Here is a 72,089-nt window from a genome sequence, read left to right as displayed (position 1 = left end):
ACGACAGCAGGTTCCCTCCCGTAAATCCAGTCCTATGACAGACGATGCTGTTGCCAGCTGGCATGGTTTTATTATGACTTTGTTATTAATCATGATTTGCCAGTTTTCTCTTGCTCAGCCTGACTGCCATTTCTCATTATCACCAGTGGAGATGCCAGTGCCTCTAGTGGGGTGAAGGGACTACCATTTTCAGAACCTCCTTGCTACAGTCAATGCCATCTCTTAGGGTTTCCAGGGAGAGCGAAACCTGCCCAGTCTACAGCTCTGTGGGTGAGGGGAGGTGATCAGCATCTCTGTGAGGAGTAGCAAAGACTCCTTGACAGACCTGAGTCATGGCAGGGCAATGAGGGAAATGGACTTAAGGGCTGCAAGACATTGCAGGGGAATGTGTTACCTGGAGGAGGAAAGTAAGGGGGCACAGGTAGCTTGGAGGAGGAGAAGACTGGGCTGGGACTGAAGGGGGAAGCTGGAAGGTGCACAGGGTAGATTCCTTATTTTCTCAGCAGTGTCACAGTTCTTCATGTCTTACCTTCAAAGGAGATGGTGACTGCAAGAGGAGACAGTAATACAGCCAAGAAGCCTGCCCAAACCTCGACCCAGCAGGAGCAAGCTGGGTGGTTGGGAACCTTCAAGTGTCGGTTCCTTAGAGCAAAGGGCCAGCAGGCTGAGCATAGTCTGCTTTAATGTCAGCTTGTTCCAGATACTAAGGTAGTACTTGTACTGCTTCTGCTGGTGCAGAGCCTGAGAAAGGTGGTCTCAGACCTGAGTCTTTGCCGGGGTCCTACTCTATATACGCTGGCATTTACATAATGTCTTCATGACAACATAATTTGGAGAAATGATGGCGGGCAACCATCACTTCCAAATCTTTTTTTTAACAGATTGGTAGTCAAGCATGTCAAAATCCATCAGCAAATAACCTTTCTGAGTGTACTGGAAAATTATCTATTCTCCAACTTCTCACTGTTTTGCTCCTTGTGAGTTTATTCCTACAGAAAGTGGGTATGAAGTGCTGCCAGCACATAATGGTGGTACTACATAGACAGGAGTTCACAGGAGTAAGTGACCACACAATCCTGAGGGTAGAAAAGAAGAGGGTGTCTCAGAGGCAACCATGTGCGAGGAGAAGTGGAATGAGTGCTGGAGTAGGCAATGCTTTCCCTCCTCCCTGCCCTGCCCAGGGGAAGCACTGACACTGCTCAAAATTTGCACTTTCTGGGTCCTGTGGATGGTTTTTTTCAAGACGCCTACCATTGCCTTAACTGTGAATTCAGTGGGAGTTAAGCCAAATTTTAGAGCATTTCGGAAAATCCTTTTCAAAATATGTAGTCTGCCATTCACAGGGATGTTGTCTGGACACCTTCCAGAGCAGCTCCCAGGCCTAGCAGGACCATCAGTGAGTGCTTGTGAGAGTGACAGACTCCACCCGTGGGATGCAAATGGAAGCAAGGGTGGGATGAGCGTGGGCACCTGGGTGCCGACCCGTTACAGGGAGAGCTACGGACATGCGTGTTGGAGGCAATTCCACCCCCCGCTCACAACTTTCCCCTGGAACAAAATCTATTATAAACTTGGTGGCTCTAGAAAATCCATTTGTTGCTGGCCTGGAGCTTGTCCAATCAAGAAACCCTCGTTTGCAATCTTAGTAAGCAGCATGAAATGTTCGCTTCAATTTTGCTCATAAGCTATTTTTGATTAACTGCAGACATTTGTGCTGACTTTTCAGCGGCAGCCTCTTCACATACTTAGCCATATTTGCATGTAGCAAAGGGTATTTGGGCACGAACAACGATATTTCCTTATTACTTTGCAGTATCTCGGATTTTCTCTCATCCGAGCATAGAAGCAAATCCAGTATTAGTGGTTTAAGGATTAATTGTCTATCAGGGAGTTGAAGCAAACAGTTTATGGAAATCGGGCTCTCATTATCTTTGGAGAAATGACTGTGAACAACCAGTACGTCCCAAGGAATGGGGGTTGGGTTTTAACCGATTGATAATCAAACATGGCAAAATCCATCAGCAAATAGCCTGACTTAGTGTACTGGAAAATTAACTAATAGCTGGAGATATGCTCCTCTCGGAAATTATTCTTTCTGTGATTTGACAGCCCTAGTAAGCCAATTGCTGTGAGTTTAATTTTATATTTAGCTTTCTGTGAGGATGTGTTTTAATGGTTGCTTTGGCTTGCTGTCCTCTAATGAGGATTTTAATTTTTGATTTTTTTTTTTTCTTCAAAAAAGAAGGGGCTTTGCAAACTAGATTGATTTCATAGTAGGGAAAGATGGTGTTTCCGCACCAGGAGGTCCTTGTGCCCTGCCGGGCGGTGGTGATGGGGAGCTGCCATGTGCTGCAAGCAGGTATGGCCCGCAGTGGGTTCTGTGGGAAAGTGTGCCCTTGCAGCCTGGTGGCATCGGTGAAGGTGACTCCAAGGAGATGCTGCTGCTATGGGAGCCCTTGTGGGCCCAGCTGTGGATGTGGATGGGGGAAGAGGAGGGGCTAGAGAGGTGTGAGCATGGTTAGCATGTCCCTTGGACACTGTCCTGCCCAAATCCTTACTCTGTTTTGGATGACCGGTGTGGCTTCCTGACTCAGGAACCGATTAATGGTGGTGTCCATCCAGGAATGGATGGAGGCAACCCTCCTGCCCTTGTGCCCTGACCAGCCACCTCCTCAAGCGGCCAGCGACGTCTTCCTCGCATAAGTGGGCTCCTTTCTGAGCTGGGAGTGCATGTTCATGTAGGCGTGTGATTAGTGTTGTTGGGTCTGCTTGTAGGGAAGGCGCCAGGCTCAGCCCACTGCTCCACAACACCCGCCTACGCTGGGGGAGCCGCTCCGCTTTGGAGACCTGGGATAAAACCCCTGCAACTCCCTCCACCTTCAGCTCTGCTGAAACCATCACTAAAGTTATTGCTTCTTGTTTTCTCCGTGGTTTATTTTTTTTATTTCTTTTAATTCTGGCTTTTCCAGAAGTCTCTGCCTTTGGCACGCAGGCCAGCATGCTTTGTTTCGCTCTGCAGCAGGCGGCTGCCGAGGCAGGGAGGTTTCCCAAGGCTCAACCAGGGTGAAGGCACCTGTTATAAAGCCACCGACGTGTTCCCCAGAGCTCGCTGAATGTGAAGCGGTTTCAAAACATAAACTTCTCTCCTAGACAGAGCTGCCATGGGTCTGCGCGTAGAGCATGCTCCTGGGGGGCCAGCCTGGCAGGTTGATCCGGGTGGGATGTGAGTTTTCCTGGAACATGGCAGGGGGGGACATCCACCAGCTTGGAGGTCTTGATGGGTACATGCAGAAACAGCTCAAATAACTTCCATTTCAGAAGTTTTTAGGCTGTGTTATTTTTCATCTTAAAGTGCTTTTTCCTTGGGTATCTGCAGTGTCTGACACTGTGTATGGAAGGGGTGCGTCTGTGCTGGCTAATCTGGCTTTCCGCATGCTAAATTCCATACAAAATTCCATTTCAAAATGCCTAAATGAAAATAATGACTAAATTGTGGACAACCCAATAAGCAAGAAATTTCAGTAATAATTTTCTGATACATGAGGTAAGAATCTGAACAAATGCATGCTAAATTAAAGAATATTTCTTGAGGGTAGAAGAGAGGTACCAAGTTTACCATAAGGATTATATTTAGTTGCAAATCCACATCCCCCCATGATTACAAGTCAAGGCAAAGATACACTTTTTATTTGCAAAGAAAAAGAAAAAAGCACTAATGTAAAGCAATGTCTCTAATGGAGTTGCTTTAGAAGGAAAGCTATATTTGTGTAAAATCTCCTCCGACCCTTCAGCGATGAGATGGCTTGTGCACTGGATTGTGAATCTTTCAAAACAAACAGTGGTCGCCTATGAAAACAACCCCCTGCAAACAAGAAATGGAGTCCAACTATATGTAATAAAGACAGAAGCGGAAAGCTCTGCAACCTGCTGAGATAAATGTTTTCAAGCCTGGGAAATTCATAGGGCTGGAAATACCATGAAGCCTAAGCAAGCCGATTGAGACAGTTCCTAAATGAAGATTATTTTTTTTTAAGGCACAGTGGCCATATTGCCAGCCTTTCTTCTGTTTTCCAGATTCCAACGTCTGAGGTATATCCCTGATAATTACTATGGGGAAAGCCATTGTGATAATGGTGCCTTTGTATTCTCTTAAAAAAAAAAAAAAAGCCAAGAAAAAGCCTTTGAAGTGGTGATTGAATTTTCTTTTTTTTTTTTTCTATAAAATTCTTCGATGATTGCCTCAAGTAGGTAGGGGGGTAGGTGAGAGCAAATCTCAAATAATGGGTCTAGAAAAATAATAGCATTAGCAACTTGCTTCCAGTGATTCCTAATAGCAATATCCAGCCTTATCTGCTTTCAAATGGTACTCTACTGGCTTGCTATTTTTTAAAAAGAAAAAAAAGGTGTGGAGGGGACAAAAGCTGCTAACCTTTCTTTCCCTCTTAGAGTCTAATGCTCTTATACAGTGATTTGTGTGCAATTTTCCCCCTTTCTTCTGGTGTTTGGGGTTTTTTCCCCCTTTAAGCTTTGTATCTAATCCCATACCCTGTCAGTAAATACACTAAGAAGCAGAATCTGGCTACAGATTTTTTTAGTTTTGCCTGACTTTGCCTTGTCCTTCCCTCTCTGGTGCTGCGGGGACGGGGACGGGGAAGAAAGAGAAGTGGGGGTGTGGAAAGAGGGATCTCTGACATTGCTGCTGTCACCCTAACTTCTCCCAGAGCTTGTGTGGGGCCAGAGAGGCACCTTGCCTCCTTTGTGCCTCGGTCAGTATTTTAGAGGGGGAAGCGTCCCTCCCTCCAAGGTGTTTCAACCCCAGGTGCTGTGATGCCGCTAGAACAAGGGTTTCTGTTCCTCTGTTTCATCCTGGCTCTCTCTTAAAATTTCTTTGCTTAGAGGAAATGAACTTGGTAAGCGAAATGGCTTTATAAATAATCTGAAGATAGTTAATCATCAAAAAATCATGTAAGAGAATGGTTAAGATGGACAATGGTAGCTTTGTAGCTTGAGCTTTGCTAAGGAAGTCTTTAGAGATGAAAGGCTGAAGTTTTGTGTCTTGTCCATACTGAGCAGCTAAGATTTAATAGACTGAAGCAAAATGCTATGTTTTAGCACTCACAGTGGGGAGTGAAGTAACAGAGAAATATTCCATAAATCAAGAAGAGCACCAGCAAGGGCTTAGTTAGTTGTTTGTAGTGCAACAATTCCATCTTGACATGCTCTGTGCAAGTCATAGATGTTAGGTTTAGTCTCAGTATGGTAATTCAAACTTCCCAGGATTGGAAACTGCTATAGGTGCTATAGGTGCTCGAACATGATGAGAAGATGTGAAAGGATTACCTGAGAATTTCTGCCTTTATTTTTAAGTAGCAATCGTCATATAATGATACATAAAATAATTTGGTGGAAGGACTTAGTTATGTTGCTATCCGTATTGGGCATAGGGTCCACTCTCAGGTGCTTGGGCTTAGCCCTGGAGCTGTGCATAGACAGGTCTTTGTGAGAGCACACTGACCAAAGTTGTAGCTGTCTGGTGTACTCCAAGTGAATTCACCCTGGCCTGTGGCACTGCTTGCATGGTGTGAGGAATGGGACAGCCCAGAGCTTCAGCCAAGTGTCTCATCACAAGTATATTACATGGCTGTTCTGTACTGGCTGGTTGTGCGTAGATACCAACTTTGTAAAAGCTGTAAAGTTCTGCTACCTGTCCCAAGATTTTGCTAACTATCAATTTGTACTTCAGGTCAGTAACAGTTGGTTTGCCTAGATTTGGCCTTTTTTAGACTTATCTTCTTCAGATTGCTGGAAAATGCTCTGCAACTTTTCTTCCCTAGATCTGAAGGAGAGAGAAGATTCAGCTGGAAGAGGTTCGCACCTCATTACCCAGGAAGGACAGAGGCACTTGTGATTTAATGCAGTTATCGCCTTATTTAAAGACTCCTAAAAGTACTTACTGCCTTGAGGTGGACCCTGCTTTCAGTAGTTCTTTCCTGTAGCCAACTATTTAGTTAAAAAAGAATTTAACCATGTTAGCCAGGTGTCGCCAAAGCACAATGTTGGGTTTTTTTCTGGTGCGGTTCACACCCTGCAGGAATATTTCCACTGCATTAAATACATGGGATGTCTGACTGTGCTTCCTTACCTCTCTGCCATGAAGTCAAAATCACATCAGCATTGATATCCCTTTCTTCTGCACAACTGTAATCAATTAAAATGGGCAAAGTCATAGAATCATAGAATGTTTCAGTTGGAAGTGTCCTTAAGGATCATCTCATTTCGCACCCCCTGCCATGGACAGGGACACCTCCCACTAGAGCAGGTTGCTCAAACCCCCATCCAGCCTGGCCTTAAACACTTCCAGGGATGGGGCATCCACAACTTCTCTGGGCAACCTGTTCCAGTGTCTCACCACCCTCAGAGTGAAAAATTTCTTCCTAATATCTAATCTAAGTCTCCCCTCTTACAGTTTGAAGCCATTACCCCTTGTCCTATGACTATATGCCCTTGTAAAAAGTCTTTCTCCAGCATTTTTGTAGGCTCCCTTCAGATACTTGAAGGCCTTTATAAGGTCTCCCCGGAGCCTTCTCTTCTCCAACATCTTATGATGAAACAGTCTTTTTGAGAAGGAAACATACATTAAGGTTACTTCCTTTACCCCAGACATGACCGTGCACAGAGAAGAGGGCAGTGCCCGACACTTCATAGACCTCACCGGTGGCCTTGCTTATTGCTACTCATTTCTTTCTGGCAGGTGCTTGGATTGCAGTATTGCCCTGTAGAATAAAAACCCCACAAGAGATAAATCAACACAGGATTAATGTTTCACAACAGGAAAGTGCCAGAGTCTCTCTGCAAAGGGAAGAAGTAGATATACAAACTGCAACCGCAACAGAAGCAGCTTAGCACACATTGATCTAGCAGTCCTCCTCCCATCTCCCTTCTGTGTTCTTCAGGCTGGCCAAAGTCTAAAACATCTGCCTGCATCTCATAGAATGTAGTGGTGCAGCGAGCTTCAGAGGGTGGCTGGCCACAAGGCGACTTATCACTGGAATTTGTATAGCCGTGCTTGTTTACACCTCAAAGGAAAAGCCAATATATCTGGAACTGGCCGTACACATGTATCTTTCTAATGGAGAACATCTTGTAATTATGCTGCAAAATTGTTTCTGAATCAGAAAAATGAGTACTCTGCCAGAGGTCGGGGGCACAGGCGGATGTGGTAAAGCAAAAGGATCCTGTCATGCAAATACTTTAGAAAAGCAGGAAGCCTGAACCCAAAGTACACCTTTTATGGTCAATAATGGGTAGTAAGGAATATTTCAATTTTATAGCAGGGGTGTGGAAAGGAAAGATAGTCTCGTATTTATGGGTGGATATTAAATGGTTTACTTGGCTTCTTTTTAGGCCGTAACTTGCTTCTTTTGCCCTCCCGTTGCAAATTGCTGTCTAGATCAGTTGATGCTAGAGCTATAAAACCCAAAAGATCGAAGCCATAAGCTGGTTTAATTGAGCGTAGCAAACTAAACTGCTGTATCACAAATAAATAAACTAGCTATAAATCATTAAAAAAGAAAAAAAAAACCTGTTTTCACATAGTTTACAGAAATGTGGCTGTTCTTAATGAAAATCTTCCGAAGGAAAACTTACTTTGAAATCCTGTGTTTACCTATTAGAAGGAAATTAATGTAAAATCAGGCAAAATAGCTTTATTTTTACCTTTGCTCACGTGTCTTCTTCCTCCTGCTCCTCCACTTTCTTTCCCTGGAGACAAATGAAAACCGCTTCTCTTACTGCTTGTTCCCTTCCTGACCCAGGTGTTCAATAAAGGGAACTGGAGTTTTTTGTTTGCAATACCCTCTACTCCATGAAAGGAGGTCTAGAGAAAATGAGATATTTCTTTTTAAGGTGGTCTTCAACTCTTGGTCAAAATTTTTTCTAAAGGGGATTTTTTTTTGGAAAATAAAGATTTGTGGGGCAATTCCAGTAGAAAAAGGGCAATGTGGAGGGGGAATTTGATTCCTCAGCATCTCTGAAGGGACTGGGCAGCTGGCAAGTATCGAGGGGGAGCACAAACATCAGTGACAGCTGATGATGCCTGAGGAAAGGGCTGGGAAGCTGCTGCTCCTGGAACAAATGATGCAGACAGCTAGTAAACACATAGTTGTTCTTTGCTGATGAAGCAAAAAAAAAGAGGGAAAGAGGGCGATAGTTCTGAGGAGACAAGAACAAGGGTCTTGTCTAGATGCGTGTATCTGAACTGAGTGGTCCAGGACAGTAGAGTGTGGCTTTGCAGAATGAGACTTCAAAGCAGGGAAAGGAGGCAGAGGCTTAGGTGCGTGCGATTCTTCTTGTTTCTACTAGACTTTCAGGCTTTTGCAGCTTGGCAATATAAAAAGCTAGGACTCCAGAAGAGAATGGTATTAAGAGAAGGACTGGCAGGAATAACATGGTGCAGTTATGACTGTTCTTCATGAAAAAAACCCCAGAAGCTTCTGGTGAGAAACAGCTGTGTGGTGGAGACACTGACTCCTGGCAGGCCCCGGGGTAACACAGGGAGAGCAGAAGAGCCAGGTAGTACATGAAGTCCTGATTTTCCCTCGTGTGTGTCCACAGTCCCCAGAGTGACTGTTTGGTGTTGAAGCTTGGGCAGTGCTGGCACAATTGTCCTGAACCTCCCCAGAAGCTTGGAAGGTGAACTGCTTTCTAGATGGATTAATGCTCCTGAAAGACTATAATTTGGACAAGGGACTATAGCTAGTGCCTGTTAGTGTTCCTCTTTAGTTTCTTCTTCTTATATAGGACTGAGGCATAAGAGTTCATTGCACCATGCAGCAAACTAGGGCCACCTCAGCTGCACCAGTGTCCCTCTCTGTGACCACAGATAAGCCAACTACTGATATACCTGTGTAGCGTGGAGTGGGAACAAGTGGGCAGAAACATGGGAGACGACCTTCTGCTACCTGGTGAGTGGTGCATGGGCGGCCTAAGGTCTCCTGGGCTGGAAAGCAAATGACTATATGCTGCAAACTGTCGTTTTTACTCACAGCTTGCTAAAGCCATACTTTAGTGGCTTTTCTGAGTGAATGTGGTTTTTATCAACAAGTGAATCATCAGAACGGTCTGTAACGTGCCCTGGGAAAGATGGTGCTTCCACAGCTGCTGGAGCATCCCCACCAGAGCGAGGGTGGTCAGCGAGGACAGCCTGCCCAGGCAAGTCACAACAAAGTGGTGGGCCATGGTTTGTCTGTGGGGCAGAGGGACAGCTGATGCTGAGGACCGGCCACATCAAATGAACATGATGATAATGAAGTGCAAGGGAAGTGCAAGTCTGGTGGCTCTGTTTGTTTGTGTTAGCCTTTCTTCTCTTTGCTTTGCTTACCTTAATAAAGAGCAACAGAAAAGGCAATTTTGCTCTTCATACCTATTTCAGAGTCATGTTCAGAGTCATTTTCCCTCTTGACAGAGGAAAAATCCCAGAGAATGAGTTACCTCCAGCAAGGGATTGCAGAAACTCTTCTTTTGGCACATTTTACTGCCAGAAGACTGCTGGGAACTCAAAGAGCTTCCCCCACCAGTCCAAATCCTCCATGTGGAATGAGAGCTACGTCTGTTAACTACTCAGCAATGCTCTCCTTTTTCTAGGGCCTGTGGCAGCTCTGGAGAGTTGGTTCCTCCTGGCATAGTATGAGGCCAGTTTTTCCTGCGAATCCCTGCCATGCTGTGACAGTCACTGAGCCACACATCACTGCTCCCCTTGGCTTTTCTGAGACTTTGCTGCCTCATTACCATATTCATTTTCCTGTTCTATTACAACTGTGTTCATTTGCTCCCATTTATAGTCCTTGTTTTCAGTATTCAAATGGCAAGGATGGAGGACACCCTGGAGTGGCTAACCACTGCCAAGTTCCCTATAATCATTTATATTTTTTTAGTAATTCCCAAACACAAGCACTTTATATAACAAATACCATTTTTCTGAGGCCCCAAAAGTGATTCAGAAATGCCAGTTAATTGATCTGCACAGTTTCTTCATAAGATAGGTCATGAATATTATGTCCATGTTATTAATTAGCAGCCTGTAATACTGACAGAGTATTATTTTACCTACTTCTTCCTTTACTTTTTATTCAATTTACACTGATTTTGTACCCTACCCAACTTTTTTTAAGTAGAGACACTTAGAACATCTGCCTTCTACTCGTTGAGTTTATTCCAGGGCTTTTCACCTCTGAATGTGGCCTGCTTAGAGGACTTCATCATAGATTAAATTTATACACACCCCAATATGTACATATATGTATACACATATATGCATATATATATATATAATACCCTACCATGACAGAATTGTTCCCTGACAGAGTCTTTTGAGCTGCTCTGTGCTCATGTTTGAAGCAAGGGGGAACAGCCATTCCATGGGGAAAATTGCACCATTGTTCTGGTTTTAATTTGACATTTTATCAAAATTTTCTTTTCTTTGGTTTCATTCCACTTCCTGTATATTCCTCTTTGTAGTTCTCCACTGTTTATCTGTAGTGTTACTTTACATGCTTTTTAGCTTTTCTTGGGCCAATTTAGCTACTGAATTTTTCTTAAGAAACCAGCCCCATCAGAACTTTACCTTGCTATTGCCCCTTTCTCCAAAACTTTGTTGCTGTGATATCATTGATACTTCACAGGAGCCTTCGTGCTTTAAGTGAGACATCTAAGAGGTGAGGAGATACAATATATGTATTCTCAGAATACTGAAGTATAATCGGAAATATGAAATTACATCACGGGACAAGACTTGCTCTGAACACCTGGTAGAACTGTCATCTGTGGCATGTCACAATACAGATCCAAGGGAGCTGCACACACCATGTTGAATATTCATGTGTTGCACCCAGTGGTACCCATGAGAGGGGTTTGAGTTGTATAATGGAAGACAAACAGAGCCCTGTGGTACGCAAGCTGGTTGGGTGGGTTGAATTTGCACATGGACGTGATGCTAAAGACTTTGCATAGTGGGAAAGAAATTCGAATGCTGCATATAATACTGTCACCTGCCAACTGATGGAGAAGAACCCATAAATGAAAGAGAAATGACTGATAGTGTTAAAAAGAAAGGAAAATAAAAGGTTGCAGGGGGATGTTTTTCTTTTAATGAAATTCTGTGATTGACTTTAATTATGAAATTACAGCTAATTTAGCTGGAAATGGGATTTTGAAGTGGATTGCTACAAGACACCTTGAGGCCTTACAGTGGCTTAATCCTTTACTGATTTCTATTCTGTTTTCTTTGTTAGTGCAACAGAAGAATAAACCTGTTTTATAGAGACAAATCACCCTGGCAGTGAGGCTGAAATGTGCCTGGAATCGCAATCACTTATTAGAGCTGAGCTAATCATGGTACTTCATCTAATTTCTCATGCAAATAGATATTTTCTCCAATATCTGTTTAAAACAGACTTCTACTCTTATTGACTACAGCGTTAGCAGAGGCAAAACTAAAAAGCATCCAAACATAATCAACACCAATTTATGTGAGGATTCTACCTGTCTGGTCCTGTTTTCTCCGGTGCTCAGCTTCTATAGTGAGAAAGATATAGTGAAAGGCTTTTCTCAAAGCTGATTTGCTCTCAAGGGCTTAGGGACTGAGTTCTGTCCAGTTCCTTTGCTAATTTGAAGTAAACTAGTGGAACCCCCTTCAGGTACTTCAGTTTACTTGTTTTGTAAAACAGATTAACTGATAGACCTTCAGGACGGTATTAGCAGTTTGAGTTGCTACTTCTGACTTTTTTTTTTAAACATGTTTCAGGAAGCATCAGAAACTATTTACATTCAACTCACTTTTTTAAATTTTCTTATAACTTGGTTAAGAGTGGAAGGTATTGCTGCTACTGAACAAATGATAATTACTTACTATCACTTCAGTACTATCAATAACGCTCACTCTCCATCTCCAAAAGGACTCCCTTTTGAGTATATTTAAGCAGGAACATGTGCTGAAGCATAACTTTGCATGCCTCAAACACTTCACTCCCATGCTATGGGAACCCTTCCAACTCGTTGGCGTATTCTCAGTTGTAATCCAGGGAAATCACTTCAACAGCAAAAGGCATATTTCCACGATGATGTCTCATGTCTTAATGAGGACAATCCTTTGGAGTGCATTCTGAATATGTTGTATTATGGAATTGAGTATTTATAAACGTGCCACAGAAATAATATCTTGGTTTAGCGCTCTGTTCTGACTCAGTTTTGTGTAGAAATGGCTTGGAAGGAGGAATGAAATTTTTGAATGCTGACAAATGTCATTACAATCTCACAAACTCTAAACTGGGAGCCCCAGGCATCAGAAGATGGCTCTAGGTTCTTTTCTCCCCCAGAATTCTCAGGCTCTCCTCACTACTGTGGTGATCGGTAGAAATCTCAGGCACTTGTGGTCACTGTGACAGTCTGTTTGATGAACACTGACAGTCATTCAGATGACCCTGTTCCCAGTCTAGAGGTTAGGAGTGAATGTGGCACTTAATCCATGGCATGCCCTTTATGCAATTTGTGTGTGACCAAACACGGATTTATATTTATTTATTTATGCATGCATGCTTATGCTTTATACATATAAGGTATGCTGGAGCATCTCTCCTATGAAGACAGGCTGACAGAGTTGGGGTTGTTCAGCCTGGAGAAGAGAAGACTCCAGGGAGATCTTATAGAGGCCTTTCAGCATCTGAAGGGGGCCTACAAAAAAGCTGGAGAGAGACTTTTTACAAGGGCATACAGTCACAGAATGATGGGTAATGGCTTCAAACTGTAAGAGGGGAGACTTAGATTAGATATTAGGAAGAAATTTTTCACTCTGAGGGTGGTGAGACACTGGAACAGGTTGCCCAGGGAAGTTGTGGATGCCCCATCCCTGGCAGTGTTCAAGGCCAGGCTGGATGGTGCTTTGAGCAACCTGCTCTCGTGGGAGGTGTCCCTGTCCATGGCGGGGGGGGTGGAACAAGATGATCTCTAAGGTCCCTTCCAACCTAGACCATTCTATGATTTTATGATATATGTTATAAATATGTGTGTATAAATACATATAATTAATATTTTATATACATAATTAATCTGGTTTTTTTCTGAAAAAAATCTGTGACTAGTGAAATTTTGGAATGAGTGTGGTGAACAGTTAGGTTACAGAGGTTCACAAAGAGGCAGCGATATTCAGCTCGGTGGGAAGGTCTTTCACTTCAGTTTTTATAGTTGCACCTGATTGTTCCTTTTCCTGGCTGCCTTCACACTGAGTCTGCAGTCAGCTGAGGCACAGAAGAGAGTCTGAGTATCAGAAACCTGTGTTGAAAGTTGTGGAGCATCCTTTCATGGAGACATCAACATATGCTGCCTTCTTGTACTGTGCTTTGTTGGGAGCTGTGATAATATTTTTTTTCTTTTGTTCTGAGAGTTTAACTGTTACCCATAAAATCAAAATTTGTTTCAAAATAGTCAAGGCTTCCATTGAGAAATAGCACAGTTTATCAGAAAGCTGCAACTTACTTGGCAGAGCAACATATGCACCAAACTGAGTTTAAGAACAAAAGTTCTTAAAGCTTCGAAGTCAGGGAGTGCTGTTGTTTAGAAAGGTTGCTCAAAAAGCGTGCTGGCTTTTATGTGCAAAATACAGAAAGGCTATCACCATCGTATAAGCATTTCCTCCCCCTGCTGCAGAACTTCAGCAACAGAAATTACTAGGCACATGTCCCTGGTGCATTTGTTGGGTTGTGAATGAGCAGATGATTGCCTAATGAGGACAGTGTATTTCTTTCCTGGAGATATGTCAAAACTCTGTAAGAGCTTGGTTTCCATGATTTTTGAAATGAAACTTCCTGACTTCTTAGTATGAAATGCTATTTTCATTTAAAAATTGACATACATACACTAAATGACACTGAGGTGCTAGAGTGTGTCCAGAGAAGGGCAACAAAGCTGGTGAGGGGTCTGGAGAACAAGTCTTATGAGGAGTGGCAGAGGGAGCTGGGGTTGTTCAGTCTGGAGAAATGGAGGCTGAGGGGAGACCTTATCGCTCTCTACAGCTACCTGAAAGGACGGTGTAGCCAGGTGGGGGGTCAGTCTTTTTTCTCAAGTAACAGGCAATAGAACAAGAGGAAATGGCCTCAAGTTCTGCCAAGGGAGGTTCAGATGCATGGATATTAGGAAAGATTTTTACACTGAAAGGGTTATCAAACATTGAAACAGGCTGCCCAGGGAAGTGGTTGAGTCACCATCCCTGGAGGTATTTAAAAGACCGGTAGACATAGTGTTTAGAGATATAATTTAGTGATGATTTTTGTAAGTGTTAGGTTGATGATTGGACTAGATGATCTGAAAGGTCCCTCCCAACCTAGGCAATTCTATGATTCTATTTTTCTATGACATTAAAGAGGTCTGCAAAATAATTATCCTGATGGAAAATTAAATACGGTGTTTCTATCAGAAATAAATAGTGCAGGTTGACCAGAAATTCAGTTTTTCTTGTTGAAAAAATTTGTATATCTTTTTCAGATAAACCAAATAATATTGATTCATATATAGAAAACCTAGCTTGGCCCACTAAGGTATAACAGTAATAGTAAAAGTAGCAATAATAATAATGATGATGATGATAAAAAATAAACATCTGCTCCTTGCCTAGGTCTGTTCTTATCTCATACTTGGTTGTGTAAAGCCGGCTTTTCAGGGTGATCACTAATTGTGACCTCACTTGAGACCCTGGTATCTGGATTTGTGGATGTGCTGTGCACAGCTGGAGTCAGGCTACTCTGTGTGTATATTAATTTTTATATTTTTTCACTGGATAGAGGCTGTTTATTTAAAAATAGGCACAGTACCATTGGCAAAAATGTCACAGAGACCCCATATGAAATCTAATTGCTCTGGTTTCAGAAGTGTCCTGGTTTTGAAGTAAAACCGAACCAATTTTCTGTTCTGTAACTTTACATCCCAGCTAGGCCTCCTCTAACTCTCTGAAATTAACGGCATATTGTGGAGAAACCTGCTCGTTCTCAGAGTGATCAGACCAATGTTTGTGCTCCATGCCAAGGAATGGTATGCAGGGAGACCCTTGCTTATACTTATTGCTATAACAACCAAGGGCAGCCCATTTCGTTATTTGCCCCCTTAGAGGGTCAGAAATGGAAAAAGTGTAGAGGGGTCACATCGGTGGGGAGGAGTGGACAGGACAGGTGACCCAAACCTGACCAACTGGGGTATTGCATCCCATCTGCCCCATGCTCAGTATAAAAGCTGAGGGATCAAAGGGTCAGCCCCTTCCTGCGATGGCCGACGTCCAGAGAGGACTCTGTTCATCTGCCTTTGATCCTGATCCGTGTGTTCCTGACTCCAGAGCTGGAATCCAGTTCCCATTCATCGCTGAGTCCAGTCTGGGACTTCCCCAGTGCCTGCCCGTGACGTGACTGTCATCCTGGGAGCTCGATATGGTTTTGTATATATTGTATCTATTTCATTACTTTCTTCTTTATTTTTATTTTAATATTAATTCATCATTAAAGTAGTTTAGTTCACTCTAAACTTCTAAATCTCCTTATCTCTTTCTCTTCCTCTGTCCTCTTTTGGGGGGAGGGAGGGGGAGGGAAGGGTCATCTGTCGGTCTGGTTTTGGTAAATTCGGCTGAAACCACGACAAGAAGAAACTGTGAGCGGCTGATAGTAAATAGAGCTGGGGGCAGTGGCAGCGGAAGCAGGAGGGCTGTCTGTGCGGGGTCTCCTGCGTGCAGAGGCCTTCAGAGGCACCCTCTGTGGAAAACCTGCGTGTGATCAGATATTTAAAGATTGCTTCTTCATCTATATGTATAAGGGAGATGATGAATGCAGATCCCCCTCTATGCCTTCAGTTTTACACATCCCAACTGCTGCTTGCCTGCTTCTTTGACTTTTGTAATATTCTTTTTAGTATGTTTACGCTTATTATCTGAAGTTGTGGAAAAGAAAATGAAACCTCATCACTCTCTACAACTACTTGAAAGGACACTGTAGAGAGGCTGGCGCTGGTCTCTTCGCACAGGTAATTAATGACAGAACAAGAGGGAATGGCTTCAAGCTCCAGCAGGGTAGGTTTAGACTGAACATTAGGAAAGAATTTTTCACAGAAAGAGTGGTCGGGCATTGGAATAGGCTGCCCAGGGAGGGGGTTGAGTCACCATCCCTGGATGTGTTTAAGAGTCGTTTAGATGTGGTGTTGGGGGATATGGTATAGGGGAGAACTTTGTAGAGTAGGGTAGATGGTTGGACTCGATGATCCCAAGGGTCTCTTCCAACCTGGGCGATTCTATGATTCTATGAAACCGTTTCCTTTTGTGCAGCCTCAGCGCGATGCTGACACAGACCACCAGCAGGACTGCGGGTCCACCACAGAGAGTTCTAGGGCTAATGATGTGGTGGTAACGAAGGGTAGCAGCGGTGGCTAGTTAAGTTCTATGTGAAGCAAGCATCCCTATGTGAGGGATGAGGTATGCTCACTGGAAAACAGCAAGCCCGGGACTTATGCTTCTACCCCTTGTAGTGGAGGGAATCATGGTCTAACATGCGCCTGTGCTTCAGTCTTTCTCAGCGGTTGACTCCTCTTTGCTGTTGCCTCCCACTTGTCCCTGTTTTGGTCCATCTCTGCCTTCCCACTGATGGTCTCATTCCTACCTAGCCCACCTCAGGCTCCAGAACCCAAACTTCACATTGGGACCAGCACAGCCCAGCTGTCCTCCACCAACAGATGTAAAGCCTTCCCCAGGTGGGAACCCACTTGGCTACTCAGCCCCGGAAACTCCATGAGATGCAATGAGGCAGAGACTTCTGTAATTTTTTAGCTCTCACATCGTAGCTGTTCTACTGATAGCAAGAACAATATGGGACCATGAAGAAACACATACTGCCCTGTTCAAGCTGCCACCCTAATGTGGAAAGGAGAAGTTTTCCAAAAAGATCAACAGAGAAAAACACATTTGCTATTCCCAAGCCCACATTTTCAGAAGCAAGTAAATTGTCTTGTCTCAAGCTTTAAATCTGAAAGAAAAGTATAATAAAGCTCCTTTAAGGAAGACACCCAAGATCCATCTAGACTGCTAACACAAGGCACTATAAGCAACCGTGAGTGTGGCTCTATGCAGGCAATACTAAGAAATTTCAATAATAGTTGGTATTATCAGCCCTGCCTCCAAGAGAATTGAATGCATAATGTGAGATTACAGTACAGCACTGTTATTCAGCTGTTGCTGAGACATGGGGAGAGAATACTGTTATTATGCATTTGAATTACGGGGCATGAAGATTAATGATGTGCAAATTAGCAGCATTCTGCTACAAGTAATTTTTGCTTTCATTTGCCGCTATCATCCCTGAATGCCAACATTCACTCACATTTATAATGTTCAAATGGTATATTAAATACCAAATTAGATATTGACTCATCTAATTTTCGATACTGAAATGCATCTAATACCGAGAAAGTTTTCACTTCTATGAACCCTCTGCTGCCCCTTTGTCAATAAGTGGTATCAGATAACATTCATAACGTGCAGCTTTATTTAAATTGCAGAGCTTCGTGACTATCTAGTATTCTTTAGCTTTTCAATTAGAGACAAAGTATTAACTTTGTCTGCAGGCTCTTCTTCCTTCTCTGTAATTCTCACCTTATCATTATCATATCATCATTTTCTATGTTTGCTGCATTCCTTAGGGCAAATGGATTTTTTCCTGGGGGACAGATAAAGAGAATTACTGCTTTGACTGTCACAATGCAGTATTCTGCTGCCAGACATTTTTTACCTTGTAATGCAGCTAAGAATTGTCAGTGGTTGCCTTCTCCCCTCTCTTCTGATTATGTTGTCCATGGCAAACAAGCACATTTTCTCATTAATTTCACTGATAATCCATTTTAATTTTTTTTTTCTTTGAATGCCAGGGCAGATAGAGTGTATTGACAGTGTTTGAAAATTACCAAGGTTTAGATTCTGGCTTTCCTATGTAAAGAAACATCTTGCTCTCTGAAAAGAATAATTAATTTCACTGGGACTACATAGGCATAAGGACTACTCAACTGAGTTGAGGGTAGCAGAATCTGCTTCCATATGCTACTAGTTTTAAAACAAATAATATTACTTAGCTGCTGCTCATACCACATCTCATAAGAAAAAAGTATGCTTTAGATGTTAGTGGATTTTCCTCAGCTCTGATATTTTCCTTTGAACATTTTTCTACCTTGTTCTGCTATCTGTGGCCAGGTTTACCTGGGGCGCTGGTGGGGGACACCCCCCTACTAGCACTGCCTTGCTTCAGATGCTGCGAGCCTGCTGCACAGCCTCTCTCCCCCATCTCTGGAGCCTTTGGGTCTGGCAGCTTTAGAGGATTACGTGCTGGCACAAATGTTCAGCTGCTTTCCTGGAGGACTCAGTTGCTTTCATTACCCCCTCAAAGAGTTGCGTGATGGCTCTTTCGTTTCTTTTGCCTCTGCTCTCGCTCATCCTAATGCTAACGCCTCTCAAATAAATCCTGTGCCTGGCTGCTGGGACCCTGGCTGGGTTTGTGCCAGCTATTCCTCGGTCCCTGCCTGGCTGTTTCTTTGGCACCAGGAGCTGGTGAGCTCAGGGATGGGGCTGCACCCCCCTGAGCTGCCCCTAATAAATATGAACCCCAGAGAGCACAGCACCAGGGAGAAAAGCAGGCACTCTGCCCATCAGCCCACCCCGAGGCTGAGACAGGGGGACTGCTTTGGTGGGCTTTTGAACATCAGACTAAAACTAAGTTTTTCATGATTTCTGGCAGGAGTCAAAACATTAAGATGCTGACCTAAAACGTGCCTCATCCAGCTTTTCAATGATTTGAGATAATGACTCTTAAAAAGCTCTGATCAAGTTAAAAAGCCTCCTTCACCCCAGCTGTCTATAGGTAGTGCAGCTTTTAAAATGGGTTGAGTCGCTTAAAAGTCACACTACCGAGACACAAGGAAGGAGAAGGAGCATATGTCCTGATATTTATCATTAAGGTAGGAAAGTGTTAACTTGAGGAAATACGGAAAATATTTAAAGCAATTTTTTTAATGAAAATGAACTTAGACTCTGTACAATCAGGGAGAATCTACCTGAGACACTGAACCAGAGCCAGTAGTCAACTTAAAGAATACGTTTTAAAGGAATGACCTGGATTTAATACTTTCTTTTAACTTTATATTATATTTATAAAAATTATAATATATAATATATAAATATATAAAAATATAATATATAATAATATATAATTATATAAACATAAACATATATAATATATAAATATAATATATAATTTTTATAAATGATAATATAATGTAATATAATATATATTATATTTATATAAATTATAATTTGCTGTTCTGGGTATAGTTAGTCGTGTACCAGGATGTTGCTAAAAGATCTGCTAAAGAAGGAAATGTTTGCCATTCATAAGAAATGCTGTTGCCAGAAGTTTTAGAAAGAGTAAACCTTGACATGGATCCACCAATGTTCATGCCCTCATGTGATATTTTGATATTCAAAATAAAAAGGATTTGGCCTAAATTAGAAAAATTAGGGCATATTTAAAATCACATGAGATAAATCATTGCAATTAGCACACCTCAAGGTTCTTACAGATCATTTAGGTTGAGCAGATTATATGTTAACATGTGTTATATGAATTGTTAATTGTCAGTTACCAGTTTAGAATCTTATTTGCAATGTGCTGCGATGATCTGAACTATCCTTTGTTTCTCAGTGTATGTTTGACTTAAAGAGTAGTTATAACATGCTGCAGCTGTTCGTATGGCATGGAAAGGTGTGGGATGATGGCTGAAAATGTATGCATCTTCTGAATTCATGAGAAAAGAGTATAATATCTTTAAGTCACTTGCAAAAAAAAAAAAAGAATCAAAACTCACAATACGCACATTTCCTCCAGTCACCTGCTGGACAAACTTTGTTTCCTTTGGTTTTTGTATGCAGTTGGATGCTTGAGCATTGCCATGCTGCCTATTAATCTGAAAACAAGCAGCAGCTGGCTGGCAGTCAGGAGACATAATTCAATACTTGCAGAATTTAATTTCTGCTGCTTCTTTTGATTTAATCTGACATCTGCATGGTATTTAAAAGGTCTCCAGGCTGCACAGTAAAATATGACATTCACTTCATCGACGGATGTTGTGTTGTTGGAGGTGTGTCTTCTAGTGTTGATAATGGAAACTCATTTTTGTTACTGCTACTTATTTCTTTGGGCCCTTTGGGATGAAACCAGTTGAAAAAAGTGAATTACATGATATATTTATGAGTTTTAGTCTCAACCTAATTATGAGTGGATATAGGGTAGAATTAGATTTATAAGTGGTACAATCTTTAAAAGCAAACTAAGTGGGCACCAGATTACAGCCTTTATCCAGCAGTCGTGATACACAAAACCTTGGCTATTGGGTAAAATTAGATAGAAAACCGACTCTGGTGGCCAGGGGTAGAGTTGCTGTTTTTGAAGATGCTGGGATGGGCCTCAGTCCTGTGTGTTTCCTTTTAAAATAACTTTTAAAATGTGTCCAATAAAGAAAAATCCAAAGTGAACCTGGGCAGCCAGACCTGAGCATTTCCTAAAAAAAGGTGATAATCTCTTCAAGACATTGTACAGATTTCTGTGCGGGAGTCAACAGATAGCACCTCATGCCAATCAGGTTTGTAGGATGGGAAGTCAAAAGCACGCCACTTCAGCAAGCCAAGAAGCTTCTCTTGAATTAGGGTACATGACTGAGATACTGTTTTTCTTTAATGTTTGAATTATCTTTGAGTATATATGTCAGCATTTCTGTAGGCTTTAGAAGAAGCAGGATCAGTGCTTATGGACGTATTTTTGGCAGTTATTTTGCCCTGTTATGATTTTTCTCTTCCAATCCATGATCTTATTTTTAATTAAACCACTGGAATCATGTGATATTTGCATGAGTAAGGATGACAGAGTATACTCTTAGCAGAGATGACACCCGCTGAATTAATAAATCAAGGAAGGGAAAACAGCCAGAGCAATAATTTGGAACAATCCTGTATGAAAGCCCAGTGTTAACATCAGCCTGAACCCTGGCCTGGAGCCATTGCACCATTCCACCTGGGTAATTGTACACAGTTGTTGTACACAGTCATAAAAAAAAAAAGCCTCTAAGGTACCACAAGGAAGGCGTGCTGTTTGATTTTCATACCCAAGTCTGTACATGCAGGGCTAGAAATTAGAGGAAAATATGCTTCCTTTGGTGAAAAGATGTGGATATTCTGCACAAGTGGGAGAAATGGACACATTTTTGGAGCAGAGACCCTCTTTAAGGCTCCCTTTACTGAGCTCTAGATGCTGTCAGGGTGTGAGTCCATGTTTCGTCCTCAGGTGCGTGTTTCTGTGCATCAACTCCAAAGTGAGTTCATGTAACTCTGGAGACAGATGGAGTTGTTATACTTTCAGTCAGTGTCTTGGTGACAGACACAAACACTTAGTTAATCTGGACGAATTAAAAATCAGGCTTGTAAAAAGATTCTAAGCTGTATCTCATGGCTTCTACACAACCGATGCTTTAATCTCATGCAAATTAGCACTAATTAATGTACAACTCTCCCCTTTCTCCTCCCCCCAGTATACATTCTGCCATTGGTGCAGGATAAACAAGCCAAACACAGTTATTATCATTTTAATTTGACCATATTGTAGAAATGTCACAATATTAGCTGGAAAATTAATTCCTACAATTTAGCATGTGTTTTTCCTGAAATGAAATCAAGGGTAGCAGACATCTTCGTTCAAGTCCTCCCACAATATTGCAGGAGTTCTTTTCCAAAAATGTATTTGAAACACCCTCATGCATTTAACTGGCAGGAAGTCAGAAAATATTTATATTTATATATCCCTTTCCTAACGTCCTTTCTAATGGAAGCGCAAATGGGCAGGAGGTTGCTTGGGGTGGTGGTGGTACCCCCATCTTAGAGGCAACCCAGCATTGGCTGGATGATGCCCTCAGACACCTAAAAGCACTTCACAAACAGTAATGTTCAATTCTATGTTGCCGTAATCTTAGGAACCGTCTGCTTCTTTCATGGCTTTGCTATGGGGCTTTGGAGTGCTGAAGCTGAGGGGGGTCCCAGGAGGGAGTCTGCCCCCCATAAGCTTTGGTTTGTGTCTGGAGGGTGCATCTGGCATTACAGGGGAGATGGATGCTTTTTCATTCCAGCCAGCAGTGTGAACGGGCGTTTTAAGTGTGAGTTTTTTCTCTGACATCCTGGCTCAGCCTTCAGTCTGCACAAGCCACTGCACACACGCTGTTTGTGACTATGGCAAGAAAGCAGCTCCCAGCACTATGCTGCTGTACAGCTTGACAGGGTATTTGAAGAAAGAATTGGGGGTTTTATTATTTTTTCATACAGAAGCCCTTAGGGTTGCGAGCTCTTATCACGTGTTTTTCTCACAGTGCATAATTTCCTTCTGGGTCAAATGAGAGACCCTTTTAAAACCTTATATGCTTTTGGGTTTTTTCCGTGCAAATATCACAGCAATTTCAAGGTCCAGCGTACTTTAGTCCTAAAGGTGTCATAAATGTGGACTTTTTTTTGTGTGCATTCAATATTTATTGAGAGAAGTCAGTACTGGGAGATACTGTATTTTTCACAATGCATTAAAGTATTTTAAAAATTTAAGAACATCACACTAGGCTCTTATTTAAAATTATTACAGGGTTTACATATTAATTAGGATAATATTTGTGGCAGAGAACAGGTAGTGCATACCCCTGATTACAGATGGCACAGTTGGATACATCATACGGCAGGAGCACTGTCACGTCTCCCATCAGGAGCAGGCAGGGAAGAGTCAATACGATGGGAGTAACAGGGGGCCAGCTCCACAAAGGTGCTCTGGCGTGCTCTTGCCTGAGCAGTGAGCACAGGCAGGGCTCTGAGTGATGATGAAAGCCTTTTTTTTTTTGTTGCTGAGCTAGCAGGAACAAGTCCTCTGTTTTCAGATGTATGTGTTATCAAGGATTTGTTAACGGCATGCGGTTGGTGGACTTCATGTGTATGCATGTATTTATGACTAAGGCCTTTACATTGTGTGGTAAACTTGTACGTTGAGTCATTTTAATAATAAAAAAGTGCTATTGGTTCTCTTTAAGGAAACATTTCCTCATTCTGCCCACCTGAATTATTTTTATCTGCATCTGTATGTATGCGCAGCTGAAAAAAAGATGCTCCATAGAGGTATGCTGTGAAAATCAGACTAGTCCTTTTTGTTTCAGGTAAAAAAGAAAAAGATTGAGGGCTGGATTGGGGAACATAGCAAGAGACATGAAGCAAGATGCAGCCAGGCAGGAAACTGGTGGCATCTCACACCTGTGAGAGATGGTGGCTTCCATATCTCAGCCTCTGCTAAACTCTGAATTTAACATGACAGGAAGAAAAATCATAGAAATGATTGATTTTTTATATAGGTACATAAACATTTATATTCTATGTGTGTACAGTCTTCATACCTTTAGATTCCCTTAACACCTATACCTTTTACAGGCCACCATGTACCCGCTCTTCTGCCACTCTGAGAATGAAATAAATGTCCGTCCATTTCCCCATGTAACTTTTAAAACAACTTTTGCTGATTGCAAGCAGCAAGAGCTTTGAGTGCTGTCTCCTCACAATGCAGGGGCAACGTTGACAGTAATATGCCTAATTTTCACTAGTTCCCTTTTCGTGTTTCTTCTTGTGGGTTCTGCAGCCATCTTTTGACGTCTCTGGCAGCAGGTGGAAAGTTGAGGGGTCTCGGTGCTTCCATGCTGGATGACAAACTGGGAGGCAACGGATGCGTAAAGTTAGGTTTTCGCACAGGGTTGCTGTTACAAAGACAGCAAGCAATTCACACTAACAAGCGAGGCACAATCCTGAGAAAAATGACCTGGATGCTAAATGCATCTTAGAAACTTCTGCCGTTGGGGATTCCGTTGGCAAAGCCTGCTTCTCAGTGTGAACTGTTTCAATTAACTACTATGTGCAGGATCTGTACGTAAAGGTGCCAGTGTGTGTCTGTGTGGGGTCTGCTTTTGGCTGATGGCAGCCTTGCCAGGCTGCAGCTGCTGGTGGGGACGGTTCCCAAGGCTGGTATCAGCCCCTCTCTCAGCCCTGTGGAAAAGCTTCAGCAAAAAGGGTTTTGCTGTTCTCAAGAGAGAGGAAACAGGAGAAAGTCTTGCCTTTGCCCGTGGTCAAACCCTTACATCTGTTTACTTGAGACATTCAGCCTCACCTGGTGTGAAGTGATGGTTTAACATTTAATGCTGAGACAAGGGTCCGACCAAGGCTGTGCTCTGAGTTTGCCCTGGCTCTGCTGCAGCCTGCACATCATCTGCAGAGGCTGATGAGGGTTTGGCAGCTGAATTCTCCGAGTCCTGAGTGAATTCAGTGCAATGAAACATCCTTCCTTCCTCACTAGGATAACTTGTTGCTGAAAGGCAATACTGAGCTCAGTGGGAATGTGTGCAAGTGGTTCTTCACCACCATGAGTTGAGGAACCACAATCCAGATCTCACAGATAAGCAACTATATCTCAACTAACTGTGCATTTCCAGGGTTAGCTCTACCTTATATTCCCCATACCAGGTTGACCTATGAATCATTGCTGCTTTCTTCAATAAACTAGTGTTTAAAACTTGCTGGATCTTTAAGGAATATACATTGTGGTTTTTGTAGTTTGTTTGTTTTTTTTTTTTTTTATCCCAGCAAGAATGAGCAGTGCTGCCAAGCATTGGCATATGGGATCTGTATATATGCCTAAAAAATCTTCGTCTCTTTCAGTATAATGATTTTATTTATTTATTGTAGAATCTTAACGTATTAGAGGGGGAACTGTGCAAAATTTGGAAGCATAATTGTGGGAGTTTGAGACCATTTGATTGCTGGCAGTTTATTGGACCACACAGAGTCTGAATTGATTACACTTATTTTCAAGTGTTTGAAGAAGCAGACAAAGAATGTCAACCTTCTAATGCTTCTCTGGTTTCTTTGCACATTTTTACTTCTCTGCTGTAGCTCTGAAACTTCGCCTGCAGAAATCATGTATTTTTTCCACTGGAAAGACAGGCAACGATAAGGAAAGTTCAAACAAAACTGAAGTAGTGTTTCTTTCTGAATGCAAGGCATGGCAAAAAGCATTTTGGGGAAACTCAAAAATACAGCACTTTGGGTTTTTTTAACTAGTCAAGTGCAGGAGATGAGAAATTATTGATTAAAAAAGTATACTGTTGAACATTTGCTATTCAGTGTCCACAGGAACATCATGTGCTGCTGCAATGTTCACTATATTGCAGTTCCTCTGAGAGGGTTTCCTGTGTCCAAGGACCCTTGCTCATGGGTTTTCTTATTTTTCTCTTCCTCCTGTATATGTAACAAGCAGTACAGATCTTAATTCCTGGGAGAAAGATATTTATGCAAAATTCAGTGATATTAGCCAAGCTATTTCTTGCTGAGGAACATGAGGAGTGTTGAAAACTCCCTGAGAACAGGTGGCTGAAAAATTAAGAAATCAAACTCCAAATTAATTGGAGCTAATCAACTGATTGTGTGTCTGATCAGCACAAATTGTCTGACCCTGTGATTTTCATGGTTGCTAGGTAGCTAGTTGATGATATTCCTGAAGCTATAGGTATAATATGATGAGTAAATCTCTGGCCGATGGATGTGTATGTAATCAGTGACACTTGGAAGAGTTTCTGATTTCTTGGTCTGTGGAAGGAATGTATGCAGGCACACACCACTATTTATCTCTAAGGAATGGTTTGGACTTGAGAAAAGATGTCTTGAATTGCCAAAGGTACATTCTTTTCCAAAGCCATTACAGTTTATCAGCAAAATTGTGCAATGGAGTCAGTGGTTGCTGAAAATGCTTGTATAACACTGAGCAATGTTGTGTAATTTCATTGTTAGGAAGGAACATGCAGGATGCAAATGGACCTTAAAGATTTATGCACAGATGCAAGGGGGAAGGAAATCTGAGCATGTTCATGTGGTGTTGTTCTGGAGAGAGCAGGAATGGGGAGGTAACAGGGCGTTTTCGAAGAAAACATGCTAGTTGGACTTCATTTGTGGCTTTTGTAATTACTTACATTTAACATTTTATTTAATGATATAGGCAGAAAAAGTAAGAATGCATTAATGGAATTTGCTGCTGGCACGATGTTGGGAGCATTTGTCTGTTTGGGGATGGAGGAGTAGCAGGCAGCAGGATGGAAATGAGATGTTTGAGCTAATAGAGGAGTAATGCAAAAAGTAATAGGTGTTTATTAGCTATACATGTCCTCTGGCTGAAATTAGAAGGTATCCAGCTGCCAGAAAAATAAGATTTTGAAGTAACCTTCCTGTAAGAGTATTGGAGGAAAAACTATTATTGAGGTAGAGGTTGGTCACCTACAAAATTATTTATACCATTGCCCAGCAACAGCCTTGATGATGCTGGAGACTCTTCCAGCGTCCTTATGTGCCTGTGTTCCTAGTCATGCTGTCTCAGCTCCCCATGTGTGCAATGGGGACTGTGCAATATTTTGGGCTTTGGAGAAGAAACACAGGTAGGAAAGCTGAATTTTCCTTTGCAAGCCTATAACAGAGTAAGCCAAGAGTAAATAATATACTTAGGGAATGTAGCTGCCAAACTCCATACATACATACAACATGGCTAAGTTATTGTATACAGAGATATGTTATTAGCCAAGTTAATATCATGTTTTGCCAGAGTGGCAAAAGCATGGCCAAACACTGGAATAACCTCTGAAAATTAATAATATCATCCTTCAAACTATGTGTGATATCATGGAATCTCAGCAATTTCTCAGTAAAACAGTTTTTCAAAACTTTAAAAGGCAAAGCAATGTTCCCCTCCATCCCCCCAAAACTTATGCTAAAGAACATCATTATTCTTGTTGCATTCAAAAAGCAGTCTAGAAGCTTAGTCTCCAGTGCTTTACGTTCAATGAATTTGTGTGTCAGGGAAAGCCTTTTCATAAGGAGACTCAGGCAACATCACCTCTACTATCTATAAAAACAGATTTTTTTTTTGTCATGTATTTGTTTACTAATCATCGTCTTTTATCAACTATACGTCATTAATAAGGAAAAAAGCTAAGCTCCTATGCTTAGGAGTCTAACACATTCTGAAGAAATTAAGACCTACAGGATTTAAGCAAAATATTAATGTGAAATGTATATATCTCTGCTTGCTTGACTAGGGGTAGATACAAACTTGGATGTTTTGCTGATTTGAAGATCGAAGGACTGATAGATGAACCTGGGCAAGTTAACAGACCTGCTGAAAATGAGAAGTGAAAAGCAGGAGAAAAGATTTAAGGTAGAGATTACTTTTTATTTCATTATTTCTTCTGGTAGTTTCTCATGGCACACTGGAGGCCACTATAGGATATGGGATCAATTTTTCTTTGCTTGATCCCAATGATATCAGCTACACCAAATATTGGGGAAACCACTTTGAAGTTAATATACTAGATATGGGTTGAAGGAGAGAAAAGACGTATAATGTGGTGCTCAGCTCAGGGGTTCCGTGTGTGCCTTTGGTTTAGGTGGGGCAGAAACATCTAAAAATTGAACTGCAGTTTTTGAATATTTTGCCACATAAGACTGAGTCTTGTTGAAAACTGTTAAAAATGTTAACCGGCTCCAGGGGGCTGTTTCTTGAATGTCCTGGAGCTTCGGTTCCTTGGCTACAAAATGAGATGATTTATTTCTCCTTTTTCCTTCTTTCCTATACTTAGACTATAGCAGGGAATATTTTTAACTTTGTGAATACGCTGGGATTGTTACAATGAGGCCCTGGTTGAAGCTGTGATTTTTTCTACATGCCATTGTACTACAATACTGTCATAATTTCAGAGATTTATGGGAGTGATGAGAGGGAATTCCCACATGGTCAGTGTAGAAAGGAAACTGGTTTTTGGGGAAAAAAAAAAAAAAGATACTGAAATGTGAGAGAAGCTGAAGGCCGTGTGCTGAATTCTTAAACAAAAACATCTTGTTCCACAGTCAGGCAGAGTTAATAACCAAAAATGCAGTCCATCAAGTGTCTTAAATATTGACTCCTCAGATTGATTCTCTGTTCTTATTCATTTGAGCATTAGACTAGCTTGTGTAATAAAGAGACCGCCCACTGAAGGACATCTGATCATGGCATTAAAACTGGTTGTGGCTAGGTAGAAATAATTTTATCTAAAAGGAAGAAAGGAGGAAAAAAAAAAAAAAGACATCCCTCAGCTTCTGTGAGCGAGAGGCATGAGATCTAAAATCTTAAAAATTAGAAAAGGTAGGAAACATCTGAACACTAGGTAAGACCTCTGGTCTTCAGCTTGGCAGCAGTGCACCCACTTCATCCTTGCTCAACGAAATAGTCTATCAGCCTTTCAGAATTTACTAGTACAGGAGACTAGCTGGTCTCCGCAAAAGGATATTTTACTGAACTTCCTTGACAACCTGACCCTTTCCGTATTTTGTCTCTGGTCCATGACATATATTCTTGTCTGTAAGGACTTTTTACTCTTTTCAGAACACTACATGTCACTACAAGGTCAACTTTTTGCTCCTTTACGAGAAGATGATATGGGGGTTAGAACTGTTAGGACTTTCTGTACAGCTAAGCTTCCTAAATCAGCAGCTTTCATTAGATTTTTCTCCAACTTCTTAATTTCTCATCCTTAATAGGACAGCCAGGGATGAGCAAACACTTCAAATTGTGACACCATTTTATAACATTAGCCAACATGCTATTCTGTAATGATGATTTCAGCGCTATTCTTATTTTTTTCTGAGCTGTAACTGCAGGTTATGGCAGATTTTAAATAGGACATTATTATAATGTGAAAATACCGGTTAAAGTATTCCAGGGATGACTGAATATGCACTGAGTCTTCCTAAGGAACAGAGAACTTTTAAAGCTACTGGGTAAACAATCTCACAAATTTTCTGTAAGAAACAAGAAAACTCCAGCAGTTCAGCCTGGAACAGAGATTTTATGTGGGTGTGATAGAGGAAGCGTGGTCTGACCTGTGCACGCTCCCTCCCACGTGTGCTCAGTGCCTGCTTCGGTCGGTGTCACCAGGGATGGGGAAGGGCCAACCCTGGTGAGCACCCAGGCCACCAGAGACCAGAGGGAGCATGAGGTCACAACTCCCATCAGGTCTTAGGGTGGACCTGAAAGGAAAAAATGCAGGTTTAGGGCAAAGCTTCTATTTTAACTAATGTTAATTCTCAAGAAATATTGCAAGCTACCTCTTGCTTTTGGAAGTACATAAAGTTTTACACAATGGAGAGTTGGGAACATGTTTGTTGTGTCCTGTGTGATGTTACCTGGAGATGACAAGCTTACATTTAGAGCAGGGTCAGGAGGGCTCCAGCTGATGCTGAGCTGGAAGAAAACCTTCCCCACTGCTTATAAACAGCAAGGAAACTCCTCCTCAACACCAGTGGGGATCAGTACCAACCTCTTGCCTCCACCAACTCAGTGGACTATCTCATCACTTCCTCAACTGCCCACCTATCATTGTTCACACTAAAAGCAAAAAAAATTCCTGTGACCACTGAATTTGACCTGGTGTCAACTCAGACTACTGGAAGCTAAAGCAGTTTATCAGCTCACAGCGTAAATGAAATAACGAGAATCTCAAAGCAGACTGGTTCCACTTCTACTGCTGGAAGGGGAATTACCCCCTGCTGTGCACCAGGTTAGAAGAGGGATTGAAAGACCCGAGGTAACTCCTGAGCTTGGATCGCTGCAGCTTACAGCATAAATACATAAAATATGTCACCTACCTGCCTTTTTCCCCCTACATAACTGAAAATTCTTTTACTAATACACACATGCTTTAAAGTGCATTTGTTCTGCTTTGTATGCTCATACCATATTAATTTTCTTTTCTAAGAAGATTACTAGAAGGAAAATAATTAAAGTGCATAATTTAAAAAAAAAAAAAAAAAGATTGGGGAATACCTGTTGACAGAGGAAACCAAGTTAAGGGCTACGTTTATCTGTCCAGAAAAGAAAAAGCACTATGCAACTACTTTGCGTTCACTCGTACAACAGCGTGGAAGGTTTGCGTGAAATGCTTACCCAGGACAAGGAGGATTCAGAGAAATCCTTCTGAAAGCAAATGGATGGCCTAAAACATGTCTGTCATTTTCCCCAACAGGGACCTGTGAATAGTCATGTGCATCAGGCTATACATTACACAGCCTGTATCTGCCACTGTTGCTATCCTTCCTGTCCTCTTCTGAATTTGATTTCTCTCTTCTGTCTTCTGCACTGTCCCAGTCATTTACTACAGCTCACTGTCCAGACAGTATACGCTGTGATAACAACTACGGCCTTTGTTACTTTCTTCCATGGTTTTCTCCTTCTGCAGCACTTATTCCTGTACCTGCTCTTCAATAAAAAGTGTTCCTAGGACCTGCTCCTTTATTTTATGTCCTATTGTATTTCAATTTCATCACTTTTATGTGACGCAACTGACTGAGTTATGTTCTAGATCCGTAATGGAGGTGTGCTGTCTGTGGTATGTGAGGAACAGCACTGGCCCCAAAGTTTGCTGGTGAAAAAATGAAACAAGACAAAGAGCAGGGGTTTGTCATGTATGATCCCTCAAGGGTCAGAGATAAAGCTGGGATCAGAACTTGTTTTCTGACCTCTAGTCCAGGGTACCAACTCAAGTCCCACACAGGCTCCCCTGTGTCCTTAATTAATATTTGCCTCTTAAGCATTATCAGATTTAGTTTTGACATGTCTTCTTTCATAAATCCAGTTAAAATATGTATTTCTTTCCAGACTAAGTTGTATATTAGAGTCCATCTTGTTGATTTAACTGATGTTCTCTCTACAGCTAGAGATCAATTTTTACCCTTTTAACAATCTCTAAGTCCTTCACTCAGCGTCATTTAGTAGGAATTTTTGTCACATGCTCCTCTGCCAGAATCTGTGATGAAGTTTGTAGGGACTCAGTGTTTTTCTTAATTTTTTTGATACTAGCCCTGCTTTGTCCTAGTTCCTACTATCTCTTCCTAAAAAATAAAACTCTGTTTCTTTCACATCAGTTCTACATCTCCCCATGTGATCAGGAAAGTAAGCAATTAATTTACATATTCTGTTATTGCTGCCTCTGCTATCACCAACTTGCCTCTACTTTCTCTGAGTTACTACCGACTCTTTTCAGTTGATCTCTTATCTTATGTACTGGAAATGACATCTTATTACCTCTCAATGGATGCAGTGCAATCTTCATTCTGTTCTTTGCTTCAGTTTTAAATGTAACACTTTCCTCTTCTTTTCTGGGAATGCTCGCATCTGCCTGCTCTGTGGGATCTGGTATGTTATTCATCTCAAAGGCACATTTTTTTTCTTCCTTTTTTTTTTTTTTTTGTTTTCATTTTTTCCCCTTTGCTGTTGGTTACTCTTTAGATTTCCTTATTCCTCCAGGTTGGCCATGGTCTACCCCCATTCACCACCATTTTAGCAGTGGAAAAGTAAATGGCAAACACAGTACTGTAACTCTTCGAATGCTCCAGAAGTTCCCTTATTCTTGCAAATGTGCCTTGCCCAGACTCCCTATCCTTCCTGAACAAAAGCCTCTGTTGATATTGAAGAACTGTTTATTACAAATGTAATTGTACGGTGTCTTGGACTGTCCTCACTTTCGGTGCTGGCTGTGCTTCTGGAAAGAGCCACACAGGTTGTGTTTCACAGTGGGTCTGAAATTTTTTAAGTGGAAGAAACTGTTTCTTAAAGCTGGACACCCTATCTATCCTCTCTAAATACCCGAGTCTATTTGTCTAATATATCATAATATCTCGTGGCCAGTGAAATCTCTGCAGTCTTTGTTGTCCACCTTTCCATGGTGAAGTGTTTCTGTCCTACTGTGGTTAATTTGAAGCACAGTAAGATCAGATCTTTTATTTCAGATCTTTTAAATCTAAATCTGCAGATGACCAGTAGCCTGTAAAGCTCTTTAGCTTGCTGAAAAGGAGAGGCCTAAGTCTGGCAAATACCATGAAAGATAGTGATGTGAGGAAGAAAAACAGCTATAGTCATGTTTGCAAATGATTCTAAATATATGGGGGGGGGGGGGGAGAAACCCAACTAATTAAAATAAAAAAGAACAGGATGTCGTGAAAATAGTTTCTGACTGTGAGGTCCTTCTGGAGACAAACAGGCTCCAGTGGAAGGACTGGAAGCATCTGAAAATTTGTCTGGACACTGAAGCAGCGTGGCTGTACAGGCTGTTTGCAGGAGCTAGGGTAGGTGGTTACACGGGGAAAGGTCTCTGTGTTATACAGCAGTTTCAATGCAAATGGACTCAGAATGCACCTTGGTTTATTCCAGACTCTTGATTAGTTGTGTAAAAACTGGCAGATACAGTTTTGTTATAGTGAGATCATAACAGCACTGATTTTGCAATTTTGCTGGAGCGTAACAGAAGTTAACAGCTTTTGTTGTTATGAGGCTAGGCTCCTTGCTGTTGTAAGTGGTAAGATGGCTCTAATCTCATCAAAAATCAGATTGTCTTAAACTGATTCTGGACATCCTTCCCATGTTTTTGTTTTTTTTTTTTTTTTTAATGTAAACTTGTTTTTTCATCAAAGCTTTTTTTTTTTTTTTTAATCTTTTCTGTGAAGATTAGCATGGCTTTTGAAGCCCAGCTACACCAGTTATTACTGAAGCTAAATCGTTCCCTGCCACCCACGCTCAAACACCCCTTCCCAGCTCCCTTAGGGATTTATCTCATCCAATTACCACAGCCGCTGGGCAAAGCTAGCCTTTGAGACAGACTCATGGACTGGGGCGCAAATGCCTTCCCTTGAGTCCTTGAAGAGCTCTTGGAGCATCAAGACTGATAGCCCTGCCAGACGTTGTCTCAGTCCTGATTAGATCCTGCCTCGCTTTATCATCTTGTTTACAGTGAGATTTTCCTTAGGAGGAAGAAGAAATCAAACAGCTGCTTTTCTATCAATTCTCATTTGGGAAAGGTAGTGCTGGATACAGATATTTTCAAAATTAAGGCCAGAAGATCTGCTTTCTGCTTTCAATTCCCAGCTCTGCTATTCATTCCTTCTGAACTGAGGCAAATTACACATTCTGCTTTTTTCTTGCAACGTTTTTGGTTCGGTTTCTGATATTATCTTTCTTCTGCTTTCTTTTTTATCTGTCTAGATGCTGTCTTGTGTGCAGTCGGTCCCATTTTGCAGCCAAAGAGCCGAAGTACTGATACCCCCGAAGTCACGGCTTTTAAAGCGATTTCATTCCCAATACGATTGAGAGGTGTTTCATAAAGTGTCAAGGCAATTGGTTACTTTTGTAATCAGGGGAACATGTTGAAGGTGACACGCACTGGTTTGTGCCTAAGCAAGGAAGGTGGCTCTCAATAGTCGCTCTATGGGACCTGAGATGTGGGCTTCCTCCCACTAGAAGCAGAATAGATGTTGGGTACCAGCTTCTAAATGGGAGCTGAAAAATGGCACTGTGTGAATTGGGTAGAAGGAGGTATTCCCAAAGTCTAATATCTCAATTCAAAATTACCTTGAAGGCAGCATGATGGATTGCTAGCAGAATTTAATCTTTAATGAGTTCCTTCTCTGACTTCATAAAGCCCAATGTAGCTTAATACTTTTTTAACATCTTTGGTTAAAACACAGCATCCCTTTGGATGAAATTGATGTTCAAACTAAGGAGATAATTTTTAGGCTCTCAGAGGAAAACAAATGCAAAGAAGAATGGAGATTTTTTTGGGGGTGTGTGTTTTTTGTTTGGTTTTTTTTGGTGTGTGGTTGGGTTTTCTTTTTGTTGTTTTTTGGTTTGTTGTTTTTTTTTTTTTTGCATTATAGGTGTAAAATAACATATTAAACAAATTCTTCTTAGAACAGTAATATTTTGCAGTGTACCCTCTCTCTCTGGTTTTGGTTCACATCATCCCACAACTACCACATTACTTTTAATGATTCTTACATTTGTTGTTCCTGCTGGTGGTATTAATAGATTATCGTTATTACTTGAAATCAAATGAAGATGACATACTAACCTGCTAGATTTGAAACTATTTTCTTACCTTGTTTACTCTTTTAATTTCTGGGGTTTGTAGAAAGGACTTGGGTTTGTGCAAAATAATATTTACCAGCAAATATCCAGGCAATGGAGCGGTTCCCAAGATATTACTTCTATAAATGTTAATCAGCCATTTTGAAAGCTCTCTGGGAGGAAAAGTAATACCTGGCGACTTAAGTAATCAGTCATAGAGCATGAACTGTGAGTAGCTGACAGAGAACATGTTACACCATTGTAGTAGTTGGTAATAGTGAGCGGGGTGTGTGTGGAAATATCTGACCTCAGGCTCCTTTGCATAACAAAGGTATTTCTAAAAGTTTGATGGTAATTTCTAGAATACACAGGAACTGGAGGAATGACTAAATCTGTTCATTAAGTATTTAATTGAGTATTTCACTCAGGTGCTGCCATTCCCAACAGATAGCTGGACAACATGCTGTTGTGGCCTTGCACACGCTTAACTGGCAGCACACCTGTAGTTTTAGTGAAATTAATGGGGCGTGTTCATGGGCGTCTTTATGAGACTGAGAATTTGGGAGCTGCCAATGTCATTCACACTCAGATGCCCCAGTGGCATTTTGATCAAACTTTGAAAGTTTAGGTACCTCTGTGAGATTTCCTAGTGCTTCTGATAATCTCAGTATGTTGATAACTCTGCCTTTGAGCAGAGATCTCTCAGCAGAAATCTCTCTGAGCAGAGGTTTGGTTTTAAAGGTGCTTATTTTTTAGAACCAGTTTACTATTTGATTTTGATGCAAGGATGTAAGATGAAAGGCAACCTTGAAAAACTTCCTTTTAAATGAATGATGTTACATCCTCTTAAACCAGACCCCAAAATAAGGCTCTATGCTCTACGTATTAGGCTTAGCAGCCCTAGTATTTAGCATGTTAGTGCAATTGTGGGTAAAAATAATTTGTCATGGAGACAAAGGGAGATTTTTTTAATAGGTTTACTGCTTGCAGTATGTTCAGGGGCTTATATTCATAAGCTACCATTTTCATTAGAGCACCTGGTCTGCAAGTTTTTCCATTATGCTTAAATGAGAAAAATGACAGAAGGAGGAATAGTAAAACGAACACATTTTCAATAAGTTTCATAATTAAATTCTCCTCTATCCCTGTCTTTGTGCTGAGGAAATTTTGCTGAAATACTTTTGCCCCAAATTAAATATTAGAATGTGCACTGCTTTTCTCATTATAACTTTCTTTCTTATAAGTCAAAAAGATAAAGGATATGTGTTTTTTGATGGAAAAGGAAATCCACTTCTGAAGTCCAGTTCTTTGCTCTTTTAATTCAGTTATACTTTGACTCCTAGTGCATGGATGGCATCCTGACTGTTGCTGATGCGCCACAAGGTGCAGTGACAATCTGTGTGATGTCAAATTAAGACCTTTTAGCCATTCATGCTTTGCAAGACCAGCAGCTTCAGAGTAACACATATTTATCAGTCTGATGCTAATTCAGATGCTAGCGGGGATATTTTTGGCTGATCATTAGTTCTTTTGATAACTCTTGATGAATGTTAGTCTAATGCTTCTTAGCTAGAAGTTCTGGAGGAAATTAATATTTTAGATGGGAAAGAAGAATGTGTATGAACAAGGAAGAGAGTGTTTATTTATGTGAACATATTTTGTTAGTGAGTAAGGAAAAAAAGATTAATTATTCCACACATCATTTCTCCTAAGAAAGTCTTCTTTCAGTCTGATTCCCAATCCACCTTTAACAAAAGCATCTCGTAGAAGCAGAAAGGATAGGTAGATCTCATTTGTATAAAAATATCAGTGTGTGAATGACTCGGTCTCAGTTTTCCACTCTAATTCTCATTAGTTCTGTAAGAATAATGGCCGTTTCAAGTATTTCATAAGTAGCTGTGTCACTCCACTACCAGTCACCCAGCTGCTGATATTGCGAGCACTTACCTCATTACTAGACATGTGCAGAAAAGCAGAGTGCACATTTACAGCAGAGTCCACAAAAAGGGGAATCATGGAGCTCGTGCCTTTCTGCCCTCACTTGGCACCTTCTGCAGCAACCCCACAGAGTAGCCTGTCCACCCAGGCAAGTGGGGAAAACACCCACCAGCTTCTTCTCAAACATAGCTTGCAAAGAAATCAGCAGTAGAGTTGTGCAGACTTTCATAAGGTGACAACCTCAGCACACCATAACCACAGTTTTTAAAGGCATTTCATGAAATGTACTAATATTTCCAATTTGGAAGCCTAAATGAGCAAATGACTCTTTGCTATCTACTAACAGATAGAGTAAATGTTGGGAAATAGATTTACAGGGATTACTAATATAATTTAGATATGCTGCTCTGATGTCAAAGATCTCAAAAAAAAAACCCCACTAACATCATCCTTTGAATCAAACTCACTCTAGTCCTGCAGTTGACCAAATGACAGCATATACTTTTAAATGTTCGGCATTGCACCACAAAGGAGCCCAGATTTTATAAGTATTTTGTTAGGTGCCTGCAAAGCATGTGATGAAGATGGATATGACAGTTTGGTATAGAAGAAGCTGCTTTTAGGAGCCATCTGTGGTTTTACTGATGAGAATGAATTTTAACTAATGAAAACTTCAGTGATGAATGTTGTGCATATTGCAGCAACTACACAGTGTGATTAGATTTTATGTAGTAACTTAAGAAAGAGAGTTGAAAAATCCTGCAAGGAACATCTGCCTTATTTTTGAGCTGTAGTTGAGTGGTGATGTTTGGTTGGGTTTTTTTTACCCCTACTTCTGAATTGATATATCCTGTTGGAAAATTTCAGAGAAATTTTGCAGACTTTAAAGATCAAATGTTCTTGAGGATGTGGAGTGGTCACATCATTTCCAAGGTGAAGTGATCTCTGTCAATTAAGAGCAGGGTTGGTAGTAATGTCCCCAAAATCTAAAGACCTGAACTTTTTTTTCACAATGCAACTTACCAGAGCTTGTTTAAGAAAAATAATTAAAAAAAAAAATTGTGGATGAAGGAAATCCTGATGGTGATTAGTGATCCCTCTGTATATCAATAACTTATGGAATGCTTGGAGGAAAAAAATCATATCAGAAAAAAATTGGGTTACATACTTTTTATTTCTTTGAAGGGGATGATGTTCTGATGGAACAGCCCATGTGTTGCAGATTCTAGTTTTTCAAGTAGGTTTGGCCTCCCTTTCCTGAAAACAGAGTTTGTGTAAATATTCTTCCAGGTGCTGGACAACTAGCCTCCAGACCCTGGCAACCTTCACAGGTGGGATCTCAGTCAGGTTAGGTACTCCTAGGTATCTGTAACTATGAACTACTCATCCAGAAAGGAGGCTTCTGCAGTAAATGCATCTCTGCCTGGTGTGGGCATCAAAAATGACACTGGTACACCCCAGCCTGCAACCTCTGATTTCCCCACATTAGCTGCAAAGGGAGTGTAGGTACAGACAAGAATCCCACCCTGCCTGCTTAACTTCCAGCATGGGGGTCCTCTGGATATCCTTTATCTCCCTGGAAATGAAAAAGGAGATTCTTTAATTCCTTTTTTGACCTGGATGTCATTTTACAAGAGAGATTACCTCAAAGCTATTTCCCTTCCCCATTCCCACCATCACCACATTTTTTAATCTCATCTATGATGGCACAACACTGTAGAAATAGTAGCAAAAGTCCCTGTAACTCATTTCCACTTGTACGTGCCATGTTATTTCGGTTCCTGGTGATGTGACCCTGACACACCATTTCCTTGCTCTATGTAACCTTCTGAAATCTATTGCTTTACATAAAAAAGAAAACCAAACACCACAACTAGTCTGTTCAGCATGTTTCTAGATAACTGTTGCTTATCTGACCGTGAAGCAGAAAAGGGCAAATGAATGTAATTTTCAACCTTGAGCACCTACAAAATGCTGGATGTTTAAAAATTGGGAGATCAAAAATAAATATTAAGGAGTTTTGATTTTTCCTCTGAAGTTTTGAGCATTTGCATTATCCTAATTTTTCTTTTGGGGAAATACCAGATACTTTTTTGTTTTTTTTTTTTTTTTTTTCAGTGAGTGTCAAGATTCCCTTGAAATAATGCAAGTCTAAGAGATGGTATTTAGAAAAGGCATCAGATGTTACTGACAGAGCTACATGAGGGTGCAGGTTTACTCCATCTCACAACAGCTCTCTGGGACCTAAGGCCCTTTTCTCATAGCTCTGTGGCATTTAGTTTCTTCTGAGGTGCAGACCACCATCATACGGCCAGGAGTTACATCCATGTTCATGGCAACTGTGTATCCTGAGTGTCTTAATTATCAGTGTGCAAGGATATACGTAATTGGTATGGTAAATTCTTATTAATTATGTGACCCTTTTAATGCATTGACATTATCATAGTCTTTCTGCTATTTGAATTTGCCTGCAACTGCTGTTTTCTGCCACACTGAGTTGATGTGTTCCTTCACAGGAGACCTTTTCTGAAAGAAGAAAGAGGGAGGAAGGCTGGCAAAAGTAGCTCTTATTTTCCTTCTTTTCTTGGCTCTAAATGACAGGGGAAGTTGTGTGGAGAGAAAAAAAACAATCAATACATTGAATGAAAATGAATATGTTTGCACAGTGGCTTGGTCACCAATATCTAAACCCCAGCACTTCAATACTTCAGACTTATAGGTTTGGGTAAACACAATTACCTCAACAAAGCTTACAAATTATTAGTATTTTGCAGGGAGATTACAACACATCATTACAGATGAAAGGTTATTTTCAGAGCTCAGCTAAGTTTTACATTGAGTCCTTAGAGTCCATGCATGACCTTTTAGTGATCTTGGGACAGACAGCAGTATCCAAAACGTGGATCAGCACAAGATTGCTGAGAAATGATGCCTCTCACAGAGGGGCTGCAGATCATTAAAGGGGGCACTTAGGGTTTCATGTTATTCAGCTTTGCAGTGGTTTTCAATGCTCTTATTACCTGGCTTATTCTTCAAAAAGAAAGAAATACAAAAAGGCTCCTGCCATAAAATTGTATGAAATTGTTCTTCAGAGACTGAATATATGCACAAGCTCACTCCTGTTAAGCTAGCTGAAGGGACCTGTACAGCTAATTCTAAATGGTGCACAGAATTCTCTACAAACTTTGTTTTAATTAAATAGCATTTGCATTTCTAGCATCCATTTCGTTACTTCTTCTCCTACAAATCACTTAATGGTGATATTTCCCCCCAGTAAATCTTTCAGCAAATATGCTTTTTAATTGGCAACTCCATTTACACAACTACTAAAAAAAAAAATAAAATCTTTAGATATCTTGGTTTTGTGTAACTAACCCTTCAAAGTTCCCAGACTTCCTTAAATGCTTAAACGCTTACTCTGCACCCTTCTTCATTACTACTGGCAATTCTCATGTGTGAGAAAACTGGAGCTGCCTCAGACACTGGAGGCAGCTTCCAGTGGCAGCCCCTGCTATGGTGTAGGCTGGAGTGTATATGGCTGACTGGTTCCACTTTAACTACTGAATAATTAAGATTATAGGTCCTAGCCATACGAAAGAGGTATAGAGCATTCTTGATTTCTGACTTGTTACTGGCACGCAAGGTGTTTAACATGTCATAGCATCAAGCTCCTTCTAGGGCAAGCTGGGGTAGCAGCATCTGACCATGCTGTTCGGTTAAGCCATATTTTCATACACCTAAGTAAGATCAGTGTTTTGTGGCTGATTGAATTCCATCTAATTTCCATCATTATAGTTGTTGGCTTGCTCACAACTGTAGTTCTGTTGTAGAAATATTTTACAAGATGACAGGTAAATTTATGAGATGTCAAGGAAAGACAATTACCACCTTCTAATATTTTGTTATACAAACATGATTCACTAGGATTTGGATTTAAAGGGATTTTCAAGAATTCTTTTTCTAATTCTGCCTTTATGAATGGCTCGGTTTTCTGCTGTTATAAGTTGCCAGACCTTTGAGGAAGACAATGAAATATTATCAGTTCTGATAGAAGAAACTATCCCTAGCACTTCAGGAGTAGAATGAGGAATAAGAATAGGCAAAATTATGGTCTATAGAGTAACACCAGAGCAAGGATACTACAGTTCGTCAAGCTTTTGAAGCTTTTCATACTGAATTTTAATAGGGCATGTTTGGGAAGAGGGACCTCCTTACCCCTGTATTATTAAGATGTTTTGAACTGAAATGCATTGCATCGTAAACCCTTGTCTTTATTTTGTGACTTGTGGTTTTAAGTTGGAAGTAATTGATGTGGATACTAAGTTGTGAAAACAGAAAGCCCTCACAGCCTCACTTTTGGAGCTGACACTATTCACTGGCTGAGGCTTTGTCTCTAGAGCTTTAGGCCAGAACTTTGACATTTTCAAAGAGGTATCAGTTCTGTGAATACACTGTCCCTACATGAACTGTACATCTATAAGCAACTCTGTGGGCAGGCCATTTAGCTAGCTGTTGAACTATCTTGTTTGTACCAAATAATCGTGCTTATAATTAGCAGGTGTAAATTTACATTCCCTTTGAAAAAAATGTGTTCCTCAATATCAAAGCAGTGCAAAAAATGGATCCATTTTTGTTCTTGCTGAAATGAGCCTGGATCTGCTGTTTAACTTGTGTACGTAATGACGTATTTCAGTACATTGCTTCCATGGGATCTGAAGATCCTAAAGCATGTTATGTGTTGCACCTGAACACCTTGCATCAGACAGATGTGATATGCGCCAATTCGCTGCAAAGCCGCATGAAATTAAGGACAGGAAACAAAGGTGCCTTTCCAAACTGAAATCATATGAAGTGATTCCCAATGGGCAGCGCAGGGAGGAAATAGTCAAATTAGAGGCAAAGCAGAAAACTGGACAGTCCTGTTATAGAAAGATTGCCAAGGGATCTCAGCTACCACAAGAGTACAGGATCTTGATTTTTCTGTCTCATCTGAAAAACAATACCTCTATCACCAGTACTTGCACAAGAGGGAATGTTGGGTTTTTGTTTAGTAATCACTGGTCTAAAACCAGGATTTAGAAATGTTGACTGTTTCTGAAAGCCTTCACATGGGTCTGTTGAATATAAGCTGCTTTGCATCACTTATACTTGCATCCACCTGATTTCAGCATGTGGTTTCTCATGGGCTGCTGGAGTTAGAGATTAATCTTGTTTGTTTTTCTGAGGGCTGACAGCTGACACTCCTTGTATTTTTATAAGAAACAAAGCCTTAATTTTCTAGACTTGGGAAATTCTAAATCCTGAAAGTTTCATAGCAGAGTGAATAGAAATGTCTAATATAATTAGAATTATGTTTTTAGGGCCTCATATTTTTTAGGATGCCAGAGCTAGAACATAATGGGGTGTTTGTTGTTCTTTTTTTTCAAAGTGGTGGTTCAATTTAACTTTACTTTTTAATAGACCTGAGGTTTCCTCAGAGATGCTAGGTCTTTAAAGTGGCCTTGTTTTTAAGCTGAACGATGTTAATTTTGACATGGAGCTGGACAAAATGCAGTGAGTCACAGACTCTGGACCAAGCAAGATTATGGTCCCATTTTCCTGGTAATTTTGGTTTATGTCCTGGTGGAGCAAGGATGCCACATACTTATCTGTCATCATCTCTATTTTTTGTAGATGAGATGTGCTGCAGGTATGCAGTCCAACTTATTCTGTTCCACCCCTGCCTAGCTTCTATGATTTGACAGTGTCAAAGCATTTGATGGCTTGTATTGTTGGAAAAAACACTATGTGAGATAGTTTAGGAATTGAGAGGAGTCATCTGTTCAAACATGGAACATATAAGGAAAAAAATTTGGGGCAACATAAACAGATTTTCAAGATCACTTATATGTATGTGTATATTTAAAAGAGAAAACCGTTCATCATCAGATATCATGGGCCAAATTTTCAGCTGGTGCCTTTGAGCAAGCTTTGCATAAGTTATCAGGAGAAAAGGCCTGTAACACAACTTCAAAGTACATTTCCTGTGGTTGGTGTTGGAAATGTCTTGTTCTTACTCTTATGACTTGTCCATCAGATTCAAAGGAATTCTGGAAAAATGGTAACATTAACAACATTAAGACAGAAAACTATGGGGGTCATATTTTCCCTAAGAGTGGTGCTCTTTCTTAGGTAAACGGTAGCACCATTTGTCTTCCTTATCATACCCAGTGCCTCTTCACTGAGAGAGCGGCTATTTTCTGCCTGTGACTGACTGAACTCTAGTGCTTGACAACACCTCTACCTGCACAGCCTTATCCCCTGCTTTCTAATTTCAGCCCTGTGTGCAAAGTAATTTCATCCAAGTGATCTTCTGTCACATTCATTTGACTTGATTGCCCGCTCCTAAATGCCTTTGCCAGTTCAGATTGACGCTGACCGTAAGTCAGCTAACTTCAAAGCCAACTTAAAATCGCTTTTCGGTGTTAGCCATGCTACCCTGCATCTCACACTTGTGATTGGACTACTTATAGCCAGAGACTCTGCCTGTATGAGTGATCCATCTATTATGCATGGTCATGGTGAGCCATTTCCTTATTCCTCTCCAAATTAATGCTAATTGCATTACACTGCTATTCTCACAAGAGAAAATAGTTGTATGATGCTGATGTGCTCTAGTTGGCTAAAGAGCTTTATTTGGGAAACGGAAGGCCTGGTTTTTTTTTTCTTCCTGAGTTTTGTGTCTTCTCAGAGCATATTTTAATGTGTGTTGTTTTCCCAGTAATCAGGGCTGGAAAGTACTTTTTTTTCTTTCTTTTTTTTTTTCTTTTTTCTTTTTTTTTCTTTTTTCTTTTTTTTTCTTTTTTCTTTTTTTTTCTTTTTTCTTTTTTCTTTTTTCTTTCTTCTAAGATATTAAAATTGCAATGTACTCCTACGATTCCAGGAGCTGAGGCTTTGAGCAATGTGCCTGACCTCTGCATCCTGAGATACAATGTTCCCTAATTTTGGCGTGTTTTTTAGGAATGCTCGTAGACCGACAAAATAACCTCATGGCCTCCTCAGTACCATTTCCCCTTCATCCTTTTGACTCTGGAAAAGACGCCTTTATGGTTTATTTATTTTATTTATTGATCTTTTTCTGTCTCTTCTACAAAGGCTACACTAAAGCATGTATCTTTAAAAAGAAATGAAGTACATCCAGCACACTCGGGTAAAAGAGTACTGGCTTCCACTAGAAAAGAAAAATTTCTGCATGAAAAGTTTACTCATTTGTTTAGTGGCTGTAATAAGCTGCAGGAGGTGCCACCACCTGGAGAGCCAAGTCAGGAAAAAGAAAAGGGAATTGAGTAGCTGAGCCCTACAGTAAGGAGCACTAACACAAAGTCTGAGTTTGCCAAGAAGAGCCCTATAAAGGAAGAAAAATAATTTTCTGTTGAAAAACCTAAAGAAAGGATAAAAGACTATTGGAAACCCACAGTGTTTGGGAAAGGTTGAAGGAGTGACAAACTGGATTAAGCTCATCTGTAGTCCATGGCCCTCAGGAGATACTCTTCCATTTGTTTGGTTTGGGGCTGGATGACTGCACTACTGCTGCTTCACTTCACAGAATTGTTCTGTAATCTAGAAAGAAAATGGTTTTCTCTAGCTTCATCAGCTATAGGTGCTAAAAAAATGCTGCTGCTCAGCACAGAGAAGCACTGAGAGGGCCACCCTGACCAGACAGGCATGAAGTGATCTGTCCAGGTGGGGGATCTAAAGAGCTGTCGACTTCTGTAGGAGCCAAGGTGGCAATGTGGGGCACTGTGATAAAATCCAGACCCTACCACAGGCAAGCTCTAATTTTTGAAAGGAAGACAAAAACCTTTTGTTGCCATTCATAAGGCATGACTGTCCCTGAAGGCTGAAGCCTTCCTCAGCCTCAAAGCCGAGGAAAATAATTTTTGGAGCCCCATCGACCTTTTGGTGTCACTTGCCCACAAGACAATACCTGCAGCTTGTTCTCATTTAGAAGCTGTAAAGCTACTGTCCTCAGTTTCTGGTCTGTTCTGGGAAACATATTGCCATGCTTTGCTCCCCACAGTCCCTCTGCCAAGGGTCTTGCAGGGACACGTGTTTTAGTGCTGTTCAGCAACTTGGTCTCAGCCTCCCATGCTGGGGCTGATGATGTTGAATGGAGTTATGGGGAACAGAAGAGCTTATGAAGTGGTGCTTAGCTGCGTAATAATTTCCTGAGTATCAGTGCTTGAACCTCCAGCAGATTAATTTTGTACTAAACAATGTCCTACTTGTTTGTGAATAAAGTTCCCGATCTAACTGCTGTCGCTAGAGCTGCATTGAACTTGGATGTTGGTGACCTTTTCTGTCTAATAAAGGGGAAGAATAGGACAAAATATGTCTCGAAAATATGTTATGTGATAAAACTGATCTGAGAAAGCTGTGGTTGAACATAACTGTTATTGACTCAGATATCCTTGAGGTGGTTTTCCTTATGAGAGAATATAATTACAAGAATTATGAACACAGAGAAACTATTGAAGTAATTTTGTCCCTTCTATGACAACACAGTGCTCCTACATCACTCTTTCCTGGTTCTGTGCACATCTTCTAGCACTTAGCTATCAAATATTACTTTGCTAAAATTAATCTTCGACTTTATCTAGCTCTTCTGAATAACTGAGATGAACAACATTTAGCTCTCTAATAGTTTTGGAAAGTTAACTAAAATAATTAGGTGAAATTCCCTAAGAGTTCTTTGGGTTTTTTGGGGGGAGGGTGTGGGGCAGGGGGGAAGGGTAGTCAGTAAAGGTCTTTGGATCATACATAATCTCTTGTATTTAAGTTCTGTCATTGCAGTGGTGGTTGAAAGCCAACGAACTTTGCAAGAGCCTTTTAAGGAATGGATCCCGGCATAGGATAGAGAGCACCCTTTCTGACTCCTGATTCTGTAAACCTCTGTGAAATGGTCTTGTATTTCTCTTTCTCGTGCTGTGGAAAACACTAAATTTCTGTTTTCCCGGGTGAAACCTGCAGTTTTGTTGCACTCTTTGTGCTACCTTTTTTCTGTGATCTGTTGTGACTGATTGTGAGCAACCAGAATCACTTTGTCATTTTATCTGAGACCTGGAAGACTTAAAAGAAACTTCTTGAGATCAATCCATCAAGGTAATGAAACTTCAAATTTCTTTTAGTCTTTGGAAGATGATGCTCATAACCTGGCAAGATTAAGACATTCAGACATTACTCCATCTGGTTATGATCATTGTAGACTAGAAGAAAAGCAAACCATGCTAAATAACAATAACTGATCTCTAATACGCATCATCAGCTTTGAGAGTTTTGGCCTGAAAGACTTATCCTAAGTTTTCCCAACCATCTCCAGTGAAAAATGTGTGTTGTTTCATCTATTTGCATTCATGGCAGTTACTCTTTATTTGTGAGAATACCCTCTAGATTTCAGGATTTATTCACTGAATTTTTATATAAGCTTACTTGGAGAAGAGCAATGTCTTACTGCCCTTTATTCTTCCTGAGCTTGAAAGTGCCTCTTGCTACCTGTTCCAGACAAAACATCTTGAAGGTGCATCCATGAGCTCACTGAACCCTGAGTGGAAAAGCAAGGCAAATAGGTAAAAGTGGAGGAAAAATGTTGTCATCAAAGTATTAGTTGTGCCACAAACTACTCAAGTGATTATTTGGGTAGGACACTTAAGGTGTGATTTGATTGTAGATCTAGGGGCCTGGTGCTACTCGTGATGTCCTTATTAATCTTGGAGCCTGATGGCAAATATGACAAAGCTGATGCGATTTGAGAGACATGTCTCTTTCTGGAAGGATGGCAACTGGAGACTAGGTGAGGTATCCCATTGTACATAAAAGGATGTAGGATGTTTCAGTAATGGAATGCCACACCTTTATGGGGAAAAAAGAGAGACTTAGCAAACCTCAGAGTGCAGGTACCTTGGTGCAGGTCTTGGGCACTTAGCTTCCATAGGGCATTCAAAGCCCTGGGCAAGCACCTGGCAGTGGAGGAGGACATGCGCTTTGTCTCAAAATTCGCCAGATCCACAGCACCTAGCTGGTGAAACAGTGCTGAGCAAAGGGATATCCTTTAAATCCTATTACACTCCCAGAGTTAAATTCCCGGAGAGCTGGTTGGCTCAGCCTCACAAAGATTTGCAGCCTGAAACCCTTTCCTGGCAGCGCCTACTTGGGACTTTGCTGTTAAAGTGTGATAGTCTTCTCCTTATTGCTGTTCACATGACTCCTTTTTCCCAGAGGGATGTTCCAGGCCCCATCTCCAAAGATTTGAATGCAGAATATGTTTCCGATATCCTCCCTGCCCTGCTATGAATCCCTAAGTGCCACAACAGCACTGGCAGAAACAACCGCTCTCGAGTCTCTGCCTGGGTGTGTTTGAACACTTGTGTGATTAGACTAGCTGAAATATGACATGTGTCTTTTAAACTGAAAATGAGTTTTCACAGCCTGCTGGCCTTCAGCGAGGGTGTGTGGGCTGAATGGATCACTATCAAGCAGGGGATGCAAATGTTTAGTTTGGGTTTTTTTCTTTTTTTTCCATGGGAGAAGATGGTGTAACAGTGATTAAAGTAAAATTCAACTTATCCCTCTGCAGAAGCTTCATTACGCCAGCCTGTAGGCTGCTTCTTAGTGCCTTCAGTTGCAACCTGTAATCTAGCTTTTTTCTTTCTACTACAGCAGTGCAGCCTTTCAGATTCCTCTCTCCCAGTATCTTTTTCAGAAGACAATGGATCCCTTTTTAATAAGGCAAGAGGAACTTTTGTATTTTTTAGACTATTTGTGTCTTACCAGCAAAGTGTCAGTTTTCTTCCATAACTTCTTCCACACTAAAGCCAAAGACGTATCTTCTTTAAAGATATGATCCTACCCCTTCCTTTCCTTCTGCTCTGCTTCTCTGGCTTAAGAAATCTCCCTCTGAACATCTAATATTAAAAGGTACACTTATTTTATCTCAGTTGCAAATGTTTTCCATTAAGTTCTTGGAACCCTGCTCCTCTAAGTCTGTGTTTTCCAAGCCCTGGCACAATATTTTGAGTTCCTCTGGGAGAAAATGAGACAACAAGGTGGATGTGAGTGGCATCAGACACCTGCGATGATGTCTGCTGCTATTTGATAGTAACAATAGTTTGATAGTAACAATAATCTCTGGCTTTTTTTCAATAAGTGCCAGAGATCTGGCACATGCAGTTGGGCAGATTGTGCAAACGAATACTAAGGCTGCCTTTTTAAAGACCAAGTTTCTAGCCCAAGCTCTGCCAAGCAGGAACTTTTTCATCTTCTAAGCCAGCATATTTTGTAAAACAGGAGATCTCTGCTTGCTCGCTTTTCTGGGGTAGGCATGCAAGAGTAACATCTTGGAAAGAATAGAGGTCAGGTAGTATCTCTGGGTGGTGATCTGAGGGTGGTTTATTTTCTAGCCAACCTTCTTGTGCACAGCATGGCACTGGCTTGTTTGGCACAGCAGGCAGTTGTATTTTAGTGAAGGCTGGGCATCTGCAAAGAAGAAGGGGCAAGGAAGTTCTAGGGTTGTCATGAGCCACTTCCGAAAGATTAACAATTTGGTTTGAATTTCAGCTGTTACTGGAGCTCCCCACAGGCACCTGTGCTCCAGTTCTGTCACTGAGAGACTGAAACACCAAGAGAAATGTTAACTTTAATTAAAAAAATAGATGGACTGTCCTCTCCTGCTGCCACCCACCCAAGATTTAGTTTGAAAAGTATTTACTTCAGAGAGGCGGTGAAAGTGTTTGTAGTTTGTAAAATCCGATTATTTGACTTAAGGTAAAAAGTCCATGGGGTAAATTCTGCAAAAAGATGGCTTCATCAGGTTGCTTTACCTAAGTTTTAATTCATTTCCATGCTTTTAAGGAAATTATTAATGGTGTTATTTTGTTAATGGTGATGTAACTTTTGCCTATTTTTATAGAAAACAACATATATTATCCATTCTCATTACAATAACATGCCCTTCCTGTTTTAAATTTAAAACATGTCCAAGTTAAGAAAAATAAATGCCAAACCTAGTTTTCCTCACTTCTACATTCTTCAGTAACTCCTGTGACAGATTTGGGATCTGTCTATGCCAAGCTGAATTCCATTTTGATGGCTGAGCCCCTCTGCCTTTCAGGATTATTCATACTATCTGATGACTGTTCTTTGGTATTTCAGCCTTTTTGTTGATTTAAAACATCTTTCTGCAGCAGGGATTTGATGCCAATTGGGGTGTCAGAAGTGTTTTCACCTGCGCAGCCCAAGGTGGGGTGGATGTTCCCAATGTAGTGGCAGGGAAGGCAGTAGCATGACTTCTTGTAAACCTGAAGGAAGGTAAGAGGGAAGCACGAATTCCTCCAGCTTTGTCCCCAAAGCACCGCTTCTGCTTGATGTGTTACCAGCTAGAAAAGGCAGCTGAGGCAGTCCCAGTGCTGCACTCCTTCGCATGGTGTGTTTTGGCCAGGAAGAGCTATCTGCAGAAGAGAAGCATTTTCTGCTAGGGGGCTGTTGATTTTCTTGGGCTGACTTCCAGGTAGGCGGATGGGGTCTGGAAGCCTCCCAGCTGCAAAGGATGGACAAAAAAGAGCTGTTTTTTAAAATCAGGTATTTTTCTGACCAAAGAGGTAGCCGATTGTCATGTTGCCTGTAGAAGAAAGTTGTAAAGAGAGAAATCAGAGGAGGCTTTTTGTTCTGTGCATGCACTCAAAGGAGGCAGAAGACTAAGATCGCTTTGTGAGAAACTGAATCCATAATTTGTTTAAATAAAAGAAAGACCTGCACTGCTCTCCTGCTTGCAGGAGTAAAAGTGGTGGTGGTAGTAGTTATCAAATTATTTTTAAAGACTCTCTTTCTGAAAGGCATCGAGTGGCAATCCATAGGGCTCTGGTGTGAATCTGCCTGCCCAAATACGAGGAGGAGAGGGGGCGAAGAAGAGCACTGCCAGAAAGCCCAGAGCTCTGGTCTGGAGGTCTACAATGATGAGCTGCAGCACCACAGCCTGGGAAGGGCAATGGGCATGGAGATTATTTGGATCCATGCAGTCAGAGATAAAGACAGTGACTCAACACATGCTAATGTCCAATCTTTACACAGTTAATACCCTGTGGGAGTCAGGGATCTCTTTGCAGTAAACAAGTGATTTTGGATAGATGGGAGGGGCTGTTAACATCCATTTAAAAGTGATGGTGGTGGAAGACTCTTTTTTCGGTCCCTCTCTCTCTGCCCTGCCTTTCCTAATTCTTCTGTTCATCAATTCCTTGTATTTCCTTCTCCTTAAACAGTGAACAAAACCAACTGTTTTCCTTTTGTTTCTAGCTGATTCTGCTTCTCATGAATTAGCACAATACAGCAAAATCTGGACTGCAAATCAAGCAGAGATTAGGCTCTGTGAATGGGGAATTAGATCTATTTTGCTTAAAAAAAAAAAAAAAAAAAAGATGTGATAACACAGACCTAAAAAAATGCTTATAGAAAACTCCCTGAGAGCATTGCTTTTAGACAGTAATTTCAATTTAAAAGAGTGCTCTTCATCTGAGGTATGGGCTAAGTGGAAAATACGAATGAAAAAATGTTATAACAATTTCTTAAATCAGAATTTCATTTCCTAATTTTGAATTGGTATTTAAATAAAATTTTGCCAACTGCCTTAGCACCAGATTTTCAAATCACTTTTCAAGTATCACTTTTACCATGGAGTATTATTTAGCACAGACTGCCATCATAGAACAACATGAATTTCTTTCTTCCACCATTTGCTTTTAGTACCCACTCTGCTAACACAGATGGTACCCATGTGACACAGTAATTTTATACACAGTTTAATAAACAGAAGATTTCTCATTTGTGGTTTCTTCTGCATATCCAGCTCAAGTTCAGACAAAAGAGGACAAGGCACTATGACAAGGCAAAACCTCAGTGAACGTGAAGCTCTGCTGGCTTTTGGTCTGTCTCGACTGAAGGAGACCCTTGTGCCCATGGAGCTAACAGAAAACCTTGTTCATCTCCACACTGGAATGCAAAAGCCTCACAAGCTTGCACAGAGACATCTCTGAGCTGTCAGCGCTCCAGTGCCAGGCTTGCCTGGCTGCTGAGCGTCACGGTTTGCTGCTCCTCATCAGTTTGTCCCCAAGGACTCTGTCTTTCAATGGAGAGGACAGGAAGAAAAGATGTTTGTGTGGAGTGAGCCCTGATGAGATCACGGAATCACAGAATTGTCAGAGTTGGAAGGAACCTCTAGAGATCATCTAGTCCAACTCCCCTGCTACAGCAGGGTTGCCCAGAGCACATTACTCAGGACTGCATCAAGGTGGGTCTTGAAAATCTCCAGAGAAGAGGACTCCACAACCTCCCTGGGCAGCCTGTTCCAGGGCTCTGTCACCCTCACCAGAAAGAAGTTTTTCCTCATATTTGAATGGAACTTCCTATGTTCCAGCTTGTGCCCGTTGCCCCTCATCCTGTCACTGAGAACCACTTAAAAGGGTCTGGCTCCATCCTCCTTCAACTCACCCTTCAGATACTTATAAGCATTAATAAGGTCTCCCCTCAGCCTTCTCTTCTCCAGGATAAAGAGTCCCAGCTCTCTCAGCCTTTCCTCATAAGGAAGATGTCTAATCCCTTAATCATCTTTGTTGCCCTTCGCTGGACTCTCTCCAGTAGTTCCCTGTCTCTCTTGAACTGGGGAGCCCAGAACTGGATGCAGTATTCCAGTTGTGGCCTCACCACTGCAGACAGAAGGGGAGAATGACCTCCCTCGACTTACTGGCCACACTCTTCCCTATGCAGCCCTGGATTCCATTTGCCCTCTTGGCGACAAGGGCACATTGCTTGCTCATGGATAATTTACTACCAAGCAGGACTCCCAGATCCTTCTCCTCAGTAGTGCTTTCCAGCAGGTCCATCCCTAACCTATATTGGTGTCTATATTGGTGTCTGGCATTCAATGAGATGATGGTGACAGCTTAGGGGCAGCATGATCCCTCTTCACTTACCTTCATGGTAGCTGATGGCTAATTGCAAGCCTGCTGACTCTTGTTGCTTTCTTACTCACTCTCATAATTTTCTTTTAATATAAGCCATTCTTCACCTTTGTGCACATAATCCCATCCTAAAACGAGCTAGAAGGGCTGAGTTCGTCTCCTCATCTCCCCTTGCAAAGCTTCTCTGCAGGGGTAGGAGCAGAGGACAACTAGCAATAACTTGCTATGTATCCCTGCGTGTATAGCATTTTCTGTAAGAGGGAAGGTCACAACGTAAAACCTTGCTTCCTAAGCTAGCCAAAAGGGGATGCTCATAAAATTTTAATCCTCTCTGATACTTACATACTGCAAAAGGCTGTAATATGTACTACTGAGACATTCAAACACACCATGAGCATCAAAATTGTTGAAGAGCTGTTTAAGTCATCACAGACAAGCTGCAAACTTCTAGAGCTATTGTTAACTTTCAGGTAAGGCAATTGAACCATTTTATTGAGTACATGTTGAGTCAGAGTTCATAAACAATGAGATGGTTTAATCATTTACTTAAGACTGCAGCCTAATCTCCAGCAGCCTGAGTAGTCTCTCTAGGAAAGGGGACACAAGTGGTCTGACAGAGAAATGCTTTTCAGTCTTGGGATGGTGATGCTGCCTTCAGAGGCTCTGACTCGTGCTGCTTCTGTTTGAATTTGTCTAGTGAGCACAAAGCTTAGGTCAGACACAGCAAATGGGTTCAGCACCTTTTACAAGTCAAGTATTTCTCCAGCATGTTATATGAATTTCATCAGGTTTTTTAACATTTGCAGCTGGCTGTTAATGCTTTTGACTGTTAGCGTGTTATTAGTTAAATTTCTGGTATTTGGAGTGGTCAGTCAACAAATCATACACAAGTTGACAGTTGTGTTTGATCCCCCTGACTGACCTGTTTCCGATCCATTTTGGTTTAGAGAATGGCTGTAGCCTACTTGGGATTCTGCTGCTTGTTCCAGCTTTCTTTACTGTCCACATCTATGGTGGGAGGTAAAAGAGGCTGGCCACCACCCTTCTGTAATTTTAAGACTGCTACATGCTGCATGTGGAGGAGCTTTGAATTAAGGGAGTAGCTTGAACCAACTGAAGGAGGACTACTGGCACAAAATGAACTGCCTAAATTCACAGGCAACCAATTTGCAGAGTAGAAGAAGGTTTCCAGCCATACGAGAGATGACGTTCTGGGGGGACCTCCCTCTACCCCTGCAAATGTCTGAGGACAAGGATCTGAAATATAAGCTAGAGTTTCATAAATTTATGGAAGGGATTTTATAACACAACAGAGAATTTCATGTAAATAGAAAATACAAGTTGTGATTCATGTATAGGTATTTCTAAGGGGTTTTAGAAGGAGACTGGTTTTGCATCATATTGATATTGTACTAATCCCATGCTTTAGAGCTTCAACTGGCTGCTTGCTCAGACTAAAAAGGAATTTATTTCTCCTTGGGCTGTAGCTAAGCCCAGAAGACAGTGTTGCTTGTATGTCTTGCCCAGTGATTCAGAGTGAAATACATCACCACATTTGGAAACCAAAATATAGTTTCCTCAGGTGAGCCTGACAAGGACTACACAAATTCCTTTCTGATTTTCTGTACTACAATGGAGTGTGGTTAGCCTAGGTTGTTCTGGGAGTTAAATCTTACACACTCCTACTGTTACAGAGCCTTAGGACACTGGTGACGTTCTTGAGATCCCCTAATCTCCTTCACATCCTTTCCTTATAGATGGGTGTTTTTAATCCTTTACTAAAGATGTAAATTTATTGCCAGGCACTGGTGGTTGTTTTGTGGCTTTTGGAGTAGATGCTTGCCCCAAATGTCCCCAAATGGTTCTTCCCAGCTTCACATATGGATGTCCTCACCCTGTATTTTCCTCTGTTCTCTCTCCTCCCACAGCTGAGCTTACCGTGTTCTCTACTATTCCTTCCACAGACACCTGCCTATGTATTTCCCTTCACAAAACCTCTATGAATTACCTACATCGGGTTGTGTGTGCAGGAGAACAGCCTTTGGATTGGAGGATTTTCATGGTAGCAGAGGAATACTATTAGTGTTACATACTGTACTACCGTGTGAGCCGTTGACTGTGGAGCCATAGTCCTGTTTTGTTTCATATTGCATTTCAAGTCACTGTTTCTTCGCTTGAGGAAAGAAAATTACATGCTTCAAACATAAGCTGATTAAAACTTCAAAATGTTGATGAGTTTCATTAACCTATTTTTTCAGTTTTCAAGTTCTGATCTCCTACAGCTGAGTCAAACAACCTGCTATGTTCATTGCAGTATGTCTGCTGGGCTCCTAGTGCGCCCATCAGCCAGTTTCAGGTACAAGTTTCTCCTTGAAACTGAAATAAACTCCTGCTGGAAAAGGGCTTAACCCCAAAACTGGGATGCCTGTGTAGCTGTGCCTGCAGTGAAGCAGATGCCCCTTCTCTGTCATGAGTATGTCAAACCCCTGGTCCACAAACCTTTTGAAGATTCAGACTGAAATCTGTGGGTTAAGGCTTAAGCTCTCCTTAATTTATCTCCCAGATTTAAAAGCAACGATCTCTATTCCCAACATTTCCATCAGCTAGCACAGTGACTGCTTTTTTTTTGGGTACTGATTGTGGAATGAATCCAGCTGTGAACTGGTTTCCACATCTAATAAAGATCCTTCTAAATAATGGCCAGGAGAGGATGCTTTAACCCTTGATCTGGATTAGTTAGCGCTGCAGACCAAGGCTTGGACTGATGCAAGGAGCAAAAAGGTAACTGTGAAGGTCCAGATTCCCTCTGCTCTCAAAACAATGACAGTCTTTTTTATACTTGGCAAATGTTATGATTTCCAAAAGGAAAACTGTATTGATCAACACAGAGGCTTTCTGAAAGACTTTGAGGCAGGCACAGATGCAGAGCAAGGGTCTGAGAAAGGATAAAGATGCCAGTGCAGCCAGTGCATAAGGCTTGTCAAGCTGTTGCCGATACCCAGAACAGAAGTAATTAACTCTTCATGAATAGTTAAATTTGGGGAGTTAAGAGGTGACTGTGTTCCATGGCCAGCCTAGCAAAATAACTGCATCCTGTGGGCTTTGCCACAAAGTTAGCTGAATTTGGAAAGCTGGTCCCATAGTTCTAGTCAAGCTGTGCAAATACTCTGAGCACATTTAATATATGTAAATTAAATTAATGTTAAATCACTGTGTCTCTGTGGTAGTGAATAATACAGAAAAAGCAAATGGCATGCACAGCAAATGGAGGCGATTCAGCTGTCTGGCTGTGTGCATGAATATTTCCCCAAACTCTACTCTAAATGGAGAGATCACAAAAGTACAATTTTACTTAAAAGAGAAAATACTTAATAAATTCAAAAATAGAGATATTATTATGTTTTTACTTAGTCCTGCAGTGCTCTAGCTTTAGCTTTAATGTTCAAGCTTGATAATTTAGTTTTCTAAAAATAGCCTGCCAGACTATGCCTTACATTTCATTATTTTCTGAATAATTCTTTGGACATTCCAGGCCACAAAAATCAGCCCCCAAACTTGCACTGTAAAGCAAATATTGTTCCTTCCTTGGGTAGATGAATTATTAATCGAGGTTGGGCTTTCTTGGTGGAGGAAGTTCTGTTTTGCAACAAGGATTTTAATCTTGTATCGCTGAGCTCTTAGTGCAGGAAAGTAGATATAAAACTGGTGAATTATAAATGTTATAATGGTGCCAAACTCAGAGCTAAGGGAAAAGGTGGCAGTTCAGAAGGACACACGTCTTGGGTCCCTTGGAGTTTGGTGCACAAGTCAAAGGTGCTGCTGGATGGCAGGGGGGTTGGAACTGGATGATCTTTAAGGTCCCTTCCAACCTAAACCACTCTATGATTCTATGGATAGGGCTGCAGCTCTGCTCAGGTTGTTGTCAGCAACAGAAAGTGGCTTAGTTTTTGTCAGAGTTGGCTGTAAGGGTTTTCTTTTGATCTTTTTTTTCCCTTTCTTTTTTTTTTTTTTAAAAAAAAAACCTGACCCAAAACAATGGGTATTCTACTATTGACACTCATGGGCCTTTAGTGGGAGTGGGTAAAGAGGCAAGAGCATGAATATAAATGATTATCCTTTGCTGCTTCTTAGAGAAAGCACATTGAACTTGGGTTGAATAGAGTGAAAACATAAAGCTGTCTCTGGGTTAATTTTTGAAAATAAAGTGTAGTATTGATGTTTTACTCACTTAGTTGGGAAGAAATTACTGAAGTGTGAAAATGGTATTGTAACTGAAAGGCTGCAGTAATCAAGCACTGAAGAACTTTTTCCCCTAGAGATTTATTTTTGATGGTAATTCTGTGTTTTAAAGAAGAACTGATTGACAACAAAAAACCTAGATAAAAACTTTTTGAATAAATCAGGATGTTTAATTTAAAAATTTTCATTAGTAGAAGGACATGTTGTGAAGTATTGACCTTCATTATTAGAGGAAGAAAGAGGAGTTTCTACCCTTAAATACCCTGTTTTATAATCCTGAGCCAAATCATCAGGCACAATCCTTCAGTTGATGGGAAGAGGTTTGGATCTGTGCTTTCCTTGTTTTGTTGTGCTTTGGGATAGAGTGAGGACCCTACTTGCTGGGATATTGTGCTATTTCCCCAATATATTGTGCTATATCCCCAAATCTAGTCACAAAGCCTCGCTGGCGACATGAAGGTGGAAGAAGGTACCTTGTGGGTTTGAAACAGTCTTCAGAAAAACTTCCTAGAGTGTGAGGCTGACCACTGTCTTCTTTCAGCTGTGACACAGCCATAAGCCTGCAAGGAAGAGACTCTCTGGAAAACACATGGTTGGGTTGGATATGGATGCTTGATGTTGGAAGGTGCTGTCATACAAGCAGCTTCAGCCCCTGCCTTGAGTATGGCTTTTCCCTCCTGTAGATGATGTGTGAGAAAGCACTTGCTTTGTTTGGGATCTTATGTTAACTTTCTGAGTTAACCCACAATATGGAGAGATGGGGAGACATATGAAGTTGTGTGTGCCTCTGGACAAGATGTAGCCAGGGGCTACACGGTCTCTTTTAACCTGCCTCATGGTGGCAGGGAGTCCCTGGGCCTGAGTTTCCTTTCAGCACAGCCTGCAGCTTCGGGAGGCAGGATTTGCTAAATGATCTTTTTGTGAAGCTATTCAGATAGAAGTTGTACTCTGTGTGGTCCAAGGTCTTCTGCTCTCCTATCCCTGTCAGGCACGGACCGAGCAGACCTCCATGATTGCATCCTTCAGCAAGTCTGGGGACATCTCTGTCTCCTGAAGTGGAAGTCTTCCTCTTCTTAGCCAAACCCCTCATATTTTGGCATGCAGACATGGGAAAAACATTTGGGGTTTCTGTTTCTTCTTCCTTTTTTTTTTTTTTTGGTTATACAATTTCCCTCCTTCTTCCTCTATAGTCCTTCTTTCTCCAACAGAAACCCAGCCCCATCTCATAAATATCCTCTCCATGCCTGAGTTTGAGCCCTATTTTCGCATCGATCCAATCAAGTATCAAATGATTTTTCCTAAATGTTACCCTACAGCTGTAACTGTAGTCGGACTGTCTACCTTAGGAAACGAACCCCAAACCCAAGCAGAGCAATTTCCCTAGGTACAGATGTACTGTGAAAAGTGATGAGGGGGGTAAAGTGGGAGGAAGAGGTATGAAGCCCAACAGGAGTTACTGACCCAGTCGGCATGCCTGAAGGACACAACGCAATTCAAGGCAAGCTCAGTGGCATGGAGATGTGGGATACATGATGTGGTTTGTCTTTGCCCAGAAAGGTTACTTTCTTCTCCCCACGGCAGAGTGTGTGCGCCTCTGTGTCTTGGGAAGTGAATTAAATCCAGATTGTCAAGTGATGGGGTGACAACATGGTTTTTGGTCACACAGCCAGCAAAACAGCCTTGGGAGGCAGCCCCACATCACCGCCTGAATCAGATACTCTTGAAATACTTTGCAGCCAAGCCAGCTGAAAACATAAGGCTGAGAGCAGCTCCAGTTTACATCCAAAGCCAAACAAAACTCTGCATTTCTGCAGCTGCCATCCAGCTTTCCTGCTTTCAGCTGTCATCACTTTCTGTATCACACTGTCATAAATCCATACCTCTATTGTTCTTCTGTGAAACACCGTGTGTTGATGGATAATGCTTTCATTAATCCTAGCAGCATCATGCCTGTTCACAGACGCAGGAGTCACTTCTTGTTTGCCAACTGTTTGTTTGGTGACTAATGTACATAAATGAAGCATTTATGAAAAGGCACCCAGTCAAAATTTATGCTGAAATGATTGGCATTACAGTAGTTGGCAAGGGGCTTGTATGGAGGTGAGAGTTCTCCTGAAGTCAAGAGCAACCCCAAAAAATAATAAGGAAAGAAAGATGCCTTAGAGTGGTTAATTTAAATAGAAAAGAGACAAGGGAAGGTGATGAGGTGAAATGGACTGTTTGACCTGGTAGCACAGCAAAGATTGTCAAAGGAGCTGTTTTCTCTCAAAAGGTGCAGCTTTGTGAAGTTCAGATTTCTGTGGGGATGTGTCAGCTGTTGTCAGTAGGAACAGAGGTACTAATTCCAATGATGCTGGCGTGTTTCCTTTTAATTTGTTTACTCACTTTCACCTTCTGTTCAGGAATGATGACACTGAAAAATCTTGGCATGCAAACACCAAATTACTTGGAAGTTTCTGTTCTACAAGGACATTTTGTGTATTTCAAAGCTAACACTGAAAAACAAAATAGAATCCAAAGCCTGCAACCTTTTCTTTGGGTGAACCAAGTTTTCTGCATGTCAGGTTGTTGGTAAAACATAGAAGTATGAGCCCAGGTCTCGTGAAACTCCGTCCTCCCCATGGGAACACAAAGCCTCTTAATACTCAGCTTTGTGGCATGCCCATTAGTTATTGCTGATGTCAGGCTGATGCACTTCTCAGGGTAAAATCTTCATGTGCAGGTGTGCTGTGAGACCATCCATTTTGGTACGAAATCCTGTAATGTTTTCCTGACTGATGCAGAAGGTCAGAGCACAAGAAATCTGCATGCTGAGGAAGGTAGTGCTGGTGCTGTTGGCACTATGCTCTCCTAAAGTGGTGACATGGATCTGGACCCATTTCTGGTGTGGGATAGGAGGGAGAGTGGAAAATAGCAACTAATCCAAATCTAGGATGTATCACAGTAACTCTGTTGCTTCCTGGTATTTAACGTGTCAGGGGTCCTGCTGAATTTGTCACAGCCTAGATTTCACCTCCGTGCCATCAGTGTCCTGTAGCTAAAGAGATGCACTGAATCACCCTTATTAAATAAGATGGGAAGTGAATGATTGAGACTTTTAAAGCCAAAGCGAGGATTTCACCACAGAATTCTTCTCGAAACTTCTAAACATTTGTCTGAACTGTAAAATATCAGTCTTTTTTTTTGCTTAAGTAGTGAAAGCTTAGGTATTTTTTTCCTTGTCTTTTTTTTTTTTTCTTGGGCCTCAAGGTCCATTCCCCAGGATGGACCTGCGTGATGGGTGCTGTAGGACCAGCAGTAACCCCAGTGGGGAGATATCCTTTGCTCACCTGAGCATCAGTAGCAGACCTGGTAGCAGCCATGTCATTGTGGGATTGTCGGTGTTGGTGGCCAAAAGGCTTGTGGTACTTCTCCTTTTTAAAGCTTTGAGGTCCTGGTGGGTGGAAAATCATTTGTTTTCATGTACTTCCACTACCTGGCCATAAAGCCCTCTCTGAGCCTCTTGCCTGCAGCTTAATGCAGATGATCAAGAAGCCCCGTGGTGTACGTAGCATCAAGCTGCTGCATCCCCTGGCTGGGGAGATGGAGATGGGAATATTGCTGCCTCACAGGTCAGCGTGCCCATGGCAGAGTTGATACAGGAGAGAGGTCAGAAGTGGCCAGGCAGTGCCGTGTTTCATTTAGGGAGATGAAGTTTTGGGGTAGGGTCAACCCACAGGTGCTAGCACTGCTGCACACTGTGTGTCTGTGGAGGTGGGCAGTGTAAGCTGGGGGCAGCCAGTGTTGCTCTGGCTGCTTTGAGCTGGTAATGGTTGTGAAACCTCATTCTGACACTCTCCTGGTTTTGCTGGAACAGAAGATGCTCTGAGGTTTTGTGGATTATGCACAACAAGGATGGGAAAGCAGTGAGATCCCAGGAGAGCTCTCTTCTGTGATGATTAAAGAAAATAAATAAAATTTGAGGTGCTCCGTCACTTTTTTTTTTTTTCTTTCAGCTACCCAAGTATAACTGCACTTGAAAGGATTGCGTGACAAGAGGGCAAACAGCAAATTCTTTCTTTCAGAAATGGGGGAAGGTACTTCTTTATTTATATAGTTGGGGCCTGATTTATTCCTTTGATCATGAATTGCAGCTTGTCTGTTACCAGTATTATTTCATACTTCATCTTTTCTCATCTAGTTTCTTTTCCTTTTGATCTTGCTCTGTTACTTCTGCCAGTTGTGCTACGTGAGGAGAATAAGTAAACTTGAGACCTGAATTGGCACTGGAAAGACACATCCCTCTAGCTAGTAAATTACTCATGTCGGATGCCTTGGAAATTTAACCAGGATGCAAAAGCTTGGGGGTTTTGCTGGACGGTAAAGGGAAGAGTTTGTCTGGCACCATCTGCAGAGCATTCCTCTTGCATGTGGCTTGTTATGGTCTGATGTGCTCTACTGCAAAGCAGGCACACAAATATGCAAACTCTAAGCTCTTGGAAGCAAATTCCAGGGAAGACTGAGGAATTCGGTGACCTTTTTTCCCCCCAGGAACTCTGGAAGGCTGGAGGCTGCTGTGTGTAGCTTCTTTTAGCTTAAAGGTTAGGACAAAAAGCTTAAATATTTCCCTTGTGAAACCCAGAGGTCAAAAAGAGTAAAGCTATGGAGACTCCTCTTCCTCTGCACTGATTCCGCAGGTAAACCGATTTTTCCTCTTTAGGAGGAGAAAGAGCTTTAAGCTGCATGGAGAGCATGAAAAGAGTTGGGAAGCCCATCAACCCTGCTTGGCTCAGTGCTTTTTTTGATGGCCATCTTTCAGAAGGCTTTCCAAGCCTCTCCCTTAACTAACTGATGGGTTTCTGGAAGAGCTCCCTTTCTGGGTGAACCCTAGCCCATTTCTCCAGACCAGTGGTCACACTGGTAATGACTGTCCTGTCCTCTAGTACTTTGGCAGAAAGTGGCACATGGAGAGCACAGTCCATACACCTGTGGCTCAGCAACCATCTAAAACACAGAAACCCTGAGCACACCATGGCATTTGACATGTGGCCACTCTGACTTTGAAGAGGTTAAAGGACCATTCCTGCCTGGTTTGTTTTTTGATGTTGTTGTTTCATTTCCCTGCCCCCCCCCCCTTTTTTTTTTTTAATAAATTTTTCATCTCTATTTGTGCTCCTTTTCCTCCACTTCAGTCTCACAGTGGGAAGGACAGGAGGGCACTTCTCTGCATTTCAGAGCTGCTGCGTTGCTTAGGTGTATTTATGTGCATTTAGAGTGATTTTCAAACTTTGTAACATATTGTAGGAAGTAATGATATATTTTTACAAAACTCTTGAAAGACATGAAAGAACAAATCTACCCTGAACTCCTGAAGTTTTGATCATGAAATATACTGAATTGATTCAGTAGGAGGTTTTTCTCTCCCATCCCCCTTTGAAGTCCCATCCTCTAGAGGCTAGTGAGTACTTGATAAATTCAGCTTTCATTTATTAGAAAAAAGTTTTCAGCTCTCTTATTCTCAGGTAGGTGTTTGAAAAATTAAAATAAAAAAACCCCAAAACCTAAGGGTTAACTAAAGCACCCAGGAAGATTTGGAGATTAGGAAGAACTGAGCATTGTCAGGTTACAAATAATTATTTTTACACTGAATCTCCTGACCAGCTGGATTTAGCTTTTTTTTTTGGTTTTAGAGTGCTACAAGCTGTCAGTACTTGTCTCCGCTAAAAAACTTTTCCTACTGAAAGCAATTTTTACTGATGTGATTTCAAGCCTGATCAATCCTATGGTAACCTAATTTTTAATTCACCTTGCCCTTGTTTATGCAAGGTAATAAGTTGTACTCCACACTATATTGCTAGCGTGTTGTAGTTACTGCACTTTTTCCCCCTTTAGGTGATAGATTTACCCAGTGTAGACAGGAGGGTTCAGATACATGCATACTGCATAGGGTACCTTTGCAATGCTTGAGGAGTCCATAACAGGCTGTGTTATCCTTAAATCCCTGATTCGGATCTGCCCTCCAGTCCATGGTGACTGCTGCATCTGCTGATTCTTCTCCAGCTTGCAAGCCAGTGTGATGAGAGTTGGGGATACACACACGCTACGTTTTTTTTTACCTACTTTTGATGTCTGTGACTAGGTAAACATTAGGTCTTTGTGTTGTTAATTCCCATTCCCTCTTTTGGCTGTAAGAGCTCTTTCTCCTCAAAATTTTTTCAATGAAGTCCAATTCCAGGACACAGAGCTACAAATCCTTCCCAGCGGAATATGTGAGTATACTGAACACCTTCATTTTCACAATTTTAGACAGACCTTTTCCTTTTTTATTCTCTTTTCTTTTAACACTAAACTCACCAAAAACTCTAGCTGGAGAGGATTTCTTTCCTTCCAGCCCAATGGTATTTTCCCTCGGCTGGAGAATTTTGTGGGGAGCCCTTGCTGTGCTGCTTGGTTAGGGAGGGAGACGGGAGGGATGGGCAGAGTGGGTAGTGAGTGCTTTGTGCTCACCGGTGGCCTTGCAGGCAGCTGATGCTGAGCGAGTTTCTTGGTGTGGGGCTGTGAGTCACCACGGCACGTCAGCCTGCCAAAACGAGTAATTGAAAGGGATGGCTGAGGCTATGGAGAAGATTTAATGGAGCGATGCCTGCACATTTTTGTGCCACGTTTTAAGGAGTGGTTTGTGGGGTTTTTTAACAGGCAGTGGTTTAACATCTGTAAATAGAGTAATTTTTCTTTTCCTGGTTGGCAGAGTGTCATGGTCCTCTCCCTTTGCGTCTGTTTGTGATAACAGTTAATTTGCATTGTACCAAAGGGACTTGGTTTTGCCCAGCTCATTTAAATGCAGAAATCATCCTTTGAAGTGCCTGCTATGAGCTTCTCTGCCCTCCACGTGGCCCTTGGTCTCTGTGGCTGTGTGACACCCCCGTGGAAATCTTGTGTAATGTTAGTTGTAACAAAATGTAAGGAAAACACTGACGGTCTTCACAGCTGTAGGCGACACTGATGAAGCAGCGGTGTGTGACGAGCCCACCTCCATGGATCTCTTCCAAAGTGTTTGCTGCCTGACGTGGTCCAAGGGCCCATGTGGGAAGCTGTTGTGGTTTAACCTGGCAGGCAGCTAAACCCCACGCAGCCGTTCGTTCACGCCCCCGCCCCAGGGAAATGGGGGAGAGAATTGGAAAAAAGGTAGGACTATCTCAACTTGTGGGTTGAGATAAAGACAGTTTAATAGGACAGAAAAGGCAGGGAAAATAATAATAATGATAATTTTTTCACTGAATTTTTACTGAATTTTTTAGAGTTGGAAGGGAGCATAAAGATCATCTAGTCCAACTCCCCTGCCGAAGCAGGATTGCCCAGAGCATGTCAGAGCATGTTGCTCAGGACTGCATCCAGGCGGGTCTTGAAAATCTCCAAAGAAGGGGACTCCACAACCTCCCTGGGCAGCCTGTTCCAGGGCTCTGTCACCCTCACCCTAAAGAAGTTTCTTCTCATATTTGAGTGGAACCTCCTATGTTCCAGCTTGTGCCCATTGTCCCTCGTCCTCTCACTGGCAACCACTGAAAAGAGTCTGGCTCCCTCCTCCTTCAACCCGCCCTTCAGATACTTATAAGCATTGATAAGGTCTCCCCTCAGCCTTCTCTTCTCCAGGCTAAAGAGTCCCAGCTCTCTCAGCCTTTCTTCATACAAAACAAGTGATGCACAATGCAATTACTCACCACCCTCTGACCGATGCCCAGCCAGTCCCTGAGCAGTGGCGGCCGCCGCTGCCTGTTGGCTAACTCCCCACAGTTTATACACTGAGCATGACGCCATATGGTATGGAATATAGGGGTCAGCTGTCCTGGCTGTGTCTCCTCCCATCTTCTTGTGCAGACCTCCCAACTTCTCCCCAGCCCGCTCACTGGCAGGGCAGTACGGGAAGCTGAAAAGTCCTTGACTTAGTGTAAGCACTGATCAGCAACAACTAAAACATCCATGTGTTATCAGTGTTATTCTTGTCCTAAATCAAAACCACAGCACTATACCAGCTACTAGGAAAAAAAATTAACTCTATCCCAGCTGAAACCAGGACAGAAGCCTTGGAAAAACTTTTCTGACTGGCCCTTGGTGACATTTTTTGTCTCCAAAGTCCATGTTAGGCTTAGCTTCTTGGTAACTTGTTCCATATTTTTGTGCCTTTGAGAAAAGTGATGCATAACCTGTCCTTTCACATAGGTATTTTGGCATCACGGCTGTCTCTTTTCCCTGCGATAACGATTTGGCAAAGGCCTCTCTTGCCCTGTAATGAGGATTGATAGGCAGCGCCCCAGGTCTGCGCAGAGCAATAAGGACGTGGGGAATGGAGAGCTGAGGGGAAGAGCAGGCACCAGGGCCGAGTAGGTAAGCACAAACACCACCGGCCATCTGCAAAGACAAATTGGGTTTCTGAAAATAGCATGGCATTTGAATTGAAGCTTCTCTCTAACGTGAACTTATACCTCAGGAAAAAAACAACGCAGGGTTACATTTGCCAGCCGTTCGATTGATTTAGCTGGATGGGTGCAAGTGTTATCACTCCGTGTCTTCTGGGGAGATCTTCCTTCCCCACACTCAACACTGTGTTTACATTTGGCAGCAGACTGATAAACATTAGAGGGATTAAAGTGTGCAAGTGGCTCAGGAAGAAGAGACTTGGTGGGGTTTCGCTTTCTGAAAAGGGAATCCTAGCTGATGGCTGCTCAGTGATGTTTAAAAAGTCTTTAATGAGAATATGTAAAGAGCCCAAGTTAATATATGAAGGCTGTTCCTCTTTTGGTTTTGCACAAGCTGAGTTATCATCCTAAGCGAAAACAAGGCTAGTTGCTTGGTGGTAAAGCAGCAGGTAATGAGACGGTAGTAGCCCCAGCAAGGCAGTGAAGTTTTTTCTGATTAGTGATCATAGGATCATAGAGTTGCTGAGGCTGGAAGGGACCTTTCAGGTCATTGAGTCCAACCATCAACCCAACACTGACAAAACCCATCACTAACCCATGTCCCTCAGCACCACGTCTGCCCGGCTTTTAAAGCCCTCCAGGGATGGTGCCTCAACCACTTCCCTGGGCAGCCCATTCCAAGGCTTCATAACCCTTTCCATGTAAAAATGTTTCCTAATATCCAATCTGAACCTCCCCTGGTGCACCTTGATGCCGTTTCCTCTTGTCCCATCGCCTGTTCCTTGGGAGAAGAGACCAACCGCCCGCGGCTACACCCTCCTTTCAGGGAGTTGTAGAGAGCAAGAAGGTCTCCCCTCAGCCTCCTTTTCTCCAGGCTGAACACCCCCAGCTCCCTCAGCCTCTCCTCACAAGACTTGTGCTCCAGACCCCTCACCAGCTCCGTTGCCCATCTCTGGACCCCGTGTCTTAACTGTGATTCTAGTAATAAACAGAACTGGTGTGGAAACATAGAATCATAGAATGATTAGAGTTGGAAGGGACCTTAAAGATCATCGAGTTCCAACCCCCCTGCCATGGGCAGGGACACCTCCACTAGAGCAGGTTGCTCAAAGCCCCATCCAGCCTGGCCTTGAACACTTCCAGGGATGGGGCATCCACAGCTTCCCTGGGCAATCTGGGCCAGGGTCTCACCACCCTCACAGGAAAGAATTTCCTCCTAATATCTAATCTAAATCTCCCCTCTTCCAAATTAAAGCCATTACCTCTTGTCCTGTCACTACATTTCCTGACAAAGAGTCCCTCTCCGGCTCTCCTGTAGGCTCCCTTCAGATATTGGAAGGCTGCTGTGAGGATTTATATAAAATAGAAATAAGCTAACCATCCTTTCTAATCTCAGGTGGGGCTCTGAGGGGGGGTTGGTAAATGACTTTCTGACTGATCCCACAGACTCAAAAGCCCCTGGGCTGTGTGTGCTTGGCTGGGAAAGCGCAGGAACAGTCAGTGTGGGGGGAATAAAGGCTTCTCCCTGACCCCTGGGAGCTTGTCAGCACAGGTGAGGCCAGTTGTGGCAGACTTGGTCCGGCCTTGTGCCCTGGGCATATATGAGCTGACCCTCTGAAGTTCCTGCCAGCACTGCTTTCTGGGGGTCTGGGACCGGCTGTATTTAGACTTAAATTCTGCTTCTCTGCTGCGTGAGATGTATTTCAGTCCAGGGAATGGGCTTTATTTACCTCCATTTTGCTTTTGATAAGTTGGTGGAAAACTGGCAGTAAGAAAGGGATATTTTTGTTTGGGTTTGTTTTGTTCTTGGTTTTGGTGGTTTTTTTTTTTTCTTCGGAAGTGGAATGCTATTTAGAGGTGACATGCTGCTTTCCAAGTGCACTGTATCTACATTAAAAAATTTGTAAATATGGACAGAAATGTGTTCAGCTTTGAGTTGTATTTAATTAATCACCCATTAGTTGTCATTAAGATATACTATTACAGCAATCTATGATCTGAGAATTTATTAATGCTCCAGGTAATCTGGGCATGCACAGTGGATGGGACGGAGGGGCAGAAGTAGGGTTTGTCTGTCTGGGGCTCTTCTGGCATGTAAGCTTGCTGGAGTCTGTGTTCCAGTGGAAACAAAAGAAAGAAAATAGGTCACAATGGGGGAACCTAACTCTCCTTTAATGCTGGTAGCGGACAAATCTATTCTTTTTGGGTAAGTGTATTAGAAGGCGCAGTTGATCTGTATTGTGTTGCTTATTGTTATTCTAGGGCACTAGCAATTGATGTATCTTTAGCTTGATGCCTAACTTTTCTTTAATAATAGTAACATTGTGTTCAGTTTTGGGCCCCTCGCTACAAGAAAAACACTGAGATTCTGGAGTGTGTCCAGAGAAGGGCAACGAAGCTGGTGAAGGGTCTAGAGCACAAGTCTTATGAGGAGCGGCTGAGGGAACTGGGGTTGTTCAGCCTGGAGAAAAGGAGGCTGAAGGGAGACCTTATCATTTCCTACAGCTACCTGAAAGGAGATTGTAGCCAGGTGGTGGTTGGTCTCTTCTTCCAAGTAACAGGAGATAGAACAAGAGGAAATGGCCTCAAGTTGTGCCAGGGGAAGCTTAGATTGGATATTAGGAAAAATTTCTTGACTGAAAGGGTTATCAAGCATTGGAGCAGGCTGCCCAGGGAAGTGGTTGAATCACCATCCCTGGAGTGCTGAGGGACATGGTCTAGTGGTGGGTTTGGAAGTGTTAGGTTGATTGGACTAGATGATCTAAAAGGTTCCTTCTAATCTAGACAATTCTATGATTCTTTTATGCAGATAATATAATACAATATTGAAAATCCTTTGGATATTGATGCCATTATGCAATTGAGAAAAAAAAAAAAAAGGAAGAATAAAGTGAAAGGCAAGAGAAAGAGATGATAATTTCCTAATACTGTCAGCAACCGGGTACGGAAAGACAGAGGGGATGGTTATGACTCCATGGCCAATGGAAACCCTGGGGCCATGTGGGGTGCAGGACACCTGTTGGCACCTCTGCACCCCTTTCATGTTTTTGAAAATGCCAATGATCTGAGGTGCTCCTATCCATCCAAGAGATACCAGCGTGCTTCTGTGCCACCAGCAAACCCTTGGAGACCATAGATGATGGAAAGCAGAGAATGGATGCAGCCAGCATCCCTGCAGTGGGCCTGGCCAAACTTGTTTGTTGCTGAAGGCAAGGAACACCACACAAACTTTGCTCTTCCCCTGCAGCTTGTGGTGCTGCCAAGGCCCTGTGCAGCCGGCTCAGTACCAGCCGGGTCCCCACCGGCGCTGGGACTCGATTGCCACAGCTTGAGTGACGTGGGGAAGAGGGGGAGGCTGCTGCACCACACGCTGCCAGCTTTGCATACACGTACAGTGTCAGCCATTTGCTTGTTCGCCAGCATCATATTTTCATGATTTGTTGTTTTTGCTGTGCAAGTGAGCACCGAGTCAGACTCAAAAGCAAGTGCCGCAGAAGGCTCTGTATGTTGCTGGAAAACAGCCCAATAAAATAAACAGATGCTGTCAGTAAAAATAAAGCAGAAAGCCTGTTAAATAGAACTTCCCTTGAAGAAAAGGAAAGTATTTCATGCAGCGTACGTTGAATTTTCTGGGGTTTATTTTGGTTGTTTTGACCTGTGAAGTTGCTGAAGGCTCAGCTGGGGGTGTGTGTTGCTGTGCAGCTGGATGTGCTTGGAAGGGGTCTGCACCCAACTCTGAGAAACAGCAGTGCCTGAATTTTTCGGGCATATCTTGATGTCAGCACATTCTGCGCTGTTGGCTTTTCAGAGGAACTGGCTATTGAGTTTTACATTAAAAAAAAAAAAATAAAAAATGGAGGACTAGATAGTTTGAACTCAGAGGACCTCAACTATTTTTTAATTTTTTTTATTTTTTTTTTAAGAGAACAAGACTGCTTCTTGCAGTCTGCTTTCTTGTGGAAAACCTGCCAAGATAAAATTGGTAGAAGATGTTGGGAGGATTGGGTCAATTGCAGGGGGGATGCTGAAATGGAAACCCTGCTGCTTCAGGGTAGCCTCAGCTCTCTGAAAGTAGGAAAAAGATGAAGACAGTATCAGCCTGTGATGCTTCCTCAGGATAAATTTTACAGCACTTCAGATGAGGCAGGAGAAGTGCCTTGACGGATTTGGGAGCTTGAAGAAGACTGGGAATCCTCCTTTTCTCAGTGGTCTACTGATACAACCCAGACCGGCATTATTGAGAAGACAGTTGATGATTTAGTCCATACTAAACCTTTCAGTGTTATGGATACATGTCTGTGATATGTAGCTGAATTAATGTATTCTCAGGCAGAAGCAGCAGCCAGTATTAACAAGCAGAAAAGGAGAAGGTAGAAGTGGTATTGTAGCAGTGATCCAGGAATAGCACCAATATCTGAGCCTCTTCCCAACTACCTCATATCACATCATTACTAGTTTTAGTTTTGTTGACATGTTATTTTGTCCAAGGCGTTCCCATTTTAAGGTCTTGCACTCTGTGTGATTGCATTTTTATTTTTTTTTAAGTGGATTTTTTTGTACAGTCTAAAACATGTCTGTTATAGCTTAGCTGTAGTATGGTTAGCAGTTCATTTGCCAATGAGGTGCTTGGATATTGCAGTGCCTTGACACATTTGGGAATGTGTTTCCCTCTTTGAGTAGTATTTTTTAATAGTTCCTTAGGGGAGGCTGATTTGGATGCTATTAGGCTGGTGCTCTCAGAGTTACCCTCCAGGGAAACTCCATCAGGCCCAAAAAACCAAGTAAACAAATTAATGTTTTAAGGTTTCACCGATAATTGTTTTTACACATGTTAGGGCAACTAATTCCACAACTTCTGTGATGTTTGAATTTCCCATTCCTTGTCAGGACTTCAAGCTCTTCAGAAGTTTTTGATCACCCTAAGGAATTTTCCTAGTAAGTTGATGTTGGAAAATCTTTCCCTCATTATTTTTTTTTTTAGAAAATGAATTAATAAACAAAAGTGTTGTGTGTTATAACATTTAAGGCTGATCTTTTTACAACCCCACAAAAGCAAGGTGATGGAAAATGGCACTCTGTCCTGGTTCGTGTGCTGGTTACTAACAGAGGCAACTTCAAACCTGAAAGCGTGAACTTCTTCATCTTCAGTTAAGCTTCCCTTTAGCTGTAACAGATGTGCATTTTCTACAGATCAATGCAGAGAAAGGCATGTGTTTTATCTAAAGGTATATAGTTGCTAGTCATTCTGATCAGAGAACAGATTGTTTTACTCTGTAAAAAAGCTGAGATCTGGGGACAGCTCCCCCTCCTCACTCCAAGTTAAGCATTTGCAGAGAATGTTTGTAAGAATTCATTTCATTTCTGTTTTAAACTTCAGAAGAAAATGTAATATAGTACATAGGGCTTGAAAGATTGGTGGTGTATTTTTTTAAAAAAAAATCCATTTTGGAATGCAACTTTGAAACATTTGTGAAACAATAAGGTGCAACCTCATTTTCATGAGATTGTTTCATTCTATTTTCTTCCAATTTTGGCAGAATTGAAGTGGCATTTTCCACTGAAAAACCTGTCAGTGAAAAAATGTCTGGTTTCTGGATACCTCCTGCATGTACCAACCTACACTTAGACCCCCATGTTGTGGTGGCAATCGTCTTTGGTCAATAGACTTAACCTTATCCATACTACTTGAGCAAGCCAGTGTTTCTGCACAGCCTTCATTTACCCTCCTACTACACCACAAACTTTCTCTGCCTTTCTCTCTTTTTATTTGGTGCTCCTCTGGAAAGTTAACCTTGCCTCTGTTTGTATTATTTCCATGGGGTTGGAAACAGGTTCCTCAATCTCAAAAAGAGAAATACCTTTTATCACAGGGGCTATGCAGAGATTGTGACTATCGTCAACCAAGAAGTTGTTGTTGGTTAATTAAATGTGGAGGGGCAGTAACTCCGCTTTAAAAATAAAATTATTCCTTTTTGGTAGGGATTGGTGATAATTAGAGTTACTGGTGTCTAGGTGTGTATTATGAAATGACAGCAACTTTGTTTGTACTGAAAAAAAAATCTGTATGACAAGTACCTAAAAGAAAGGTTATACATAAACAGCAGTAAGTTAAATACACCCACGTTTTATTTGGCAGTGTATGAAGGAATCCAGGAAGGTCTAGAAAGATACTTGAAAAACTGACATTTCAAGACCAGAAATATGCTTGTTGGGGCCATCTTGGTTGGTTTTTTTCTTCTCTGATCTGGGTAAGGATGTTCGTCCCTAATTTTTCAACTTTGATACATGCATTTGCATGTTTGTTTTCTGTTTTGTGGCGTTTTGGTGAAGAATTCTTTTGCCAAATTTTTGCTAGATTTTTGTCTTTCTTTACCCTTAGGCAAGTGCCCCTTTCTCCAGCACAGCTCAAGAGATAGAAAACAGCAGTATTTTGTTGCTTAGAGCTCACAGCAGCACTACTTGCCTCTGGTACCAACAGACAAGAGGGCACCACCTGAATCTCACTTTTCATCTTGTTCTGTTATTAGGATGAAAACCATAAGGGATTGCAGTGACAGGATGAGGGGTAACATTTTTAACTGAAAGACTGTAGATTTAGATTAGATATTAGGAAGAAATTTTTCACTATGAGGGCACTGGAACAGGTTGCCCAGAGAAGTTGTGGACGCCCCATCCCTGGAAGTGCTCAAGGCCAGGCTGGATGGGACTTTGAGACACCTGGTCTAGTGGGAGGTGTTCTGTCCATGGCAGGGGGGTTGGAACTTGATGATCTTTAAGGTCCTTTCCAACCCAAACCATTTTATGATTCTATGATTCTAGGTCTACTGTTCCTGTTTTATAGACCTTCTATAAGGCCTATAAAGCTGAGAAAACAAGAAACATGAGGCTTGATGGCCTTGCTGAAGCTTGCCATGGGGATCAAGTTAATTTTCTTTTTTTCTTTAAGGTGTGGTGGGACTCTGACAAGGTGTTTGGATTGCCTAGTCCCCTAATTCAACACCAAACTACCCAGGGCAGAGGCAGCACCTGAGCAGCTGTGATCAAGCCCACCACAACCAGCTGTGGGCAGCCACATGCCCTGCTGCCGCATGGGGGCTGCCAGGGTCCCTGTCTCCATGGGGCTCTGTTGGCAGAGGGGTGACTACTTGACACACCTTAATTATGTATTGGGCCCCCTGGCCAGGATCACCATGGTGGCACGTCTCCCCTGTGCACCGGAGCTGGGTGGCTTGTTTTGGTGGTGGGCAGCATGTGAGGATCCCCAGATCCACCGTGTTTACTCCAGCTGCCTTGCAGCTGAAACTTTGACACCGGAGTCAGCTGTGGTGGAGCAGTGATTTGTCTCTTTCCATTTTCTGTTTGTGAGTAGAAGGCCTGGCGTGATGACACTGGGGAGATGCCCTGTTACTGACATGCCAAAACCTATGCTGAGTAGTTTGGGACAGGGAAGCCCAGCCCAAGGTCAACCCCACATCTCTGGAGCTGTGAGAGCACCTGTTTGACAGCTTGACCTTCCTGCCCCAGTCACCTGAAGGGTGAAATACATCTAATCAAAGGCTTGGCTTGCTTGGGGAAACTGGTGAGTTAACTCATATATGCTGCAGCAGTCTCTCCATCACCTCTTGTGAGGTGGTACAGAGACACCAGGAGAGGGTGAGCTGCCAAGCCAGGCAGTGGGGAGGGACCCTTGCCTGCATGGGGGGCAAGCACTTGCTCAATAAACCTTTTGCCCGGGGGGTGCAGGGTGTGGCCAGGGCAAGGAGGGCACAGGCAGAATTGAGTAGGTTTGCTCTACCACACCACACCAAATCCCGTTATCACAGCCCCTCAGGGGGAAGCCGGAGGTGAGGGTGTTCTCAGGGAGGCGAGGGTGTCCTCAGAGGGACAAGGTACATGGAGTAGCTGGGCCAAAGGCAAGCATGTGGTGTGGGACCTTAAATAACTGGCGAGGTTAAAAGAAATTTTAGCCCCGTCTCAGGACTTGCTAAGCACAAAGGCAGGCCTGGTGATTCAACAGACCCAAGTGAAGGGTATATTTTTCTGCAGAAGGTTTTAAGGGGTTTGCTGGTATGAGGTAAAACCATTGATGTCATCGGTAGTGTCACTTACCGTGCTGACGTTATCACTACCCATGCCACGCAGGCGATCGGCAACTTTAAGCTTCCAGCTATTAATCCCTTTAATCTCCTTGTGTTCTAAGCAATGCTATAAATTAGCATAGTACCTTTTTTCATCCCTCCCCTGCTTTTTTTATCCTTTTGGAAAAAAAAATTCAATTCACTTTATTCTTCCAGAATTAAAGGGAATGTTGTGGGAACTGTGTCTGAATTGAAATGTTCCTTTTTTGTTAATATGTTATTGTCAATAGTTGTCTGTTTGTTTGTTTGGTGTGCGTTAATTTTTTTGGATAAAAAAGAAAAGTCCAGAGACAGCTGGATATA

This window comes from Numenius arquata, chromosome 1 (assembly GCF_964106895.1).
Source record: "Numenius arquata chromosome 1, bNumArq3.hap1.1, whole genome shotgun sequence".
Taxonomy (NCBI): domain Eukaryota; kingdom Metazoa; phylum Chordata; class Aves; order Charadriiformes; family Scolopacidae; genus Numenius; species Numenius arquata.
Note: the sequence above shows the minus strand (reverse complement) of the source record.